Source organism: Chenopodium quinoa, unplaced genomic scaffold (genome assembly GCF_001683475.1).
Source record: "Chenopodium quinoa cultivar QQ74 unplaced genomic scaffold, ASM168347v1, whole genome shotgun sequence".
Classification (NCBI taxonomy): domain Eukaryota; kingdom Viridiplantae; phylum Streptophyta; class Magnoliopsida; order Caryophyllales; family Amaranthaceae; genus Chenopodium; species Chenopodium quinoa.
The window spans coordinates 2,035,518-2,096,465 of record NW_018744878.1 but is presented as its reverse complement, the minus strand read 5'-3'; the positions used below and the strand labels follow the sequence as shown (position 1 = coordinate 2,096,465).

Genomic DNA, 60,948 nt, shown 5'->3' with positions numbered 1-60,948 from the left:
CTAGTGTGCCGCCCCCAATCGAGCTTATGCTCACCCGATCGGGCGCACCTCTTCCTTGAGGATCCTAATGCGCGCAGCCGCCCGATCGAGCGTAAGCTTGCCCGATCGGGCCCGGTCTTCTTCTTCGAGGCTTGGATTTCGATTGGGCTCAATTCCTCGGCCCAATCTAAGTTTCCTCATCTGGTCTTGATTAATCGATCCAATAGCCCCGGTATCTCATACCGAGCCCTTAATCATCGGCTCTCACCGATCCCGGGCTTCAAGAGTGGCTGTGTCTTTCTAGCTTCCGTAGTTGATCCATAAAAACCCGGGAAAATGCTCCAAGAGTGCAATTTCCTGTAAAATACAACTAAAACTACGAAAACACTAGAAAACACAAATTAGCATTTTCTAGTGTTTGTAGTTTTCTAGTATTTTCGTAGTTTTAGTTGTATTTTACAGGAAATTGCACTCTTGGAGTATTTTCCCTGGTTTTAATGGATCAACTACGGAAGCTAGAAAGACACAGCCACTCTTGAAGCCCGGGATCGGTGAGAGCCGATGATTAAGGGCTCGGTATGAGATACCGAGGCTATTGGATCGATTAATCAAGACCCGATGAGGAAACTAAGATTGGACCGAGGAATTGAGCCCAATCGAAATCCAAGCCTCGAAGAAGAAGACCGGGCCCGATCGGGCAAGCTTACGCCCGATCGGGCGGCTGCGCGCATAAGGATCCTCAAGGAAGAGGCACGCCCGATGGGGTGAGCGTAAGCTCGATCGGGTGCGGCACACCAGCAGCGGGCAAGGCAAAAAAGGACTTCCCTTAATATAAATGAAGTCTTCCCTTAATGACTCCAATTACTCTTTCAAATTACAATATGATGGGGGTAACTAATTGCGTAATATAAATGAAGTCTTCCCTTAATGACTCCAATTACTCTTTCAAATTACAATTTCCCATAAACTACATAATAACTCTACTTATTAGAACCTCAAAATTTTAACTTCAACTAGCCTCAAAAACGGTAATCTGTTTAAGTAATTTCAGCTAATTAATTTTTTTAATGTGTAAAAATAAGCTCAATTTAGAAAAATTCAGATTTAATTAGTGAAAAACAGTTTCAGATAGTAGAAAATCACTATATTAGATTTTAATTATATATAAAGAGAAGAAACAAACCTAACAAACACCACCATTAAACTTATGTCCTCAAAAAAGAAACTCTCATCTTTAGTCAAAAAATCTCATTATTCATACAAGTAAGTCACAATAATAACCCTTAAAATTTGGTGAGCTTGGAATTATACTTTCTCACAACAGTTAGAAAAAATTAAAGAAGTCTATGAGATTACTCCATGTATGCTTTCAAATTAGGACTTTTCACAAGCTATACAATAAACATGACCACCAAACCCTCAATAGAAACTCTTCACTCAGAAGTCAGAACATCAAAATTCCGTTCAGTGTGTTTGCTTCTAATAAACCATCCAAAAAAAAATTAAATTCATAAAAACATCTCGCACGCATTACACTTCTTTTCTCATCAACTTTCCTCTTTCCAACCAACAATTGTCATTTAGACACAATAATCAAACGAAATAATACCATCAAAACATAATGAAATTGTCTTCCAAACTCTTCTCTAGAAGTGACAGTAGATAGGTCTAGCCTTCATTAGTCTACTCCAAGCATCCATCAACATAGAACTTTCTAAATACCACATAATGAACAAAAACATTAGAACCTCAACATTTAGTCAACATATCTTCAGTCATCACTTCTTGTATATTAAACTCAATACCCAAACACAATAATAACTATCAACACATTATGAATTGGGCTTCCTACACACTTCTTAAAAGCTTTCAAACATATAAATAAATAACCCAATAACAATCAATCACCTATGTCCCTAATTACAATGTTGTTCTCAGCATAACTTTGACTACTTTTGTCAGCACCTCAAATCACTTTACACACAAAACATCATAAACTTGACTAGTTGGCTCTCTTTATTCCTCTCAATAGCTGCCCAATATATATATGCCTTTATAACATTATAAGTACTTCAAACTATTACTTTCCACAAGGCACATAATAAACATAACAGCTAGAATCTCAAAACTAATTATTCATTACAGAAAAATCATAATAAGTAAAGATTGTTAAAAGCTAGTTTTGATCATTAAATATCAATTTGGTTTAGTAAAAATAAGTATAACCAAACAAACCAGTCCTAATATATAAACCATTATAATACATTAATATAACCACAAATACCTCTTTCACTAGGTGACTCTAATTACACTTTCAAATTAGAAATTTATATGAACCACGTACTAAGTCCTAACTTTAGTTCATTTAATCAATAAAATAAACATCACAAACTCCACCAATTAAATACACAAATATCCTTTAAAAAAAATAGAAAAAAAAAAAAAAATCCCACCTTTAGTCAACAAATCTATATTTAATACCGGGAAAGCACACATACTAATAGCACTCAAAACTTGATGAGCTTGGATTCCTAATTCCTCAAAATAGTTGGATAGTATAAAAGAAGCCTCCCAAAATCTCTTTGTATATGCTTTCAAATTAATATTCCACAAGGTACCACAAGGTACATAACAAACATAGCTACTAAACCTACAAAGAACTTCCATCATTCACATAAGGAACAAAACCATTAAAAGCACATATTCAACCTTAAAAAAAGATATAGTAATGAATAAACACCTCTTAGATCAACACCTCTCTAATACACAACCATTACCCAAACATAATAATCACCATCGATACAAAATGAATTTGGCTTCCTAGAATCTTCTTAACAGCTGCCTTATAAAAAATAAGCTTTTACTAAATTACTCCACATACACACATTTAAAACCATTAATGATCAATCACAAACTTTATAGCAACCCTTTCGTCCTAAACATAACATTTCCTCCTTTATTCAAAGCCTCATCATGTATAACCAATAAAAACCATCAAATCATTATAAACTTGTCCCAAACAAACTTTCATACCATTATTCCCTTATCAAATCATTATGAACTTGAATTCCCTTATTCTACTCAATAGTTTTCCTACCATATACTTCCTCCAAACTTCTATTATTAAAATAATTCATCATACGCTTTCAAATTATGACTTTCCACAAGCTACATAATAAATATAGCCACTAGAATCTAAAACATACTCTTCAGTAAGAAAATTAAAGTTCAGTTAATGGTAGTCACCAATAGTAAGGGAGAAAAAAAAAAAAAAAGATAAAAGTCAGTTTTCTTTTGCAAAAATCTGTTTCCATTCTGAATTATCACCAAAATGAATTTCAACATACTTTCTTTCTACACACTATATTCCCTCCTTGATTTGATTACTCTATAAACACAAATGATATCATGATAAAAGCGGCTTCCCATATTTCTCTCAATGATAAACTAATAGAAATAGGCCAAAGAGATCACTATTTGCTCCCAGAATTCTTCAGAAGAAAGCTCTCCATCAACCACATAGCAAACGCAGGCCTAAAATCTCCCTCTAAATAAAAATTATTATATTTGAGTAAACATCTCTTCGGTCACCTACAGTCTTCTCTAAGACCAATTAATAAAACAAAATAAAACCATATTCTGCCTTCTCTCCCCAACTTTCCCCTCATGACGTAAAAGATAAACCCAAAAATATCTCTTTGGTCAACACATAGTGACTTTGGCTACCTACAGTTTTCTCTAAGGCCAATTAATAAAACAAAATAAAACCATATTCTGCCTTCTGTCTCCAACTTTCCACTCATGACGTAAAAGATAAACCCAAAAATATCATAGCTGAGGCCATTACCAAAATTTTAAACACATCTTACATTCCCCTAAATTTAAGTGAATGAAAAACCAAAATTCACAAAATTGCTCGTCTCATATCCTATATACAGCATTTCACTGGCCATAACTCATACAATACACAAGACAATAAGGGCATGCACTAAATACTTCATAATTTATGTCTCCCATAATATAATGTCCTCTTTACCAGCTTACAAACCAAAAAAAAATAGGTAGACGATAGCTTTACAATGCTAACCGAATCTTTCTGCTGAAAAGTTGCATTAATTCTTTCTACAGAGCCTTGCTAACACAATAGTGTCGGGCCTAATATCTTTCACTCATCCCTTTATTGCGAGATTCCACAAGTATTGCAAAAGCCATGGACCTTATCACAAACGCAGTAAGCATCACCATACTCCCCTAATACTTTAATTCTCAAATATCTTAATCTCACAAAAGGCCAAAATCAATTAAGTTTCACATATCACATCCATAATTCATTAGAAAAACAAAACTTGACATCACATGGTTCACATTAAACTTGACTTAAACCAAATAAAGACCCCACTTTCACCTTATATAAGCTCTTATCCAACACATCAAATGGTACACACATCACTTTTATTTGCATTCCTACTACAGTAATATAGAGCATAGTCACCTTAAGTCATTTACGGTTCGCTTCTCTGCTCAAGCACAGACTGCATACAACCCAAAGGGAGAAACCCAACTCAATTACGCCAACCGTCTATAAAGCTAGCACCCAGAAATAGTCCATATTCTACATGAAAATATGAAACTTCATGAAGGTAGATTGGCCAAAACATTGAACTATATCACTTAATTATACTATATAATACTAATTAGCATAAGCATTCAAATCAAAATTATACAAACCAAACCAAAAGATAGTTACACTACTTCCTCTATACATGAAAACAAACCTACATCAAGCACTACCAACACGTTTTGGCTTCAAATAAATAAATAATTAAAAACGATAAAATAATAACAAACGGTTAAAATAGATAAATTAGAAACCCTAAATCAAATAAACATTTTTAATTTGAAAAAAAAAACCCTCGAAAAATCCTAGATTACAAAAAAAATAGAGTTAAATTACCTATAACGAAGTCGTCTTCTTCGACAATCGACACAACTTCGTCAACTCAGAGAACAAAATATCCAGATTCGCTACGAATGACCTTGAAATTCCCGACTCAAATTACACTAATTTAACACAAATTTGTTGTTTAAAACAACAAATTGATGTTAAAAATGAAGAATTTGATCGGAAAATTTCATGAAACCGGAGAGAATGTAACATAATCTAGAGTAAAGTTAAGGGTTTTGATCAGAATTGATTGCTGAAATCATTTTAGGGTTTCAATCGAAAACTGGAAATTAAGAATTTAGGACTGAGGACTGAGGAGTGTATAAGGTGGTGAATGAGTACGCGGTAAATGGTGAGATGGAGGTTTGCAACGGTCATTTTTTTAGGTTTGACGGTGATACAATACAAGTACTATCACGCGGAAAGGTTTTTTTTTTTTTTTTTTTTTACTCTATATACATTTTTTATTTTTCCCGTCAAAAAAAATATTTTTTAAATTTTTACTCTATCATTCATTTTGCACTAGAGTATACCCTTGCAAAATGCACAGGATATATAAGAAAAAATATATCTAAAATGTGGAAAGTTGATTATGATGTTGTAATTTAAACTTGATCTGTAATGATCGGTTTTATTGAACCCTAATTAGCTCTGTTGTACTGATCAGTATTAATAATAATCGTATTAATAATGTGTTGACGTCTGTTGTGCTATGCTGAAATATGATACTCTATGCTTTGCTTAGAAGCTCAAAAAACAGGGTCTTACTCTTTTATGTCGGTGGCCACGCAATGCTATTATGGGGTTTACTTTTTCAAAGTTATAGAGGTTGTTACCCATTCAGTGTTATAGGGATTACTCGTGTTACTCAGTTAGTGTCATATGGGTTAGTGTCTTGCTCTAGGAGTTACATAATTTGTTCTGTTGTAAGTAGTTATTCGCTGAGGCCAGTTGCACAAAATCGTGTTGTACATTTTTTTTTGTTTTTGATGATTAAAGAAGTGGAAAATGTTTGGAGGGTAGTCCCTAAAAAAATGCATATAATTGAAGGGTTGGGGATTTAGAGTACTATGGTGAAATGTTGATAAAGGAACTGTATACTCGTAAAACAAAGTGAAATGTTAATTAATACGTAGTGTTTAAAAAAAAAAGTGAAATGTTGGGGATTTTGAGTGATATAGTGAATTGTTGATAAAAGAACTATATACTCGTGCTAATGCATGGCATATGTTATACTACGTACCAAAAAAAAACACACACAAACAAAGTGAAATGTTAGTAGTATTCCCATTATATAAAAAAAAACACAAAAAAAAAAAAAAAAAAAAATAGTGAATGGGTAGTTATTGATTTTTTTTTTAAATGATAATATTATGATAAAAATAGAGTAGTGAAATGGTAGTTATTTTTTCCTTAAAAAAAAAATCAAATACATGAGAGTTAAGCATTGGGGTTTTGGAGGGCTCTTGTTAAAATGACTCTACAATTATATTATAGATTGCCTCTTATCAATATTTTTATTGTCTCTTCACTTTAAAAATATACCTCCTTCATCTTTTAAAAAATACGAGAATTAAGAAAATGAGAGGTTAAAATACATACTACAATACATAAAAACAAAGAGTAAAGTATAAGAAATGAGTAGACCACAAAAAAATAAGTACTGATATGCATGTGGGTGGAGGCACAAATGTTTAGATAAAATATGAGGGTAATTTAGTTATTTAGGTGGTTGAGTGAATGAAAATAAATGAGGGTAATTTGGTATTTTATATAGTCTAAAATGTTAAAATATGAAATGATAAATACATGATGCGCAGCCAAAAATAAATACGAGAATCATATTGGGGATCGTGATCTAGTATGGAGTAAAATAAGTTTAATTCAATAAAATCACTAACTTGAATAGATAGTATGTAAAAATTAATTTCATTTTGTAAAAAAATTATTTCAAAGTAGTTTATATAATTTTAATTTAGTAAAAATAATTTTAGTTCATTAAAAATAAGGTATAGTGAACATGGCCTAACTTATCTAAATAAACTTGTATTTTGCACTCTTTTTTTTTTTTTTTTTTTAAAGAAGATCATACAACGAAAACAATAAAACAACGACAATCGCATTATGTACCCAAAACACTAGGAAGGACCAATGTGAGCACACTTCACACGAGCTCACTTGCTAAACTCTAGATCAAGAGACAAAGTTGGGCGTCACTTTGAGCATACATGATCCACACTGCAACTTACAAACACTCTATCACAAAACATCAATCTTACCATGGCATTTGAATATGAGAACGAGAAATAGTTCATTGTTGTTGATTCAAATGAGACAAGAATCCTAATCCTTGATGGCAAAGGAGGAATTTATTGAAACTCAAGATCTTGAATATTGCCCTCAGACTACCCTTGAACCTTTTGCCAGACTAACTTGAAATGTTGTAGATGTGATCAACTCTTTCAAAACATGCATGGTTTGCATTTATGTCGATTGTGGACGATCGAGAAGAAACACTCAAGACCCTTTGAGTAGAAATGGCTTGGTTCTTTAAGCCACGTAAAGGAAGAACCAAAAGATTAGAGGTCTAAATATGCTTCTGTGAATATTTCACCTCTATCAAGATTTAAGTTTTACTTATTAGGACAACCTAAACCGTCATTACTAACATAGACCTCAAACAATAAAAGCTAAGCACATTACCATGCATAAGACGACGCTGCATATTAGATGATGCAATTTGAAGAGATGAACCACAACATCCACAATAATCGATGTTGGTTCAAACCATTATCCGATTGTACTGACTCTGGACTAGACGACTCCAAATTAGAAATCTTCTCAAGTGGAGAAACCCCACTAATAGGACCTTCAACATCACATTCCATGTTATCCTCATTGGGCAACACCTCGAGAATGACCTCCATATATCTCACAAACATCTTGCTTGTCCAAAGAAGCAATTTCAAAAGAGGCACAACACAATAGCCTCTCAACCTCCTGTAATTCCTTTAACACTGCCATATTCCTCGAATCTCTAGTAATGCTTACAAAGGTAGGATTTGGCAAATAGAAGATCATCTAACCCATTAAAAGCAAAGGTTCTCCTAAACAAGCATTAAGTATGATAGGAATCATACCTCAACACAAAACGGGACATAATATAATTAAAGTATCAAATAGCAAAAGCCTTCAAGGACGATGAGAAACTAACTAAAACATAATATTAAACTTGCTAAATTACACTTGGAAAAAAGCTTAAACTTGCGTTTTTAGAACAAGGAATTACCTTCCTCCGTGAAAACTTTAGAACAAACTAACACATTATAAGAATAAGCCATGGAGTCAAGGATACGAACAACATACTTGTCATTAAACTTAGCAAGAAGATGAAACACGGCGTAAACAAGACACAAACCCATCCGTTTAACAATAGGATAAATTATACAGAAGTACAAAACACCTAAAGTGTAGACAACCCTCACCACCTCAATATTTTACGCGATAAAAGATGAAACTCCGTATTCCATAGTATTTTCTCATTTTCTCATACGGAGTATACACAAATACGAGTACACAATAACACTCGTCTCATTTTATACGAGCAAAGTTGGCTTGATATACCAACCGACCTTGTTATAAAAGTCTATTGAATGTCTACGTGCATTAGGTGTAGACACCCAACCACCATTGTTGAACACGTCCATCTTCTTCTCTTTTATATTCCTTCTTTCCCAAATTTCTTCCTTTATATATTGACCAATTAATTTATTCATTGCAATTTTTATTTACTCATACAAATAGAAAAGTCTCATACTTTCAAACACCCAATCCAAAATTAAAATAATCCCTAAAAAAATTTTCTGTAATTTGATCTTCTAACTACCAAATTTCAGCTTTGCGGCTTCTGGGTATTCATTGATCGCCGCCATGGATGCAACCTCGAGCTCTGCCGTGGTTTCGCAGCTGAGATTATCATCTCCCTCGCTTCGTAATTCCAAATCCAGATTCTTTGAGTGAGTTTTTGGGATTCGTCATTTTAATTTATATTCTTACGAATTGATTCGATTTTGTGATTTTTGCATGCTTGGATTAGATTGGGTATTCTTAAAATTTTAAACTTTGTTTTGAATTTAAATGGTTCGTGGGTTTGATCCACCATTTAATTAGAAAAATTCTGATGTTAATTTTAGCATTTTTGACTGATTTGTTGTTGTTGCCTGTTGGCTTTTTTTTTTTTTTTTTTTTTTTTTTCCTGGGGTTTGATAGAAATTAATATTGCATGTATTAGTATTACAATTTACAATTTCTCAATTTATAACTTAGGAAGAATTTGCATGTTCAATTTACATATTTGACACTTTTTAAAATTCATTTTGTTTAAATTCTATTGGAATCAAAGTTATTAAAATCGGGATTCTACTTTGAATCGGAAGGGGTCGTAAAATCGAATCGTAGAATCTTACCGACATGTATAATCAAGACGTGAAACATAAATTTAAATAAATATATTGAAATTATGAGTTTAAAACCTAATTATTGATAGATAATAGTTATTTACCCATTAAGCAATGAATATACGAAGTATATTTTTTAAAACCTATATAAACATATTTGTTACTTGTAAGGATTTCGCTAGTTTAGAAAAATATGTAAAATCGGTTAGAATCGTAAATCGAATCATATGATATACATGAATCGTAAAATCGTAAGATTTTAAGATTTAAATCGGTATTTTAATAACAATGATTGGAATTGCACATTGTATAATGTAATTCGTACTCCCTTGTTTTCTCCGTATTCATATTTGTAATTCTTTCTTTCCTGCCTTTGTGGTTTCAATGCTATATTACTATCCTTGTTCGGAATTAATTGTCACGTTGATAGTGTAATTTTTAAGTGAAAATGGGGATATGAAATCTGTAGACTAGAAATGTAGCAACGAAGTTGTTAAACTAGAAAATGTAGTAACAAAATCCGGACAGATGTGGGATTTGCCAGTGTTGTGATTACTTTTACTCGTTCAAAATGGATTGGTTGGGTACATGGATTCGAGCAAATCTCATTCCTGCATCTTACACCTTGCTATTGCATTATTCTGTTGGCAGTTCATGTCCACAAATCAGAAACTACATGCCTCCTTGTAGATATACATGTAGGAATTCGTCATCCGGCTCATATGCAATCATGTCTTCTGAGTCAGCGGAGAGTAAAAGCAGCAGCATTAGTGGATTTTCCTATAGTCAACCAGAGAAGAGAAGTAATGTAGTGGGTAAAACATTTTGTTCTGCTGCTTTATACACAAGCGCTTATGACGAGGGCTTGGCTATATCTCCCTCTCATGTTGTGGAGGAAAAGATTGGGGTGCTTCTTTTGAATCTTGGAGGACCTGATACTCTTAACGATGTTCAGCCGTTCTTATTTAATCTATTTGCCGACCCAGTATGCTCCCTGTACTTGTTTGTTTGTTTTTTTATAGCACTAGAAGATAGATGATATTATTAAATTTATCTAATTAGTGTCTCGTAAGTATTGGATTAGGACATCATTCGCCTTCCGTCGTTGTTTCGTTTTCTGCAAAGACCCCTGGCTCAGTTGATTTCTATGCTAAGAGCCCCTAAAAGCAAGGAAGGCTATGCTTCTATAGGAGGAGGTTCACCTTTACGAAAGATAACTGATGAGCAGGTGAGACAAGTTTTCTTTATGGACCGTCTACTTTCTTCTCTTCCATATCCTTGCTAAATTATTTATGTGTTTTGGGTTTTGTAATTCCAATAGTTTGCTAAGCTTATTGAATTGAACTCTGTTTTGAAGGCAAATGCACTTAAGATGGCATTAGAGGCAAAGAATAAGAATGTATCTGTCTATGTTGGCATGAGGTACTGGTACCCATTTACAGAAGAGGCGGTTCAACAGGTTCGCTTTTGTCATTGTACTCTTTCATCATTGCTATAATAAGAGCACTTGTTTCAGTAAAACCTGTCTCTATTATGGAACCCCCTTAGTTCCTTTCACGATCTGCTGTATGCTGTCTTTAGAAACTGAACTGCATTTAGTAGTATACGTACCCATAAACGTGTATTGCTTATTCTACCTTTTTGGACCACTATTTTGCCCCTTAGATTTAGGCATCAAACCAAGTGCAGGCATATATAGTGGATTATTACAGTAACAATCATGAGTTACAATATTCTGATTTGCTTTCTTGTGCTGTAGAAAGTGATGCTAATTGTGGAATTTTGTGTTTGTTCATTAGTATTATTACCATTGCACTAAAGGGGAAGGTTTTGATTCTTTACATTGGATCTTTCAGTTATATAGTTTCATATTATTATATTAATGAATATTATATGTTAGAGTTTGTGCTTATGTTCGAAATGATGTCTGCTCCAAGTATCTATTTCTGATTTCTGTAGCCTGTCCATCTGTCCTATGTAAAGTTATGTTGGAGCAATGCAGTTGAACATTCTTCATTTAATTTTCAGATTAAGAAAGACAAGATTACAAGACTTGTTGTCCTTCCTCTCTATCCTCAATTTTCTATATCTACAACAGGCTCTAGCCTCCGAGTTCTCCAAAACATTTTCAGGTAAACTTGTCTTCGGGATGTAATTGGGAAATTGTTTGTATACGTTTTCATACCTTATTGGCTTACAAAATTTTTTAAACATTGTCAGGGAAGATGCATATCTGTCTCGCGTGCCTGTAGCTATCATCCGATCTTGGTACCAGCGAGAAGGTTATATCAAGTCCATGGCTGACTTGATTGAGAAAGAGCTGCAATCCTTTTCCATGCCTGATGAGGTATGTTAGCTCTTCCATTCAAATGTATATAGTTTTATTCAAATGTACATAATTTTTTGGTTCTGGCCATTTGATTTTGAAGCTTTTGGAATTTTAAACTGTCATTGCTGTCACCAATGTCTAGGTTATGATATTCTTCAGCGCTCATGGTGTGCCAGTAAGTTATGTTGAGGATGCTGGAGATCCATACAAAGATCAGATGGAGGATTGCATCTTCTTAATTATGAGAGAGTTGAAAGCTAGAGGAATCGATAACGGACATACACTTGCTTACCAGGTTTGTTATGAGCCTGCATGGTTTCCAATCTCTTTTAGTAGTTTTTTTTTTTTTTTTTTGGGTGTTTAGTGAGCCACATCTCATGTAGTAGTTTCATTGCTGCTTTCATTTCCCGTCTATGTTCTCGTGTCTATACCTCCCAATATTTATACCGAGTATTCAGATGTGTTTTTATATATTCTCTTTGCTAATTTTATTTCTCATACCCTTTTTGTTCAGAGTCGAGTTGGGCCTGTGCAATGGCTGCAACCTTATACTGATAAAGTTCTTGTTGAGCTTGGCCAAAAAGGAGTAAAGAGTCTGTTGGCTGTTCCTGTGAGGTGAGTTGCATATAATAGAGCTTACTTTTGTCTATGCTCTACCTACTATTGTTGGACATATTGTGGCGCTAACAACTTTTCATGCATAATTGAGTGCCATTATTGGATGCTGCTTACCAATGGTGAGATACCAATTTTCTGATTTTGTACAAGATTGTTTCAAGTGAACATGTAGAAATTAGATATAGTAGTAGATTCAGTATGGAGTTCACCAGTTTTTGGAGAAAGAAAAAATAGTGAGTAATACTTTAGTTAGTTGTGTTGACCATTCTCTAGTAATTAGTAATATTGAAATATGCCTGTAAAAGCACTGATGTCAGGGTTGATAAAAACTAAATTTGCCTTATACCTGTATTGTCTGATTAGTAATTTTTATTTGGATTGTTGCGTGTCAACTTTTTGCAGTTTTGTGAGCGAGCACATTGAGACTCTTGAAGAAATTGATATGGAATACAAGGAATTGGCGCTTGAATCTGGCATTGAGAATTGGGGTCGGGTTCCTGCTCTCAATTGCACTTCTTCTTTCATCAATGATCTAGCTGATGCTGTCACTGAAGCTCTACCTTCAGCAGCTGCTATCACAACCAGCACATCTGAAGAAGTCGATAGTGATCCGGTCAATTATTTTGTAAAATTGTTTTTCGGTTCACTGTTGGCCTTTGTCTTGCTTTTGTCCCCAAAGATATTTTTGGCGTTTAGGAACAACCTTTTGTAGAAATAGATGGAAGACTTACCAGATTTTGAAGCCTCACGGTATACATAAAACTGACTGCAGAGGAGAATTATACGGAGTAGAAAATATGGACTTAAGAGGATGCTTATATTCTTCCTTTTGAGCTTTTGCTCAACTTCCATCCCGACAAATACTAATGCTCAAGATATTAATGGCTTACATTGCCGATTTTTATTTATTACAGTAAGATATATTTTTTGGCAAAATAAAAATAAAGTTGTTGAGTTGGTAACCACTTATTATTGTTGCATGTCTCTACTGATTTTGCCATGGCCACATAACCTGTATCTCTTCTTCTTGTCACGATACAAGGATATTCCATCCTCATCCCCTTTCCATATTCAATGACGCCCACCACAATATTTATCAACAAAAGAATTATCATCTTCAAACGCTGCGATACTTATCCCTCACTAATACTAACCTTTATAATCTATATAAAGTAAAACAACAACCGCTGACATCATCACTTTTTCAAATTGTACACAGTTGTGATTAAAATTTTTCCTGCTTAAATTAATTGCTGGCATTATATTTTTATTTTTATTTTTTACATTAAATTATTATAATAGTTATTTTTAAAAATAATTATTATATTATATTATATTCCATATATTATTAGGGTCGATAAAAACTAAATTTGCTTTATACCTGTATTGTCTAATTAGTAATTTTTATTTGGATTGTTGTTTGTCAACTTTTTGCAGTTTTGTGAGCGAGCACATTGAGACTCTTGAAGAAATTGATATGGAATACAAGGAATTGTCGCTTGAATCTGGCATTGAGAATTGGATTCTAAAATAACATTCTACTCTTTGTTCTTAGAGCAAGATTAGCGCAGTCTTATCTTAAGACTTTAATTTATTGCCAAATCAACTTTTTAGATTAATTTAATTATTTTTTCTAATTTATAATTATGTTAAGACTCCTTAAGACTCGATAAAATTTATCTCTTCAGTCGCTCAGACTCATTTTTTTACATATAAATTAAATTATTAATTTTTTAAAAATAAAAATTTAAATTAATTGAGTGTTATATTGAGTCTGAAGTTGAGTCTTGAATTTTCAAGACTCCACTTCAGATTTTATTAAGACCAACCTTCATAAATGCTTAAAAATAACAAAGTCTTGTCTTAAGACCGCGAAATTAGAAATTGATGATGTCATTTAGAATCTTAAGACCCAGGGCTAATCTTGCTTTTATAATTAAATCTTAAAACTATATATTATAAAATTAGAGAATTATCTATAACCCATTATAAAGAATTTCAAAATTAAACATAATTTACTAACGAAATCATGTAATAAATGATATCATACCAAGGTAATAGGTGCACACATTACTGAAACTCAGGTTTATCAGTGTCCTAATTTCATTTCATCATGTATAAATTTTATAAGCAATTACAAATTGTTCTTGCTAATATAAAACTCCATTATATTAGTTTATATAGGGCAAAGTATTCAATCTTTTTTCTCCTCCATACGAGCCACACGATTAACATTCCATTGACGAATAACATAGTTAGTGCCACATACATGAACAACATTTCTGCAGAACACCATAGAACAGCTGGAGGTGCCACAAACTTCATATCATTTGTGAGAATCCTGAGAAACGATACAAATCTAACCTAATATACATGTGTAGTTTTACATAATTTGTTAAATAATTAACAATTTTAATACAATTTGTTTCAGGTAATTGTAGACGACACTTAAAAATGTCTTCCCGACCAAATATGAATGATGAAACAATCTTCATTTCCTAACTTACTCCAATTCGCGTAATGGATTAAAGAATTACTTGAATAGTGTTTTTACCCTAATCCACTATTATTTTTTTTTTAGCCCAAAATCTATAAATATTCATTCGATTTAATTTTATTTTTGTCTATCCCTTCTTCGATTTTCCTTTTTTTTTTTTTTTTTTTTACATATCCCAATACCGAGCAAATATGATATTCTTACCTTATAGGATAATCCTTAAAATAAGTTTTCTAATGATATATTATAATTTATAAGGCTACCAAACCAAATCATTTACGTTCGTCGATTCCACCGTCTTCGTCGACTATACAACAAGCAACTCAAAAACAACTCAATAGGTGTAATTCCATAAATTTGGTTGGTAACTGGAAAATCGGGTGGTAATTCTCAACAATTATCTAGAGCAGTTGTTTTTTTTTAAATGTCTCCTTCTAGATTACAGAAAACTAGACATGAAAACAACCATCTCTGATTTAACACCATAACCTATTATTACAGGAAATAAGTTTTTGAACTACAAAACTAAGTCAATTATTTTTTTCACCAACATCGACCCTGATGTAAGCGCTCTGAAAAAAACATATGCGTGAATGCATATATAAGAGGTTACATTTGGGTACACTGTTGAGCAACTCACAATTGTACATAGAGAACACTTCTTCCAGTGACATGCCTAAAAAAAAAACTATTAAAAATAGTGCGGGTTTTCATCAATAATTATAGAATAAAAAAGAAACATAAGCCTAACAAATAAAAACAATTAAATTATATTACAACGTGTCTTTCCAGATCAGGCATATCAGCAGTATTCTTCTTACACAAAGAGCAGAATCATGATTTACCAGACACAAATACAGCTGCAGGAATATAGCCAACTTGAGGAGGTGTCGCTTGAACAGGAGGAATAGTTGGATCGATTTCTTCCATCTACATTGTTACTTGAGTATATCAATAAACATAACATATGAACTACTTTACCAACAAATCAAAATAATGTAAAGGGACTAACAGTGTTCTCTGTAGGGAAATATAGGTACTACGCAGCGGAAAAACATGAATCATATTCATATAGTACCTAATCCCAAGAACTAATGCATAACACATAAAGAACATATAATCGTACCTTTGAAGCGTGATTCCACGTGCGATCGAATAAGAACAATGGGAGATAAAGAACCACAAGCGTGATTCCTCTACTTAGTCCACGAGCATGGATTAAACCTGCACTAATGCTAGTTAGTTGTGACTGAACACTTCAATCAACCTTTAACGGAGATTTGAGCCATGAACACACCACAACACCACCCAAGCGCCACCCGGGGAGGAGGGTCGTACGGACAGGGAGGAGAGAGAGGGCCGAGTAGAGAGAGAGAGTTAGGGTTTTTGGGAAACTTAGTTGCTTGTGTAACAATTCACTGTATGTCAATTGTTCAGTCTTACAACCCTAGGCCTGATTTATATTTATAGATCATATCTAGAAATAAAATCATGTCAAGTCCAAAACCCATTAGACTCTTCTAATTATCCAAGCCCAATTATCAATGTGGTATGTCATAAACTCATGAGGCCTAATAATGGGTCTCTAACTTGTTTAACCCAATACTCTTATGTGTGACCTTGTAGGATCCAATCTATAAGGCTTTGGGCTATTAAGCTAGCCCAAAGATCAATTGTCATATCTAGCACCAAACATTGACGACCCTATAAAATGAACTTATTATCTCCATAATAGTGATCCTTGATATATCTAGTAATTGCACTTATCGAAGACATAACTCTTTCATTCTTTACATTCATGATCATTAAAAACATTGTTACAACCAACACCTCAAACTTAACACAACCGTGCAATCAAACAATTCAATTGAAAAACTGCAAGACATATATCATCTTGATCACGTAAAATGCTCATTTGTATTTCTAATGTAGCATTTAAGGGGTTTAGGAAATAATACATGACTTTTTTACGCAATATTTGTGTTTACTAGAGAAAAAGAACAGTTAACCTCATTTCATAACTCTATCAAGAACTAGTTCAAGATGAATCAACGAACTAGCAAAGATAAGATGAAGCTATATACAAATTTAAACTAATATACATGTAGTTTCACGTAATTTGTTAAATAATTAACAATTTTAATACACTTTGTTTCACACAATTGTAGACACCTAAAATGTCTCCCTGGCCAAAGACGAATGATGAAATAACTTTCATTTTCTAACTTAATTCCGATTGTATGACTCCTCACTTTAACATATCCACGAAATGTCAAACCTTACCAAAAATAAATCTCAAACATGTTAATGATGCTTTCAAACGAATATATTATATTTTTTATAGGTTATGACTTTCAAAAAATTATTACTGTTGATTAGTCTTATTACTCTTGTACAATTCATTTATTGCTAACTAACTGGCTTGCTTTCAAGTTTAAGCGCCATGCCAAATTGCCATGGTATTAGCCATGCCCTAGCCGAGTGAACAAGTCAGGTATGAAATTTGTGGCAATCTTGATAACCCTTAAATAAAAATAATTCTAGTGTTCGTTGTTTGAGAAACCAAAACATGTTTACCAACTAGATTCATTTATATACTTATAAGTTTTGAGAGTGGTACCAGTCACGTCAATATATTTTATATTGAATTTCTTTTATATTTGACAATAAATAGATAGGTTTTTTTTAAAGGTTTAATTTGTTTCTCAAAAGAACCCAAACCAATAAAAATACGAGGAAATTCTTGTTCATCAGACTGATTTGCGAAATCAATTAATCAGGGGGCAAAAATGTCTTTTTCCTGGTAAAGTTGGGGGCAATATTGTTAGAGGGGAAAACGGATGAATGACATGGCAGACACTTCCAGTTGACATGGAAGACGTTACCATAGTCAAACTAACGCTTGACTACTCAATTTTGTATTATGTCTATTTGCGACATTTTGCTCATGCAATTGTCTGTCCTGTCTCCTCTTATGTGTATATGGTTGTAACTGGGAATTTGATTTCACTGTTAGTAGGGTTTTAATTGAATTGAGTACTGATTGTATTATCGTGATTTCGTGTTTTGGCCTTTTGTTCTTGAATTTATTATGAATCAAAAAGCTAAGCTTCTTCGAATCAAATAGGTTCAATTGTTTATGCAACATGCTGAGATTGCAAATGAACACACTATGTGTCCATGTAAGTTGTTTTGAATCCAATTTGTGTAATGCCAACCTGTTGTCGAACTTATTGTGAGTCCAAATTGGCACTTTGGTCTGCGTCATTAGAAGATATTCCGTAATTTATTTCTTTTATGGTTGTTTGTTCGCAATCTTTGCAATGAGTATTAATAAATTTATGAACTGTTTGTTTCATTGTTTTGGTTTGTTTGTAGTAGACAACTTTAGATAGTATTTTACTCCAAAATATGCAAGACAGCAAACAAGTTTTCCAGGCAATGTTCAAGGTAAGTTTTGAATTACACCACGATACTCTCTGGTGGTGTTTTTCATTTGTGTTTGATCGTTTGAAATGTACCTGTAGGATGATAGTTTGACTGTTGGTGGGAACATAAAAGCTAAAGGTGAAGTTTTAAAGGAGTTCTTTAAGGCGAGGTCTAAGGTAATGTACGATGTGTTTTGTCTTCCAAGATTAGGTAAATGTAATGTTGTTGTTATTGTTTCCATCTAATGTTGATCCAAATTCAACAGCCACCAAACCTGAATTGTCGAGTGGAGAGTTTTGCCAGAATTTGTCAAACCTTTGATTCACGTAGGAGGTGGGTTGCTGAAATGGGCTTTGGTGGGCTGTTGTATTTATCTGGTGACATGCATCTTCCCAGGCAGCTGGGGTACTGGTTAGTGACCCGATTGGATCCTATTAGTAAGATGTTATTAACCCCGGATAGAAGGTGTTTAAAGTTGTCCAAAAATCAAGTTCATTGGGTACTTGGCATCCCTAATGGACCAAAGATACTTCCATCATGCAAAACATTGAAGGGGGTACGGCGGGAGAAGGTAAAAAACATTATTGCAAAATACGGGACAACACGGAATAAGGGACAATCAACTGTATATGATAAAGTAGGAATTCCGGTGTACCCTGAGTTATTGGAGAGGCTTGAGGGTTACTGGGAAGAGAACGAGGAGGAAGAGTTCAAGACGCTCTTTTTATTGATTTCTTTGGAAATGCTCGTGTCCTACTTTGTCTACTAGACTGTCTTCTGACTTGTTACCTGCTTTGACATGTGCTATGGAAGCCGTTGATTATGATTGGTGCACTCTGGTGCTATCCAAGCTGCTTTCTAGTGTCCGTTCTTTTGCCCGTAGATTTTATTCTTATGGTCATGCCGGTGGATGTGGTGGCTGCATTTTATTTGTCTTGGTACGTTGACTGTAATATGTTTATGTCTGTAGTCGATGGCATTTGTTTTTAATCTGATCATTAATTTTGTTGACGGTTTGTGACAGATTTATTACTTGGACCGGCTTGATAGAGAGGCTGTACAATGGGGTGTTTTCCCCAGGTTGAAGGTGTGGTCAATGAAGGAGATATTGAGTGCTAGCAAGGAGGACAGATCACCCAATGGAGGTGATTATGGATGCAAAGGTTATTAGAAATCATTACAAAAGCAGCAGAACATTAAAGTGCCTAGGTCTTTTGCCTTGTGCAAAATAATAAATAATTCTATGACTTACCCATCACATTTGCTTAACTTCTCGGGGATTTTCCGCATTATGTGCCAAATGCACCAACGGTGACGAGCAGTTGGCATTTCCAGCACCAATGCCTTTCTAATGGCTGCAGCTTGGTCGGTAAGGATTGCATTGGGCGGCTTATTACTCATGCACGCCAACCATTGTCGAATTATCCAAGAATAAGTGTCTGTGTCTTCATGCGATACCAATGCACATCCCAACAAAATAGATTGTCCGTGATGATTAACTCCAACAACATTTATAAAAGGAAGCTCATACTCATTGGTCAAGTAAGTTGCATCCATGCACACCACATCTCCGAACTACTCAAATGCTGCCCTACTACGAGCATCCACCCACATGACATCTTTCATCCTTCCCTCACCATCTATACGGTGAAAGTGGTAAAAATTGGAATTATCAGCCTGCATTCTCTCAAAATATTCCATCATAGCAGCACAGTCACCACCAGCCATATTCAGCCGCGCCTTCCTCTCCTTGTAAACTTCATGTTGTAAATCCTTCACCGTAGGGCAGTTCTCACCATCCTTACCCAACCCTAAACACCCATGTATCTGTGGTACAGAGACACCCTCATCAAAGAAAGTAATTAGATTCCTTCTAACATTTGTAGTGTAATTCTTCATACGGTATTCTTTTACTAACTTGGACTTGGTAGGAGATACAAGGTGGGTATGGTCGAGAATGACCTTTCTCAAAACCCAAAGACCATCCTCATTGACACTACCATAAATTTTTGCTTCACAAAGACATTTTTTGGAGGTTCTTTTCCCGCGCGCAAGCTCATCTTCCAAGACAACTCCATCTACATCAGCACTAGTCCCACCCACATCCATAGATTTAGCCCTTTTCTTTGCCTCCCTACTAGCTCTCATGTCTGGATGACCCCAACATTCACATTTCCAAGTTATACCCCTCCTCACCTTATCCTTCTTCGAACTATATCCTTGAGCCCTAGTGACACCAAACCCTTTTTGCTCAGCATACTGTTTATAATAGCATTCAACATCCTGCCAAGATTTAAATACCATGCCTACTCTAGGAGTTTCAACCAAAGCAAATGCAGAAACTTTGTTAGTTGAGACAATGGTTTCAACTGTCTCAATAGTCTTCATTGGAGACACCAAACCACTGGGTGGACATTCTTGCGAAGGACCTTCTCCAGAAACAATGACAGGAACAAAACAATCCGATAGTGGATCAGACTGGATATCATGCCCCTGTTCCTCGACAGAACTAAGTTGAAGATCATTGTTTTCCATAACTTATCTCTGTATTAACATTTGTATTATAAGAAATTCAAATAAATGACAACTTTAATAAGACATTTCACAAACAGTAGTTTGACCATAAGTAACAATTTATACAGTACTCAGCTCATAAGTAAAAGCAATTTATACTATATAATCATTCAACACATATAGTTAGCTTATAGGTAAAAGGAGAATAAACAATTCAACTTAATAAAATCGGGATAATAGGAGGAAATTCAAACCCAATCCCAAATTACAAAAAGACCCAAACACGCTAACTGTATGTGAAATGCACACCACTTTTTTATATTATAGCAATTGCAGCTCCCATTAGCACGGTTACAAACCAGGTACAGCTAATATTAATAAAGTTCACACAGCACTAAAATTTATCAGAAAAAGTACGATTAAAGGAGAAGAGCAAGAAATTAACTTACAAAGAAAGATGGGCAATGTCGATAGATTTTGAGCTACCTGACCGATCTACCACATATACTCTAGATTTTAAGCTCATCTTCCATTTTTCGAAACACAAGATGAAGTAGATCTATGATAATAATTTTCAATTTTAAAATTCTTTCTGAATTATGGGGGATGGACGTTAGTTCAGGATTGAACGACGTTAACAACGTCCTTCTTAACGGCGCAAACAAGCCCGTTAACATGTTCCATGTCAGCAGCGGTACAAATCAATAAAAATATACTACATTTGCTCAAGAGGGCCCACAGAAGCAGCTGATTAACAAGGATTGGTTAATCAGGCTGATCAACCGGGTCGGCCTCTAAAAATACATTTCTATTTTTTAGGGGCTTTCATCAAATCTTACCAATGGTAAGCCTTAGAGATAACAAATCGAGAATATGTCAAATCATTATATATTTATAATATTTGGATTCTTAGTCCCATATGGCTTTAATCAATGAAAATTAGTGATTTTTTGGACTTCTTAAAAAAATAATAATAAATAAATGGAAAAATGGATATTAAAAATCCAACATTTGAGCGGTCTGACGTTAAAAATCCAACTTTTTAATTATCTCACAAAAATCCAACTTTTATACCCGCCTTCATCTAAAGATCCATTACTTGTTGTTGAATGTGTCAATTACTAATAGGTCCATTATTTTTTTTAATTATTAAAAAACCAAAAAAAAAAAAAAAAAAAAAACAGACAACCCAGCGTCCCAGCCACCCTCTCCTTCCCTGACCACCCCATCTCCACCGACCACCGCCCATTAGCCAACCCACACTGCACTTCCCCTTGTCCGTCATGCCAGCCACTCAGCTTACCCACCGTCAAATCCCCTAACCCCCAAAAATCTCCCCGACCTGCCTGAAACACAACCCGAAAAACCACCCTTTTCCCGATCGACCACTACTTGCCCATCCCACCCTTCGCAAGCCCTGACTCCCCTACCCTTCCACGAACCCAGAAGCCTAGCCCAGCTTCCATCATTAGGGGATTTGCATTGATTGGAATTGGAATCTGATTGTTTGGATTTGTGGGTGTGTTCAATCGTTGGTTTATTGATTGTTGTATACAAAATGTTATAATTGTTGGTATTTAGATATATATGGATGTATCTTGTAATGCATTGGTTAGAGTTAATACATAGATTATGCGCTTAACTTGTTCATGATTTAGACATCAGAAATGGCCATGGTGTTGGCTTATCATTGATTAAAGTGTGATCATGGTGTTATCAAGATTTAGAAATCAGAAATGGCCATGGCCATGGTGTTATCAAAAGGGAGGCTGCATTGTTTGGAGAGACTGCTTGTGGTTGAGAAGTGAAAGTGAGAGAATCAAAAATAAAATAATAATAATAATAATAATAATAATAATAATAATAATAATAATAATAATAATAATAATAATAATAATAATAATAATAATAATTTAACCTGTTTAACTGGTTAAAAGATTTTTAATGTTAGACCGCTCAAAGGTTGGATTTTTCTTTTCCATTTTTCCTAAATAAATAAACATGATAATATGTCACAAAATTAGTGATTTCAAACAACAGAGGCATCAGTACTTAGTGATTATGTTGCCCCGACTACATGATCGGGTACATTGTGATGACATTTCCCCAAACACATGATTAGGTACATTGTAATGACATCCCATTTCATTGCAATAGCAGAGGCATCTGTACCAAAATACTCAAAATACTGAATTTAACACTGGAGACTTGAATAGATAAATGATGAAGGAATTCCAAACAAGTTATAAGATTACCATATAGAAGAAACTAACATAACCATCCAAAATTTTACAAAACAGCAAATGTATTTAAATTCTAACCTACTACAGGCACAAACTGTAACTACTTATCAACACCTCTCATACAAACACTAGCTCTGAGGTGATGCTTTGGCAGCTCCATTAGGCTGAGCAGCAGGCTGGGAAGCAGAAGCAGGAGCAGGTGCAGCAGCAGCCACCCCATTATCATCAGCTGGATAGGCAGCAGGCTGGGAATAAGCACCACCATAATACGGCTGCTGTCCATAGCTTGGTGGGGTTACAGGTGGTGCGCCGTAGGCTTGGGGATAAGCACCGGGCTGAGCAGTTCCAGCTCCATAAGTAGCAGCAGCACCTGGTACAGCTGATGGTTGTGAGGGCGGATATCCAGGCTGACCAGCAGCAGGTGGAGCATACCCCCCTACCTGAGATGGTGATTGCTGAGGCTGACCGTACACTGATGGGTTTGGTGGTGTTTTCTGGCCCTGTGGTGGCCCATAGCCAGGGTATGCACCTGTCTGGGGTACAGATGGAGTCCCATAACCAGGTTGTGAGGTTGGTGGAGCACCATAACCAGGCTGAGTTGGGTATGCAGGGTTAGGACTAGGCTGGCTCCCAATGTATCCCTGTTGTGCTTGCCCAGACGACGGTGTTTGAGCAGTCTCACCTTGGGTACCATAGGCAGGAGGGTGACCATCTTGAGTTGAAGGGTTAGCCGCATTTCCATAGCCAGGAGTAGAGCCATAACCCTGGCGCTGATCATACCCAGATTGAGGATTAGCAGTCGGTTGGCCATAACCTTGGTATCCAGTCGCATATCCTTCTTGAGAGTATCCTTGTTGGCTATACCCACCAGAAGTTGGAGGCTGACTGTAGTTGTAACCAGTGCTACCAGTTTGGGACCCATTAGGTGGTTGCTGCTGCTGAGTTTGGGGTTGCTGCTGCCCGTAATAATCATATCCAGTTCCTTGAGGCTGCTGAGTTTGAGAAGCACTTGACTGATCCCAGTTTTGTGGAGGATAGCCAGGGTAAGGTTGTTGATTGTATTGAGATGATGCACCAGGATAAGCTCCAGGCTGCTGCATGTAACCATAACCGGCAGGTTGCTGCATTTGAGGGGGTTGAGGAGCCCAGTTTGTAGGAGGCCGTGCTTGGTAGCCTTGCTGAGAATATCCTCCAGTCATTGCTGGATTTCTAAGGCGATTCTGCAAAGAATTTATGTTCTCATATGAACCTAGATAACATCTAGCAGCTACTACTAGCATGTACCAAAAAATGGATACACATATATAGACAATAGTCCCCCAATGTAAACATATATAAGCCATGTAAAGCAATGTCAAGAATATTAATAATTGCAAGGCAGAATATATCAGAGCAATATGGTTTAAGCACAACAGTTATTTAGCCAGAAACAAAATAAAACAATGTAGACTTTTAAAATCCAATAGATTCCAAGCTATATATCATGTAGCTACTCAAGGAGTCAGAATTCATGAATAAGAGGGGGTTTAGACGCCTACATACCGTACTGGTTTGTAGAAGTATTGACTTACTCCAGCGGGTGCCCAACCACTCCCTATTCAAAGTGCAAGGGTACAAGCAATATACAAACTGTAGAAGTGCTAACATATGAACTAACCTAAATAAAGTACTAAAATATAAATTATCAAATTATGTAAGGAATGAGCCAACAGTTTAAAGGTTATGCAAAAGGCAGAAAAATATTATAGCAGTAACAATAATATTTAGCAGATTTAGAGAGAGTAATATGAGGATTGAACTCATGGTTTAAACAACTGACAGCCAAAGAAAGGCAATGAGACTCATAAGAAATACTCGCGTAAAGACGACATTGGATATAATTTCAAATACTGGCTGTCAGCAGATTCACAAATCAACAATAACGTTGCTTGCATGCTCACAAGCTATTCAGCTTCAACAAAACCTCCATTTTTATTTAGATGAAACCTTTGATTTCTCACACTTTGCAATCCATATCTTCAATAGTTAACAACATAAAAGTATCGATAACTTAAAAATTATGGAGTATAAGATTTGATATTTGAAAAATCAAATATATAATAAAATCAATCTAATACACCCCACATTACTATGTTTTTCCTCACGGATACGACCAAAGCAATAATGTTGCCTGCATACTCATGATATCTTTAATTATCAATAAGTTAAAATTTGACTTTTGGAGAGTATAGATTAAGACGAATCACACAAGACCTCACGTGACCTATATTTTGCCTCGTGAAAAAATCATCAGAAAATGAGATTGCAAATTTAGTGAATAGTGAAATTTTCAAGAAATTTCATCTTAAAAAGCAGAGGAAGTAAATGAAATATACCAAGAGCCCCCCCCCCCCCCCAACCCCCACACCAAAAAAAAAAACTCCATGAAAAGTAAACAGCAGAATCTTCGATTAAAAATTGTTTTTTTTCCTTCTTATTTGACAGCTGAGCAGAAGAAGCATCAATTGTTATACCGCTCATACACTTATAGTTGGGAGTACCCAAAGAAAGGAGTGGGAGCTGCACAATCTTAAAGCAGTGACGAACAATGGGGATTAAATATGTACAGATTAAAGCTCGTGATTTAAGTAACCAATAACACTAAACACAATGTACAGAAAAGCCAGTCAACTTCAAAGACAACAATATTCATCTGGCTGCTGAATACCATGCAAAACTCTAGGAGATTGCCTAAAAAAAAACTAGCAACTAAAATATAAATGACATTATTGTCATGCATAAGAAATACCATACCAGAGTTAGGCGGCAAGAACACCAACACAGCAAAATCCATGTTGGTGTCACAAAATAATCCTACCCAGCAACACCTTCTAGTAAAAGTTAGTCAAGTAAAACAGAACTAACAACCACTTCAAAGGCTAGCACATGCTTAATCTATATCAAGATGATTTACCACAGCATAACCAATGTAATAGTTTATCCCAAGCATACAGGACCAATATTGGATAATCTATCAAATGAACTTGTGGGTGACAATGTGAAACCAGTACTTCATAGCTCATCTCATGTACCAGATGTCCAATATATCAATATGGAGCTAAAATACGACTTACAAACACGAGAGATAACTTCCTCGGAATGTGTTTATCACGCAGCCTTCCAGTTATCTTGTGGTGGTAAATGGCAAAAATATTCTTGACATCAATCTGTCTCACAACATTCTATATACAATAAAGTACAAAACCTTGGAGCATAACTAAAAATGATCAGTCATATCTACTTTGAGAAAAATTGAATTTTCGATCAATTACTTCCCCTCCTATAATCCTTTCAAACCACACCAACCATCCACCAAAACCACAAAAAGGTGTAAGCACTCACTCCATGACAAGAACTTCAATTACCTGACAACCCAATTGATACTTATACAACACCAAACTTGTCCATCAAAAACACAATGGCTAGAATGCACAGCAAAGAGATTAATTATTTATATATAGAAAAGGCAAAAAGATCCAACATTCCATTAAAGAGACAATGGGTTTTCCCTGTTAATAGAAGTAAGCAGATGAAGATGGATGCTGAATAAGCAACTGAGTATATAAGATGAGCATTAATCATCTATGCTCTCCATAGAGATATTATAAAGGTCACCAATATATATACTTCCTCCGTTCTGTTAATATTGCAACGAGGAAATTACGCATCCCAAAACACATTTTATATGCTAAATATCTATTATTGTGTAAGAGTAAAAATTATAAAATATTGACATTGTGAAAGTATTTTATAAGACGAATCCAACAATATCCCACTTGACTATATTTTGCTTGACGTATAACTCATATTATATGGTCAAACAAGAGTGATGAATAGTGCAAAAAGTCCATTGTTGCAATATTAATAGAACGGAGGAAGTATATATATATATATATTGTTAGGAAATCTACTATCCTAGCATTATCACATTATAGAAGCCAAAGTAAATATCTACAATACTGCAAAACAGTCAAATTATCAATAAAGCATAACAGCAGAAATTTGCAAGCAGTTACAAGAAACAAAAGTTGAACATGAACTCAATCTCTAGAGTCTAGACCAGCCTATAGAAATGAAAAATACCAGCATAAGCATTTAAATCGTGGTACTCAAATGATTAAAGTCCTCCCCAAAGGTCATATGATTTAAAGGAAGATACTTCACCACAAAAGAAAGCATAATCACACATACCTCAATGACCTCATTGACCATTTGTTTTGCAATCTCAATTTGCTCACTTGTACCATCAATCTGCACAGTTCTTTCCATAGGAGCATCACCAGGAGGCAGATGCAATGGAATAACCTGCAAGAGTATGAACAAATTAAACATAGAAGACAGATACAAGAAAAGAGATTAAAAGTAGCACGTAACAGAAAATTGACAAATTGGTGCCTGCTACAAACCTGCACTCTTGCTCCAGACCTGGTTTGGATATTTTTTATGGTCTCACCTCCTTTACCAATAACCAACCCAACCTGAAAAATTAAAATACTTAGAACTATTGTCAACCAAGAAAAATTCTCTAAAATTTCTTAATAGACATAGTCCTACCTTGTTATTTGGGACCTTCAAAACATATGGTTCAGACCCTGATGATCCTGGCATTCTCCTTGAAACAGATCCAGGACCTCCAGCATCAGCCTGATTAAACATCATTGTAGATCTTTCAATAAGAAATTACTATTAATTTAGAAAACAAAATCAGAAAAGCAGTACTACTGACAACACATGACCAAAAAGGACAACTATGCAAGAGTCATTACATTAGAGTTGACTATCAAATTGTAAAGAGTTACCCCATAACAGTAATAAAATACTAATCTAGTAATCAAAAGACATACCTCAGCAAGAACCTCGTAAATTAGCTGCTCAGCTTTTGCAATTTGATCTGGATTTCCCATCAGGTCAACAGTCCTGTGTGGCAAATTTGGGTCATGTTCTGAATCTCTAGTCACCTGAATCCTTGCTCCGGATTGAATTTGGAGGTTCTTGATGGTATCACCCGCTTTGCCAATGATAACACCAACTCGTCCATTAGGTATTTCAATCTTTTTGCAATCAGAGCTACCAGAGTAGCCGTGAGCAGCACCACCAATCTGAATATTTGACGATAAAGGCTTCTGATCTACAAGATACAGAACAGTTGTCAACAAACTAATTCAACCATATAAAAGCTTTATATGATCAGACAAAAGACACATACCCAAACTTGAATTTCATTGCACAAAGAGATCAAAACCATTCACAAGTTCATATCAAAAAGAGGAAACATTTAAACATTAATCTATCCACAGTTAGATAACACTGGCAAGTGGCAACAAGATTGAGCCACACATATTCTATATGTCCTCAAATATTTCCTGATAGGCTATCCCTACTAATCTGGTTCTCCAAAATATCATGTATAATAGATGGGAGAAGACAAAGCTGACTAGCTACTATGGGTATTATAGCATACACATAGACTCCCCCAGGGCCACAACCCGAGGTTAGTACAGAATCATGTTCGACTTTAATGTCAGAAATCCACAATTCTAATGAACACACCAAACAATTTCTTCTTGCAAGACCAGGAAAAAAATAAGGTTGTTGAAATTCCAAAAGAATTTCTCAAAATTTAAAGTCTGCAGAACAAAAGTAAAGGTTCACTCCTATAATTATCTGTTATCCTTGTAAAAGAATTATCCTTGTAAATATTTCTAGTGCCTAAAAAACAACAAAATTTTGAACATTGGAATGTTTTTACAAAACGAGGCATATATTATTTTCCAATAAATTAATTTAACAAAGCCTTGTGCAATCCTAGTTTACACAAACGGCATATCAACAATCTATGCAGAAACACAAGAAATTAAAACAAATAAGCATAATTCCGAATAATTGATTGTGGCAAAAACACATCAGTAATAACAATTATAACAAAAACATAAATTTAGCCTTTCTTATTCATGTTCCATAAAATCAAATCCCCAAACCCTAAATTACAATCATCCAACAAACCAAACAGATTCAAACAACAATAATCACATCAACGATCAATCTTTGAAACGGAACAAAGAAGGAGAGCATGAATACCTGACAAAACACTAGCGTTGGAACCATAACCACCATTATCAAACTTCGAACGCTTAGCCTCAGCATTGAAAGCGAGAGAAGCAAGTTCTTGAATCTTCTGTTTAGCAAGCTGAAAATCCTCCAACGGCGGCGGAACGTTACCGTAAGGTGCGGCAGCGGGAGGAGGACCATCGGAGAAACCAGTAGGACGACGTTGACGCGGTGGAGAGGTATCTTCATCGTACTTTCTCTTGTGAGAGTCGTATTGAGCATCGTCCGCCATTGATGTAGAAGCTCGAAGGTTTTGGAGGAGAGAGAAAGTGAGAGAAAGGGTTGAAGTAAGGAGAGAGAGAAACCCTAATTTGAAGCAGATAGGTTATTTGTGATTTTGAGAGAAACTGCGGATTGTCGCTTTTATGGTACAAAGGTGATATAGTCCTAATAATATCTTTGTGCTTCGTAATTATATATTTATATCCTACGCTGAGTCGCTGATATAGTCATATAGTCCTAATAATTCCGGAGATTAGAAAGATCTTTTCAGGCCGAAGAGTTGCGAGTTGGCAAACATGTTACGGCGTATGTTAGGTCGGGTTTGTGATCGAATCGATAGTAATGTTGAAAAATCTCTCTTCTATGATCAACGGGTCCATTTTTTGACCGTAGTAATACTACATATGTTATGTTAAGTTGGGTTAGCAATTGAGTCAATAATATGGATATTAAAAAAATCTCTTGACCTGTTTGTTGATTGTTGTTATATAGAGTTGGTCGATGTGTAATCAACTTGTTTAATACTCGTAAAATCTAGATTATCTAGTACTATTAGCGTTTTCTTACATTTAAAACAAATACTTTCTATTAAGCAAAAGTCGTCTTTTAAATGTTGTGCTAATTACATTTTCAATGAATAAAATTATGAATACGATTATTCAATGGTTAATTTGTCCAACATTTATAATAATAAAAAAAAAAAAATCAATTCCTCAAAAAAAAAAAAAAAATTCAAATGTACAATAAGAAAAAAGGGTGTAAAATTACTTTCGTTACTTTAAACTAGTTTTCTTTACATTTTAAATCTAAATTTTACCATGTCTTCTTCAAATATTGTTCAAGTATACAGTATAACCCATCTTCCTCTCTTTTAGAGAAGGACTCATCCAACAACCTTTTACAAAGTACATATACCATTAGTATTACGAATACCATTAGTATTACGAAAACCATTATCATTATACTTCGTATGTGATTAGAACTTCGCACTAAAGTTAATATGCCAATAGTTAACTGGGTGACTTTCTCCTTACAAAAATAGCTACCATGCAACAAATCTTAAAATTCTATCCAACAAAACAAAAGCTACCAAAAAAAATTATGTAAACAATATACATACTACAATACAAAGCTACAAACCCTTTATTAGAGAATGAAGAGATCGAATGCCGAGGTTTTTCTTCATCGTTCCCAAGGTACAAAACCAAAAGATAGCTTCACTTAGCCATAAAACCAAAAAACATTTCAGAATTTTACTTGAAAATCTGTTAAACCTGAAGGAACTATAAAAGCGAGTAATCCTCTCATCAGTTACAATAATAAACCACAACCAGGATTCACAGTTCCGAGAAATTTCAAGGGACATCCTTCAGATATCATGAAATGACCCTTGACCATATTACAATCCATCATAATACACATATTATTTTCTTGCCATATTGTAGACGTCGAAGGAATAGAAGCAGAATGAGCTCACTTGGTCCACCAATGAAGGAAATCCTTGCGCCTGCTAATCTTCTTTTGTAGCTGCAAAAGTCCATAAAGCAAGGCCTCAGCTGTTGGTGGACAGCCAGGGACATAGATATCCACTGGAACAATCCGGTCACAACCTCGGACAACAGCATATGAATAGTGGTAGTATCCACCTCCATTTGCACAGCTTCCCATAGATATAACCCACCTTGGCTCAGGCATCTGGTCATAAACCCTGAAATTATATGAATACACAGATGTTAGGACATTCTTCAAGAACACACCAGTTGTCAGAACTTGCACGAGGGGAACTCTAGCCTCTAGTCAGTACTCAGTAGCCAATTCAATATAGAAAATTCTAGTCATCCAATTTAACTCAACTCTTCTCCAAAAGCCAAAGGAGTAACAGGATGGAAGCACAGAACAAAGGAAAGAACAGGGAAAGAGAACAGATACTGTGCCAATAGCCAAAACTAGAATTATGGCAATGGTGGACCTCAATAATTAGACTATATTTCCTTAAATATATGGCATCAATACATAGAATTCCTCCACATAAATTTCATAGAAAATATGGCTTCCATTACAAATATGCAGGGTTAGAACTACCAATCTCCATCACAATCATTGACAATTAATTTAGAACACCAAAGCATATTAAGCTTTCAGCAACTACTATCCCAAAAATGCACCCAAAGACCCTAAAGCAAACTTCAATCTCAAAGAAAGAGCATTCAGAAAACTAAAGATTATGTCAATAACACTAAACTACTGAAGGGTGAAAGAACGTGGCATAGGACAACAAAAGAATGCCCTTTACTAGATGAAACTCACGAAAGTAGGACAGAAAAAAAATCCACAAGATTTTGCAGCGTTGTTTGTAGTTAAGCGGAAGGCATGTTAGGACAAATAACAAGCTGTGCACTTGGGGAGCTTACTGATCTCTGAATCCTGCTTAATATCACCTTACCCAACTAGTCTACTTTAAGGAAATTTTTAGAAAGGAAGTTACAATCTCTTAATCCAGCTTCTGACCTGCCTCACTTCCTTGATTAACCTTATTCAGCGTTATCGCCAACTAGTTCAGAATTACTTGAGTGTTTCGGCAAGTAACCTATCATCATCAACCCTCAAATCCAGCTCATACTACACAAACCTACTGAGTTCTTTCAAGAAAACTACACACTACCATTACTACAAGCCAATGGAAGTTATGAAACACTAAACACTTCCTCAATCATAATTAAGGCTAACTTATAAGTTTCACCATAAAGCCCCCTCCCAGAAGAGAGAAATCATTCTGGCTCAGCAACAATGACACTCAACTAGCATCAATTACAACATAGATGCCTTGCTGCTTTGTATCATGCAGTTCCCAAAACAAATCCAGTTTAGAAAACACATTCACACATGCACACAACCACATATAGAGTGGGCAAAAATGAAAATGGCACTATAGGAAAGCACAAGGAGTGTGATACAAAATCAAGCCCTGGATGGAAAATATACAAGTTATGAAGGGGATATGAATATGGCAAGGGACTAGTGTATAAAAAGGCACACCTAGACGATTAGGGTGGGATGCTTATTTTTGCTCTAAAAGAGGCGCATTCAAAGAGGCACACATAAGCAAGGTTTAATATTGTGTTCTCACTTCAAAAGGCACACTGAAGCGCACCCAAGGCATGCAGCAGGACCCTCATCACCTCATTGCGGCATTGTACCTTGAGCTTATTTATACACTGCATAGGACAAACAATCAATATGCACCAAAATTCTGGCCTGGCCTTGTACGTATATTTGGAGGAAAAATAATAGACTCGGTTAAGGCAGCTCTCTTTATCAGCCTTTTTCAATAGGAAGAAAACATCATCAATTTCAGCATATATTCACAATTGCAGCCTTGCAGGAGCTAGTTTATCCAACCCACAACAGAAATTCAACAAATGAATAACAAGCCAACAGATATAATAATTGTGAATATTGCATGTAGAAGGTTTAGTAGGTTTTCATGTAACAAAAGGGTTCTCCCAATTCCAACATGTCAACACCAGGAGAAGCACCAACCTCATCAATTCACCATCAAAGATACCTATAATGACAACCCCAAACTTAAATCATCCCAACCACTTGCTATAACAAATATGAAGAGTTCATCCTATAATAAAATAATAGAAAAATCAAAGATCCCAACACCACACAGCTTGAGATATCTGGCAAAAGCAACTATGTTCAGAAACTTCGAAACACAGCTAGAGGAATGACCTAACAAGGCCTATTGCAATAATAGAAAGGAAAGATACAGAAAAAGCTATATTCTTCAATGTAAAGCTTCCCATCACAGACTAGAAAATAAGGGTCTGAATCATGTCTGCCTGGTTAATTATTCAACGAGAAAAACTACCATCTCATCTTAAAAGCTACAAACAGATTTGTCAAAAATGTTTGGCAGATAAAGAAACGCAACGCATCACATAAGCTCCATCCCTTATTTTGCCAAAAGACTATTCAGTAGATATACAAAATGATTAAAATAAAAAAAGTAAGTACCAACCTTGCTTAAAAGAAGTATACAGCATGCAAGGAACCTATCCCAAATATCTCCCCAAGTCCTAAAAAGTTTTCATACACGCAACACAACTAGTTCGTTCCAGAGCATCTGTCAAAATAGCTCAGTTGAGCATAACTTGTTCCGCTACCTACAGGCTATATACAATATAAAATTATCCTCCCTCCATAGGACCACAAATCATTGCAACCATGTTCTGAACTGCTTTATAGCCTTACAGCCATGCAAAAATTCTCACTTCTTCAATTAAATCACCATAATAATGTTGATTGCAATTTCAATCACCATTGTCCAAACAACAAAGGAATCCACAATAAACAAAGAAATTGGTATGTATAAAAGGGAAACATCCAAGTAAAATATCTTTTGCTTGAATATACAGTAACAGTGAAGGCAACATGTCAATATAATCCCATATAAAGCAACAACTATAATACTTCAACATAAACATATTCTCCCTTGCAATGCACTAATCTAAAAAATCTAAATCACTTTCTCATAAACAAACTAGTCCATCAAAATCATATCACCCAACTCATCAAAGCACCACAATGTTGGTAATTTTTTTCACTCGACTCCATGAACAATCAGCTCATGTCCAAAAACACGGTCCTCGTCTCGATTTCAGAATCATTCACAACATACATAATGAAAAACCCGTCCAATAATACATCCCAATCAAACAATTGATCATTGAATACCACCTTCTCCTCCTCAATTCCCTTAATTCTCCAAAATTAACAAACTTGGTTGCACAAAGAAATTGTCATGATCTCATTCCAATTCTCATAATCCCCAAAAAATTAAATAAAACTACCAAATACCCAATTGAAAAAATATCCTCAAAAACAACGCTGACTCTAGATTCTCTAATCACCCATTACACAAACCCCAAACAAAATTAAAACCCTAAAATCCCAATACAAAACCAACCACCCCACCAAAAACAATCAAACATATCATTCAAAAAAACCCTAAACACAATCAAAATCAAAACCAAAAGAAAAAGAAGGGGACATACTTGCGAAGAGCAGGAGCCATCTTATTAGTAAGAGTACCAGCAACAATCATACAATCAGATTGACGAGGACTAGGCCGAAAGATAATCCCAAAGCGATCCAGATCGTAACGAGCAGCACCAGTATGCATCATCTCAACAGCACAACAAGCAAGCCCAAAAGTCATGGGCCAAATGGACCCACGACGGGCCCAGTTCATGAGGTCATCAACCTTGGAAATCACATACTCCGCCGCCTTGGGGAGCGCGGGAGGTGGGGCTCTGGCGTAGGTGGTGGGTTGAGTGGTGGATGAGGCGGAGGAGAGAGAAGGGTGGGTGGTGTGGAAGGCGGAGGAGAAATGCGGGAGGGATTTAAGGGTGGTTGTGGTTGTGCGGGTTGCAGCGGCTCGAGCTAGGAGCGCCATTGTTGAGGAGGAGAGAGAAAGAGAGATGGGAGAAATGGGGGAGGAGAGAGAAAGTGAGTTCTTTAAATTAGGAGATGGGGAAATTGGGTCGGTTAATTTGTTTACTATGGAGAATGGGAAATTTGGATTATCAGGTTATGTGGGATGGTTAATTTGGAAATTTGAGTTGACGGGTCATCGTTCAATCCATTTATATCATCGTGTTATGTGTGTTGGTTTCGTCGTTTTGCATTGAAATTTTCAACTCAAATCTAACCCGGTTAATTTCTTGTCGGGTTTGTGTCGATCAAATTATGTGAACGGGTCGAGAATTCTTGACCCAAACCTGCCTATTTTAGGTCGGGTTTGTATTGAAATAGCATCGTGTCAGCTTTTGATAAATCCTACCGGATATATTCCTTGTAAGTTTTGAATACTCCATACAAAATACAAGCAAGTTTAATCAAGTTCGAGTGACTTCAAATAAGTGAAAAATCAGGTAATAAACACATGCTCTTAAATAATTTGTAGTAGTAGATGTTTTTATTGATTTACCAGTTCAAAGCGAATAGATTCCAAGCAGTGACACTATAAATGAAAATAACATCCTTAAAGATGTGTTTTATTCAGCTAATTTTCACGCTTTAACGTAATTGTAAATTGAACTTGATTGTCTTGTGCAGAAGCTGCCCACGCGTTGCAAAATTTTAGTGTATGGAAAGTTCACACAGTACATCTAACCATATGCATCATCAAAGTAGTTGAATATACTAATCTTCATAAAGAATGCTCGCTCCAACAGCCACAAAAATATATCGATGTAAAACTCTATTAGCCACAAGAATCAAGAACATATGCTTGAACCGGTGGATCTCTCTTGTTCATCCTACTTACGCATGGATGTTGACCCAAAATCTTTGCTTACTTTTATACGAATACAAGAAAATCAAAAAAAGCTAGAGAAAACAAAAGAGGTATAGAAGAAATTAAATGAGAAAGTACAATATGAGTAATAATTATCACAAACTCTACAAGTTTAGAAAAGAAAAACGTTACTCGTAGTACTTTTAATATCATTATACAACAGCAAATTTAGGAACAAAAGGCATAACAAAAGAATTGGTTAGCTGGTAAAATGACTATAATAACAGTAAAAAAACATTTTGCAGAAATCCTAAAACGCGCTAATAATTCAATAATAACAATAATACAAAGGGCGGATGGTATTGATGAACCTTAAGAGCTCCATAATAGCGAAATCTGCAGTTGAAGTTCGATCTCATGTCCACAAGCATCATCACTGCCAAAAGAGACATTCTTGTCGTATCTACTGTTAAAAAAACTTTCTTGTAACTTGTAACTTTTTCTTTTTCATCTGACCTAACAGCAGAGGAAAACCATTTCGGGCAATCCTGCTTCTAACATACTGCAATCTATAGAATTCTTCATTCCGGGATTGTTCGTGATCACCATAAAAAATCTTCTAGTTCAAGATGAACAACTTTATTTTGCAGAAGCACATTGCGCTCCAAGAATATCTCTAGGCATAATACATATACAGGCTGTTAGCAGCAGCACATGCAATTGAGTTTTCGGTGGGGTGCCACGCTAAATGAAGCAACTTCATGTTGAAATCAAAAGCATTTCCATTTGCATCGCTTCCAGGACTCTCCGATCCTAACCAAAGAGAAGCAAAGCATACATTATTAGTAAACAGCACTTTCACAGGACAGGCTAAACGATTATAATTTGAAAGGGCTTGATTTGAATCTCTGCAGCCCAGAACTGTCAGCTTATTTTTACAAAAAGAACAAGAAAAGAAGGTGCGGTATATCATCGCACAATCTATTGACAGCTGACAATGAATGATATTCAAACCAGGGAAGGAATTTTGACCATACCCATCTAGCGTCTATACTGTCTACATCACCTTGATAAAAAGTGAGCTTATCAAAAGTTCTCTTTAGGGGCAACCATGATCTTAGATGCATCAAGCGTGGTAATCCAGCTCGTATAATGAATGGGCTGAGCTTGATCTCACTAACGTTAGGTTCAACTGATTATGATGCTATATAAACTTCTAAACCTTTAACATTACTAATACAATTTTTTTTTTTTACTGGATGTTCATGTGACTATTATCTCAGGGTAGAGGGAGTATAAGCTAAGTTTGAGCTTCATAGTCACATAGACATAGTTCCCAGTTCAGAATTCTATGGAGTTGTGTGAAGAATTGCAGCCCCACCTTAGAGGCACAATAAGATACTTATGAAGAAGCCTTAACTTTAATCTGTTTAACAGGATCATGGTGTCTGCTACTCTGCTTATTTGCTTAAATAAAGGTCTACATATAGTAAGCTTCATAAATAGCTCCTGTAACTAGATAGTAGCATGTGACAATTATTCTCGATGTGTGTGTCTTAATGATAACACAATTAAACTACACAGTACTAAAAAAGTGTCAAATATGTACAGAACTGCCTATGACAATGGTTGTATTCACCATCTCTGCTAAATGAGACCAACAAAGTTGTTGTATCAACCACCTCTAGTCCTCTACTATATGAGACTTCAAGCCACTGGGAAATATATATAACCAACAGATTTTCACAAGTTATTTCAGCAAAATTTAATCCCCAATCTAGAGTTTCTAGGAACAATATATGTCAATACATACCTTGCCTCGCACCACGTGTAAAGGTGCCAGTTCTTGAGGGTCTATGGTTTGTACTTGCTGGAAGTTGCTTCCTGAAAATAACAAGATTTACCCAGTGAGGAAAATTCGAACAGCAACATAAAAGAAGTGATTGACTTGGCAATTGAAGCCAATTGCAGAAGTTTATTCATTATGTCTAAAAAGAACATTGCGAAAATATTTTTAGGAATCAGACTTTTACCTCATGGGGTTTTTGCTGGCTTCCAAGGTTGAGGCTTCTGTGCTGCCCGAAGAGCAGCCAAAAACACGAAACAAATTGCTGGTAGTGGAGAATATTTTTAGCATCAAAATGGCATCAATACAATAAAGCATTAAAATGAAGGGCAGTACGCCATGCAATGAAATTGATCACCTGTAAGAACCAGTTGCGGCTCGCAATCCATCTCCACTCAGACAGCACTCAAATTTGTCAAAAATGGAATCATTTTCATACAAATCACAGAGCTGATAACAAAAACAAATTGAACCCAGCAAGATTAGCAAACTAATTAAAGGCAGACAAATAGGAAGTTTAAGATGTTTGACTAACACGAAATTGAACAAGACGGATACAAGAACTAACCCTTGGTCTCAAATGTTCGTGAACCTGGAAAGTTGCAACAGGCCCAGAATCCATATTTATATCCCATAGCTGAAAAAAAAGGATAGATGAAAGAAGTCTTAAGCTAATAAAATCTGTTCAGGGTTGATCATTAAACTAATCTTTTTACTTTTATTATTAGGAAAAACAGAGTTCAATATACTTGAAACAAAGTAATGTCTCTAAAGAGGACCAGGAAACAGGAATCCTTCCTAACAAATAATATTAATAATAAAAATACAAAAAAAAGGAAAAAAGGTGGACCAATTGTGCAACAGATCAGTCAAAGTGATTCCAAGAAAAATCCCTACTTAGTTTAAACAGAAGTAATAAAAGAAACTCGACACCATATTCTGCCATTTCTACCTATTTGCGGTTTCATAATCGGGCTGGGTCAACAAAAACCAAAAAATAGCAAGAAAAAGCATAATGAACCAAAAATATATACTACTTACCCTCAAAACCAAACACAAATCAGACAAAGGAGATACACTAAAAAGTTCATCAATGCCACTTCTTTCATAGCAGCTTCAATAACATTCAAAGGCATTTGATGGCTTTATAATTTTTTTGGTATCCTAGCTTCAATTGAGAAGAGACCAAAATAGTATTCTACCTTGTTCATACTACTTTAGCTAATTCATGCTTCATAAGATATCCTAATTTAACAGGTATCACATATAAAAGTAATGCACACATGGTTGTTAGGATTCTGGTCCAGATCTTATGATTCTACAATCCAGAATCAAGTCACTGATCCGGATCTTAAGAAGGATCTTCATGTTTGTAGGATTGGTAAACACTTGTAGTGGTTGGATCTTAATACGATTTCACGATCTTCGGATCCAACATACAATGATAACTTCAGACGATAAACCATTTTTACATTTTTATTTTTTAACAGTATAGTTCAAATTCACATATCATTAGACTTATTATATTATTGTTGGCTGGAAATAAGACAAATTCAACTCAGATCTTCAAACCAGTTTTACTAAACCCCCTACCACTTGGATCCAAAGATAAAATTTGGATATAAGACTGCAAATGAAAAAAAAAAAAAAAAAAATGATAGATACTTCATATATTATAAGAGTCGCATAGACAAAGTCAGGATTCTCAGATCAAGACAAAGTCAGGATTTTCAGATCAAGACAAAGGACTTAGCACTGTAAAGTAGGCTGATTGTTTGCCTTCAAAAATACAGCATTTAGCTTATATACCACTATACCAGCCCTGGCAACTGGGAGAGACTATCATCCTTGTACCTCATTCGGTTAGCAACCAATCCTTCAAAAAATTCTAATTTTTGTGCATGTTATAAATTTCCACAAAAGTAGCATATAACGTTTAATTTGGGAGATAGGTCTCACATACACTGGCTTATAAATTGTGTACTTTACAAAAATTCTCACCAGATTCACACAGATTTTTCCTGATAACATGGTTGGTACTCTAGTTGTATGATATTAATTAATCAATTTATTCTCCTACGCAACTTTCCCAACATAGGAGCATACCCAAATAACCACAAAACTCAGGCAAATTTTTTTTCTTAAGAAATAAGATGCTGTGAAACATGCAATGCTAAGGGAAATTACTAGTCAGCCTAAAGGAATGAAGAAGTAGAAAAATATGGACCTTCAGAGACATATAGTCACGACTGAGCATGTATCTACCATCTTTTGCAAATTTGACATCTGAAATTGAGGCAATTATCTCAGTGAAAAAGGATCTTGAACCAGGAGTCTCATGCACCTCAAACCTGTACGCGTTGGATAAAAAGTTTATATAGTGATGATTATGATGATATTTTTATATTTTGATAATTCAGAGCAGCTAATTTATATAGTGACGATTATGAAGAATTGAAATATCTCTCACAGCTTGCTATGACTATCGCATAAAGCAGACTGCCGTAGGTCAATTAGTCGGATAGAACCCTTTGAGCTACTATAGGCTAACGTATTGCAGTGGGTAGGGTGAAATTCTGCTGAAGTTATCACCTCTGCAAGAAAAAGCTCAAGCATATCAGTTCCAGAATATAGCATTAAAAGTCATGCGTATCTTCAAAGTAAGAAAACATTTCTTTTATTAATCAGAATTATTCATCTGCAGAAATGTTTCAACTATAGGACGGGTGGAGGTAGGCAAGTTCCTAGATGGACATTTTAAAAAAAAAAAAAAAATAGCAAGTATAAAATGTTTTTTCATATTTCCCACAGTCAAGTGCAGGAAACGATTTCCTAGTTGCCACAATGTCTCTCGCTATATTAATTTCACTTTTCTTACTTTAAAAATATAAAAATAAAAAATAAAAAATAAATGATTGACTTGAAAAGCTAGAGTACAAGAATCTTAATTGTTCTTTTGTAGAAAACGTAGATAAAATTATGAAGAATAATTCATATACTTGTACTCTGTAAATGCAAAGCAGGAAAAAGGCAACAAAAACAAAATCAACAATCCCGGGAGGATCCCACTATATGTAGTGTCTAGGAAAGAGAATATAAATACAGCTTAACCCCTTACCAATATAAACTGGTTGTACAAAGCAGAGGGAACTTACTAATAGAAAGAGAACACTTAAAGACTGCATAAACTGATTGCCTTCGGTTCATAAATAAATACTTCATACATATTAAGGAGCATGTACACTAATCATCTTACAATCCCAAGTAATCTTTATTATAAAGTGGAGAAAGAATAGCTCATTGGGAAAAAAAAAACTTGTTTAATCCATCCTTAAAGAGAAGGTTAAAAGAGAAAGAAAATGCAATTAGGCATGCAACAACGCTTGAGAATGGTGAGATTTCTACCAGTTAGATCCTCCATGTTTGCAGGCTTAACATCAACAATATTGAAACTTTGACTGCTAATTTCCAAGTTCCAGAGATTTATGCGGAGGTCATCAGCCGAAATAAAGGTCTCTCCATCACTAAAAAAAGAAAGAAGAAAAAGTGATGTTCCTGAATTTGAAGTAAACAAAGTAACATAAAGTTTATAAACCAAATTACTTGAGGCAACAGGCACCGAATAATAGAGTTTAATGCTTAAAATCCTAATAAACCTAATCAAGAAGGATGAAATGCTTCAAAGTTCAAACAGAGGTGTAACAGGGGTCCAGACCTTTGGGTGTGATTATGATTAATGAACATTAACATTAATAACTATGAATATGTAAACAAAATTGATCTCTTGTAATCCTCAAAGTGGCATTCATAAAAATAAAAAAAAAATAAAAAATAAAAAAACACAAACCTGTTATTTGAAATAGAATTGATGTGATAGTCGTGGGCATGACCATATACTCTTCTACAACTTGCCGTAAGACTTGTTTCTTGACTAGTTACCTGGAGATGAACTTGAGAATTGGTAAGCCAAATAAAGAATAGCTTGCCAGGTTAATATAGTCATAGTGACTCCTTAATTAATGCATTTTTCTTATAAATATTACAAGAGTCTATTATAGATTAATTTTCAAAAAGATTAGTGCAAATCCTGTATTAGCAACCACTTTATTTTAAACAAGAATCAAATCTGCCTAATACATTAAAATACAACTACCGTGGGTAAGCGTAGTGATGCAACGCCTCCAGACGGGAACGAAAAGTCAGTGCTCAAACAATTGGTTGGTTTGACATTAAATCCTCCATTTGGAATGCCTTTGGAACCTGTCGAAGAGCTACTTCGTTCAATCTTTGATGGATCCACATTCACACTGCACACTTTCTTGATTTTCTTCTCTTGGACCTGTCTCAAAGAGACAACTACAGATTAGAGGAATACAATGTTCTGGTCACGTGCATGATTGGTGTGACAATATGTTACATTCACACGGTGCCATTATGCAGCTTTAATTCTAAGAAAAATCAGTATCCAAAAGAATATAAAAATAATGCACATCATATAAATATTCCATACACAAGATTAAATCATCAAACTACATCCCAACACCAAAGTTGTTCAAGATGAGTAGGCATTAGTAGTTTAGTACTTTAGATGACAAGATGCTCATAAATTATAACTCTTTATTAGAGATATACATCCTTTACAAGAACAATTACAGTTGATTGCAGGTCAGAACACCTCAGTACCACAGTTTTCATGTACAACCAGTAATTAGCAACTGGAAACCAATTAGTCTTCTTTGTTACCATCCAATCTAGTTTTAAAGTATTGACTGACTTAATAGGTAGATCAGGCCCATTCTATATCAAATAGTAACTCTCCTGAAGATATCTCGAAATTTTTACATGCCACACAGTAAGTCAGTAACCACAAATAATTTCAGATTGCTACACTTTTCTATTCTAACATCATAATGATTCTTAAATCAAGTACACTTCACATGGACACGAGACACAAAAAAAAAAAAAGAAAAAAAGAAAAAAAGAAAAAAAGAAAGATAATACAGCTAATATCTTCATCCACAGAAAGTGCCTAATTTTGAATTCGATAGTAATCTGTTAATAGACAAATCCTATGATAAACTGCAAAGAGAATTAGCAAGCAAGTGTTTCCATACCTTCCAGAATTTGATGGTTTTGTCATTAGTGGAAAGAAGAAATAGTGCGCCATTAGCCATCTGACACCATCTGATCTTATTAATTTTCTCTTCAATCTCTAAACTCTTTAGGTAGTCAAACTGAAACCAAAAAGTAAATATGTGGGCTTTTCCTGCAAAATTAAGACAACAAGGAATAGAAACAAACATCAACTATGACAGCTGATTCAATGAAGATACATACCTCTGGTTCATGGCTCTGAAACTCAGTCTGATAGCGAAACTCAGGATGCCTACTAGGTGAACATTCCATCTTCTCAAGATCTCTTCTAGGTCCACCATGCTACATATCATATGATCACATTATATATAGGTTATAGGCCTCAACATGTGATTATACTAGAAACAAAGAAAGTTACTTTGTGAATCAAACAAGCATGACTGCACTTACACCCTTTCTGTCGGTTCTCTCAAACAAAACAACCCGACCCCCACGATCTCCAGTAGCAAGATGGTCCCCAGTCTTGTCAAATTCAATAGCTGATATAATATCAACTGCAAGGAGAAAATTACATGTAAATTAGATCCACTGAGCAGACAATATCACAATATCATTAAGAATTTAAGATGATGTATCCTGAGTCTACCACAATCAGGCATGGGAAGCCTCTATATGGTCAATTCTTATGTTTCAATTTAAATCTAAATGAGATGCAGCCAGCCTATGCCACAAATTGCACCACAACAGCTTTGCACAATTGCATCTCATTTCTTGCAAATTTATCCAAAAATATACGAGTGATGACCAATATAAAACAACCAGCTCAGAAGCTGCCACCGAGCATCCACCAAGATCAGCACATTCTCATTTAGATGCCATATTTTGTCACCTTATGGCAACAAAATCATAAGATACACTATGTGAATGGTGTCGAATCTATAAACCTCAACCAATCATATATACATCAGAAAATTTCACAGCTCAGCTGAGTATGCAATTCATATGTATGCTTTTACACTATCAGTAATCCTGTAGTGTGCTGATAGAACAGTTCTGTAAACAGTAATGTCCATTTTACATGATTGCCATCATAGAGTCTGAAGGTAGCAAGTTACATATCTTTATTGTAACAAGCATAGGATAAGATAGACAGCAGAACTGCAGAAGGAACATCCAAAATCTGCATAACTAAATGCTTAACAGTGCATGAGAAACTATAGACTCCAAACATAATTACCGTCCAGATTATTTTAAACTCCATTTTTCCCTTTACAAATGTCCATCTCTTGATTCATGGATCTTCTTGTAGATAAACCCGAGATATTTATCCACCTAATAGGCAACCATATATCAATTTCAGGGAAATATATTATGTGAAGGGGGCAATAGAAGTCAAATGACATAAGAAAAAGTTTATCTTTAAAGGATAGCTCAAAAGAAGGATTAGGCCTCTTTTCCTTCATTAAGGTATTGAAAGAGAACCTACCTCGCATGCTAAGACCTTACATCTTAATAAAACTTTCTTAATTTTCCCTCCTTTTGGTTTAGTTTGAGTCCTAATTGTTCTTCCATCACTTGTCACCAGACAATGCACATTGTGCATTCTTCTAGTTATGTAAGAATACTAGGACCTCAACAACATACTCTTCAAAATAACAGCAGTTAAGATAGATTTTAATGCCTAAAAAATTGAAATGTTTCTGAATTTGAACCGAGGAAATTATGATAATGCCAAAAGTTGAAATTGGTGGTTCCCTGTATGTTTCTTCTTTGTTCAAATGGGATAAGTGAGTCTTTTGAATGGCTTGATGTGCAGCAGCAGAGAGAAATATATATATAGTTCTATAATTTCTGAACAATACAAATCAATGAACCATCCACTGAATGTCTGAATAGCAAAGCCAACAACCTATTCTTAAAACAGATAGACTCCCCTCCCACCCTAACTGATATTGTTGATACCATTAAGCAGAGCAACTTGTAGAGCTCCTCTCCACTCTTTTCTACATAGATGCACGTCATGATTCTCATGAATTTTCCACTTCCTATGAAAATATTGGAATAGCAATAGCTTTTAGTATTTGACTTATTACAGTTATACCAGAAGACAGACTATGTGCGTTTGATATTCCCACATAAATTTTTATCATGGATTGATTTTAGGAAGTGAACTCAGTGTCAGAATGAACATAACTCATACTTCTATAAAAATAAACATTTCATTTATGAATCATTTCTTGATTTGGAGATAACAGGATCTCAGGGTTCACTCTATCTGTATACTCCATAACAAATGGCCAAAAGCACTGACATGCTCATTAATTCTAAACACTAGTCACAGCATCTTAGCAACTATAAGCACCTGGATAATCAAGGTCAGTTAGGAAATTAGACACATATTTCAAGTTGAATGCACAAAAACCTAAACAGCCTTCTTACTGCAATAGCAGGCTGCAGAACAATGGCATAACTAGACATCTTTGGGGGCTGATCATACATAAATCTATGCTTAAAGAAAGTTTTGGCCGACCTCTAGTCCTCCACAGTCCACACCATGATTCGTTTTTCTAATAAGTATTTCGACTAATCCACAAGAAAATTGATGTTTAATTCATAGGCAAAACAACAGCCAGGGTTGATCAATGATGTGTGAAGGTCTAATGAAGAAAAAAATCAGTCTCCTCAAATCAGCATTTTCCATATCTTCCAGTGTTACCCAAGCTAAAATCTTGCCCCAGATAAAGGCAGATAAGTGCAGTTTAGGGGAAATTGTGAACCGAGACTCTTGCCCCATGGGAGACATTAGATCCTCACATTTTATGCAGAATTAGCAATTCTGTACACAGTACAGCAAAAGCAGTCATCGTTACACAAAGCCTAGATAGAGGAAATTATTGTTAGTAGTAACTCGGTATGCATCCTCCGCCATAATCAATCAATTTCCAAAATTAAAAACTCTACTTGTAACAAATTTTACCTCCAAAGTCCAAATCCATAAACAACAAATGCACCATAATTGTCACCAAATCCATATCACGGCCCTTTTAAAAGAATAATGATTCACATACACTAATTAAATCTAGTGGATTACAACTAGCTTAGTTGGTATAATACGGAAGACCTGGAATCGAATCTCATCTACATCATTCCATTCCCTTTGCGACCAAGATACACATAACAAAAAAAATACTAATCCAATGTCAAACATCAAACATTTATGTTTCTAGAGAGCTTTACAGTCTACATTCAACTACAAACACAGTGAAAATGCTAAAATCACATAAAACATGAAATAAAAGTTACAAAATCACAAAAATGACAAACACCCAATTATGAGTTTTACCATTAAATGATTAAAATAAGATTAAAGATCTAATATACCTTCTTGAATCTCTTCACCAGCAGTTCTCTCCCCAAATACTTGAGAGAACTTCCAATCCAACGGCGGCTGCGGCAACCCCATTCCTATATCGCCGCCGCCACTGCCACCACCACCGCCACCCTTCATTCTTAGATAAATTTTCTGATCAGATTCACGATCAAAATCAACCAATTAAATAAAGGGTATTGCATGAATAAGCTGATCAAATCCCTTGATTCATGATAAATTAGAAACTTCCATTCAAGTTCCAATCTTTTTCTTTAATCTCTGCTCAAATGGGTTCAAACTAATATACCCAATAGCCTAAAGAGAGAGATAAATCAGATTTTTTTTCTTCTTTTTTTCCTTTTTTTTTCTGGGTTTTTCACAATCTCAATGATGAACGATCTCAAAGGATTGAAAGATTCCCAAAAGCTACAGACACAGATAGACACACACACTTTCTCTCTCTTTGTGTTTCTCTCTCTAAATATATAGGTATGTTGCGGGGTCTTTGTTAGTGTGAGAGAGTAGTGTAACCTGGTTTTGACAAAAAGTAAGGGAGTGAACGAACCAAAAAAAATTAAAATAGTTCGGAGATAAAGTGATATGTTCCTTTATGATTTGATGTTACATCTTCTTGTTGTTTCGATTTTATTTAGCAATCACTTGTTTGGTGTTTGTTTTCTTAAATTAAACTTGTTAGTAGTAATGAAAGTGTATGTGTCGTTAACTAAATAATCTATTCATTGAAACGATTTCAATAAGTGTATATAAGATCATATTACCTTCGTTACAGATTATGTGCAACGATTTGACATAAATCAGAGAAAGAAAATGTCTAATCGTTGCACATAACCTGTAACGGAGGTAGTATTTTTATTCTTCACTATAAATCACAATGGGAGTCAAGTGAATAGTGTAAAAAATGCTAATAGGGTACTTAAAAAAGAAAGGGAGTTAAATAAGAATTTAAAATACTTTAGTAAAGTAATTATTTTAATTTAATATTTTTAAATTTAGTTATGTACTCCCTCCGTTTTTAAATACTTGCTCCATTTCTCTTGCACACGAATGTCGATGTTAATCTTTGATCAATGATATCTTAATTATCAACAAGTATAAATTCTAACAATTGAAATTTAATAATCTATTCATTGAGATGATTCCAACAAGTACTCACAATACTATATTTTTTCTTATGTATAAATCACAAACATTAGTTAAAGTAAGATAAATGAATAGTGTAAAAAATAGAAATGGAGCAAGTATTAAAAAACGGAGGGAGTATTTATGTTATCCAACGCCTCTAAGACATTCGTTAACTTTTGCCTTATAAAAATATTTTGAAATAATCAAACATGTTCTTCATATTATATAGTACTCCCTCCTTTCTCTCTCCATAACCCTAGCCTCCATTGTTGAATTTTGAAGGGGCTTCCATCGATTTTAATCGTTGAAAAGCCTTGATCCTTGTTTCTTTATTGTTTTTTGTAGGTTTATAATAATGTTTCCTCCTTTTGGTAGGAACTTTTCTCCCTCGAAAAAAAAGGGTTTTTGATCTCCTTTGAAAGACAAGGGTTTTTCGACCTCATTCGAAAGACAAGGTTTATCTCCTCTTTTCAAGGGAGAAATTTCTTGGTTTTGAATCCATGGTAACAGATCTAATGGATTGTCGTGAAATTATTTCGTTGGTGAAAAATTTATCAAGTTTTCGAATACGAACAGATGAATCAAAAGGAAAACATCCTCACGACTACAAAGGATCGTTAGATTGTCTCTCCAACAAGGCTGTAATTCTCAGCGATATAAGCGGGAGATGCTCCGCAGTGCAAAATTTACTCGACGATAGTAGTTTTTATGAGGGAAAATTCTATTTTATCCAATATCTTATGTATTTGTTAGCATCGAATCTCTATTGTAAATGTCGTATGACTTTTAATTAATGAAATATTTTTGCTATTGAAATATATATATATATATATATATATATATATATATATATTACTCAGCTTATCATTGTCTTGGAAAATTACGGGAAAGATAACAATGAAAATTTGGGACAGAGCCAAACAATTGACACAAATTTGCAATTTGACTAATTCTTTTTAAGCAAGTTCATCACCGCATCAATAATATTATTTTTAATAAAAAAAATGTAGTACTACTAGTCACATATTATAAATTGTAATGCAAATTGTAAAAGTCTATAAGATAAGAAGCTATTGATATGAGAAAAAAGGTAAAAAAAAAAAAACACAAGATAGAAACCTAAAAGAGTACTGTCGTATATATTTGGATGCTTGACTATGGAGTACATTAATATGTTTAATGCTTTGTTTGATTCAACTTATTGTTTTGTATGTGTATGAAATTATATTGACTTGTACAAATAAATAGTGAATAAATAGGTTGCTTTATGGAAGTCCTAACAGGGGGGATTACTCTTCGGCTTGGTTGCGAACGATCTCAATATCGGGTTTGGGTCAGACTAGGAATGGTAAGACTTATCATAGTGTTCTTTTATTCTCCGTTTCAACACCGTATTCTACTTGCTCAAGGGTTTTTTATGGGGATATTTATGAGGATCATGCAGTATCTTGGGCTGGGATGGTGGGTATTAAATATCGGCACAGCGGTGTTTGTGACACCCTTGTTGATATTTGTTTTCGGTCTGGGATTTCTGCTCGAAAGTGGGTTAACGTTGGGTTGAATGGAGGGAACGACGGGGTTCTACGACCAGCAGATGTGTTGCTTTATTCCCGGGATAGAGGCCTTGATGTATGTGTTGACTTGACGGGGTCTTCACCTTTGACACAATCGGGGTTGTCTGACTTCGTTCCTGGTCATGTTGTGTCGGCGACGACTCAGCGAAAGCGGGACAAGTATGGGGTACGTTGCAGGGCTATTAGCTATGGTTTTCTTCCTTTCTCCTTTTCCTCTGACTTCGTTCCTGGTATTGACTATGGTTTTCTCCTTTTCTTCCTTTCTCCTTTTCCTCTGCACAAATAAGCTTGCATGTTGTTAAAAAAAATTTGTTCTCTAATGGTAAGCATGTAACTAGAGTGCTAGACATTTTATTTATATTGCAAGCAAGTCCTTAATATGAAACCATTGAAGTTATTCTAATATTTCTTAAATTTCTTTGAAAACTAAAACACTTTTTTTAAAGATAAAATAGTTTAATATTATATGAACTTTTTTTTTAATAGCAAAAATATTTCATTAATTAAAAGTCATACGTAGGGGTGTTCAAAAAAACCCGACCCGATTTCCCGTAGACCCGGTAAATACCCGATGGGAAATTTGGGGAAAAAACTGTTTTTTTTTTGTCGTGTACCCGACCCGGAAAAATTGCCTGTTATCCGGGTCGGGACATGGGCTGCTTTTTTAATTATCGGGTACCCGATTACCCGATATCTTTTAGGAAAAAAAAAACCTCCCTCAAAATAAGCCCAACCCATTTAGAGTTTAGACATTCAGAACACCCCTAGTTAGGGTTCGTTCCGTGCCTCTCTCTCTCTTCTTGCCCCTCTCTCTCTCTCCCTGCATCTCGCTCTCTCGTTCCCTGCCTCATCTCTCTCTCTCTCTCTCTCTCTTCCTACATCTCTCTCTCCTCCTATGTAGCCGTGAGGATTTTTTCTTCTGATTCATATGTCTGCATTCGAAAACTTGATAACTTTTTCACCAAAAAAATAATTTCACGACAATCCATTAGATCTAATATCATGGATTCAAAACTAAGAAATTTATCCCCTGAAAAAAGGAGATAAATCTTGTCTTTCGAAGGAGGTCGAAAAACCCTTGTCTTTCGAAGGAAATCAGAAACCCTTTCTTTGAAGGTAAACTAAAATAAATTAAGTCAAACAGGGCCTATATTTTTTATTTATCATGAATAAATAAGGTTTTTGTATCTTTACGGATTATATGTAAATATATAATACACTCTCGATCTAATTTTATGTTCAAGATTGGTGCACGTTTCACGGTGCACATTTTTATTATTAACATCTCTAATTCTCTATAATCGAGTAAGGGCTTATTTGGGCTCATCTTATTTTTGCTTCTCTGATGTGATTAGGGGTGAAAGTTCGGTTTGCGGTTTGGATTATAACCAAAACCGAATCCAATCCGAATTAATTCGGTTTCGAAAATCTCAATCCAAATCCAAACTGAATTAAGATTTAATCCAATCCAATCCAAACCGAATTAATTTGGTTTTTCAAATTGAAATCCAATCCAAACCGAAATTTGTTCCCTACTTTTGCAACATTCAAATCCGAAACTTGAACTTTACCCGAAAATTCCTACAATCATTTCTTGTAAGCTACATTCTTTGTGAGAGGGTAAGATATTGAGAAAGGAGAATTGATAATTAGGTTTTTTTTTTTAAGTTTATATATGAAAGGGGAAAGTGGTTGGATACTTTGAAAAAGAAAATGGGCTTAATGTATTGGGTCAAAATTTGGTTTGTAATTCGGTTTTCGGTTTTTTTAAACCCCAAACTGAATCCAATCCGCAATCCATATTTTAAAATTTTTCCAATCCGATCCAATCCGAATTCAAAAAAAATCCAAACCGAATTACTAATTCGGTTTGGTTCGGTTTTAATCCGAATTACTTTCACCCCAAGATGTGATTTGATCTGATCTGATTTGAATGTTAAATTTGATCAAACTTTGACCTTAGATATACAATAATCTATACAGAAAAAAAATATATCAAGTGGGGGTCTTGTTAGATTTGTAATAATATGTATTTTATTAATATGTGATTTTCATAATTTTTCCATTACGAAATTAAAGCTATTTAGCGATAAAAAAAAACTTGCACATAAAACGATGGTTTGAACTTATTTTTTCTGATCTAATCTGTACTTATTTTTTTTGAAATAAGTAAAAAAAAAAAATAGGGTGAACTAAACAAGACCTAAGGCATGTTCACATTTACTGAACTGAATTGATTGGATCTAAACTGAACTGAAATGAATATTTTATGAGAGAAGGAAATTAGGAGCTGAACTGAACTAAATTTATTGGAGCTTAACTGAACTGAAATTAAGCTGAAGTGAACAGGCCCTAAGTATATAAAATTTAAAATAATTTTATATTATTAAAAACACTTATTGAGACAACTCTACCAAAATTCTACGCGATCATGAATAGTAGCAAAAGCATCTAAATAAAAACGTCAAGAAGAAAAGGTGGGAGTAATTGTATGTTTTTGTTTTTTAGACAAATAATTACTTGAATACAAGAATTACTTTAGACTTTTTATTGATATTTAATTAGAGTCATCTACACAAATTCTTATATGTGGTCATCCATATACCGACTTTCACTTTTTAGTAGATAGTGTGGCCACTTCACATTTAAGCACTTAATTGAATAATGGGATTTACGACAATAATCAAATGGGGTTATTATTACGGCAGGGAGAGGGGCTACTCCAACGGAAAAAGGAGTCACAAATATAATTGTACATTGTATAGTCAAAATAAAATAAGAGGGGTTACTTACTGGAATAAACAAAAGGGGTTATTTTTTTTTTTTAACTAGCCTTCTGTCCCGTGCAATGCACGGGTTATTTATATGTATACAATATTAATTTTTATTTTATAACATATTTTTATTGGAAAATAAATAGTTTATAAAGGAGACAAATTAAAGGGGTGAAAATTAAATGTAATTGTAGAAGATATTACGTTGAGGGAAAGTGAACCAAACAACATTCATACATGTATTGAATTAAAGCTAGTTTTTTTAAAAAAAATAATATGAGAAAGGGGATTAATTAAATAAAATGTTAATGAGGTGACATATGGCATTGCATTGGTGAAAAATACAGTGTACATGTGGCATGATGGGCATGATGATTTGTGTTTTTAAATATTAGGTATAGATTAGTTGATTTTACTCATATAATAAATTGTGGCTACTCCAATAAACAAAATAAGGTTAGGTACCCTTATAGATAATAAGGGTTACTATTATAAACAAATGTGTCCCGCATTGGTCATGTGGCTAACTTGCCTACCTATGTGTACACAAGACTTGTTCTATACTATAAGTTGTATTATACAAAGTATGAGAAATAAGCTAATATATTAAGGAGTAATTGACAAATTTCGTCAATCTATTGATAATAAAGTAAATAAGTACACTTTTTTTATTTATTTTTTATTTTTTTTAGTGGCCTTGCCCATGAATTGTAAAAAAAATAAAGTGCAATTATTTAAAATATTGTCACTAGATTGACAAATTTTGTCAATTATAAATATTAACTTGGTCCGCCTTGTAAATAAACTGAAATTTGTCAAATCATAAATATTAACCTGGTTCACCTCGTAAATAATCAGAGCTAATCTTGAGTTTCAAGTGTCCTTTGAGTTTTCAAGTTGAGCTTTGTTGTTTATAATGCTCAACTCATAAAAAAATCGAGCTAATGTAGAATTTTTTGTAAATTGACTTACGGTTTTTTCACTATATACCCACAAGTTTTTTGTTTATTCACCATATATCCATAACTTTTTTGTTTATTCACCATATACCCTTAAAAATTTTCAAATTCACCATATACCCCCAAGTTGTTTAAAAATTTCACCATATACCTTTAATGAAAATAAGATGAGTGAAATTGGTTAAATATACATCAAAATCACCTTAGATCGCTCTCTTTCATCCCCGAAACCACTCTTCTCCTTTCTCCGACCTTGAAAACTACTTCAAATCTCCATAAACCATATAATATGATTGATTTTGGGATGATAAAATGAAATTTAAGGTGAATTTGGAGGTGGGAAAAAGGAATGTGGGTGGTTTCGGGGTATGGGAATGTATCTTGGGTGATTCTATTCATAATTAACCCTTATATGGTGAAATTAACAATCATTAGTCATAAAGGGTACATGGTGTTTTTTTTTTTTTTTGCGAAAAATTGGGTTATATGATCAATTTAAAAAATTGATGGGGATATGGTGATGAAAAACTCATAGTTATGTAATCATTGCTAGTATCTTTGTTATTTCTTATAAGTAGTATGTATACAGAATTAAATCAAATTGATAACTTATGATAGACTTTCTAACGTATGACCATGCATGGTACATAAACATATATTAAGGGCATATTCTGATTGAACTAAACTGAACTAAACTAAACTTATCAGAGTTGAACTGAACTAAACATTTTATGAGAGAGGGAAATTAAGATAAAAACTGAACTAAATTTATTGGAGCTAAATTGAACTGAACTAAATATTTTATGAGAGAGGTAAATTAAGATAAGAACTAAACTGAACTGAAAATAAGCCGAAGAGAACAGGCCCTAAGCTTCAAATATTATATCTCAACAAATTTGTTGATAAGAAAACCTTTTTTTTTTTGTTGTAGAACAGATTCACGTGACTCCGGTCATACAAACAGATAAAATAAAATAAAAAATTCTTAATTGTAAGAAATTAGATAATAATGGTCAGATATTAAGTTATAAATATCATATATTAGATTAAAAGTGTCAGAAAAAAGATAATAATGGCCAGATATTAGATTATGATTATTAAATATTAGATTATATATTAGGTTTTAATTGTAAGAAATTAGATTATAATAGTCAGTTATTAGATTATAAGTTATAACTATTAGATATTAGATTGTAATTGTCAAAATTTAGATTATAATTACCAGATATTAGATTAAAAGTGTTAGAAATTAGATTATTATAGTCAGCTATTGGTTTATAAGTATCAGATATTAGACAATATTGAGAGAGAAAGAGGATCATACTTATCGGTAAGAAATTGAGAAAAGCCTTGAAAGAGAAAAGTAGCGGAGTGAGAAACAAGAACTGAATTAGGAGGAAAAGAATGAGTCGATGAAGCGAGTTAATGACGGCGAGTCGATTGGAGTCGTTAGCTTCCTGAGTCGCCAAAGAGGAGGAATAAGAAGATGGTGTGGCGGCGGAAGAGGCGGTGTCGTCTTTGGCGAGGGCAACGGAGAGAAAAGCACCAGGCAGTTAAGAATGGTGAAGTCCTTGCATAGCCGTCGTCTTTGTCTTCTTCTTCGTTGAGTTTGTGCATTTCCTGTAAATTAAGTTCAGCAGTGGTGGTGGTGTTGTTCAAATGGGTTGGGATTTTGATCGCCATTGTATGGGTGTGTGCATTATAAACTTGATTCACGTGAAACGGTCTCACGCAAAACATTCTCTTTTTGTTTCTTTTGATCTTTGAATTTGTTTATTTCTATGTCATACCAGGCCAAGATTGTTTGTTAGTAGAATACTAGAGTGTCCTTATGAAAAACGAGAATTTTGTCTAAAGAGACGAGTGAACTAAAGGGTTAAGTGAATGATACAGGAGAGGATCCACAAAGGGTAGAGCTAAGAGCAACTACATTTTGTTAGGCTTTAGACCTACTTGCATTGCAATATTTAATAAGTAAAGTTACAAGACTTACAACAAACACTAGTAAGTGGGGAGATACAAATTTTAGGGCCTGTTCATATTTATTGAATTGAGCTAAACTAAACTGAAGTGAACTGATTGGAGCTGAACTGAGTTGAAATCAATATATTATGAGAGTAGGAAATTAGGAGCTGAACTAAACAAATTGGAGCTGAACTGAAATTAAGCTGAAGTGAACAAACCCTTAGTTTTAACCCGTGGGAGCTCTAGTTGATCTTCGTGATAAATAAATATTGTTTATCTAGTAACATTTTCGTAAATAAATCAACAAATTATCCCAGTTAGCATGACATTTCGTAAATAATTCAACAACTTTTATTAAAATGCAGGTCCTACAAATGTTGACTTATTTACGAAAATGTCATACTGAGTGAGATATTTTATTGATTTATTTACGAAAATGCCACTAGATAAACTATTTTTATTTTATCATAAAAATCAACTTGTATTTTCTCATTTGAACCCCCCTCTTTAAAGCTTTAATTTGGCAAGATAACCTAATTCATGTTTTAAGATACATATTGACAACAATTTTTGCAAGGGAGCTCCTTGGTTTAGTTTGATGTTGCCGACTGATTTGCTAGTTTCTTCTACTAATATATTTTTATTCTTTTTATAAATGAAATGGTATAACATTTTTTTTTTTTTTTTTTTTTTTTTTTTTTTTTTTTTTTTACAAAAGAGCTATCAAATAAATGGAAAACTAACAAATACAATATCAGTCAAAGAAAAGCTAAAACATAAAATACAACAACTGACGACGTCGGACATAACCTGCTAACCAGTGAGCCGGAGTAACCCACAAATGAGGAACCTTTTGTACCTAGCAAACCAAAAGGGATTGAACCGAAGCCCGCAACTCCTGGTATAACATGGTTGTTGCCTTATTATGGAGGTTATTGCTTACAAATGTTGTAGTATAAAAATAATCTATTACCTCTATTGCTTGTCATTGTGGATGCTCTAGGAGAAGAGTAGAGATTTATAGGTCTTCTTTGTGTACTATGTTCGACTAAATAAAGTTGAGAGTATGGTTACTTTGATTTTTGTTTTCGGCTATAATAAAACTTCATATTATTTTGGGACAAATGAGTAGAAAGATTTACAATTGGCATAGGAGTAGACTAACATTATTAAAGTCAAAATTGATTAAGCAAAGTATTGTTGAAATGTTGAATCACATTTAATAGGCTAAACTATCTCCACAATTATCGTCTAAGGGCCTGTTCTCATTGACTCAAGTCAGCTCAACTGAACTGAACTGAAATGAATATTTTATAAAAGAAGGAAATTAGGAGCTGAGCTGAACTAAACTGAAATGAACTGAGCTGAATATCAACGTAAGAGAACAAACCCTAATTAAACCGATCGCGATCGGTTGCCCCAACCTCAACCACCCCTTTATTTTCTTTATTTTTACTATTTTTTTTTTTGTGAAAACCCCCCTTTTTTTTTAAATTAATTTTTTTTTTTTTATATTTTTTAAGTGTTGACTCACTTTAGTACTTTACTAATACGAGTAATTAATTTATATTTTTTTCAAAAAAAAATCTTGCTCGAAGCTTAGGTGGCACCGCACCAAAAAAAGATTCAAATTCTCGCCCGTTACAGAGAACCCCCACACTTTTCCCTCTTCATACACACGATTCCGCAAACCTAGGGTTTCATACTCTACATTCAAACTCCAATAAATTTCAATAATCCCAATTAATTTTTTCGAATTTCTTTCATAACCCATCAAAATTCTCAGCATAATCTACTAAACCCCCCAATTTTCCCCAATTTTTTCTTGCTAAAAAATGGCTGCAACAAATCCCTTAAACCCTCAAAACCCCAATTCTCCTCTCTCAGCAGAATCTTACCACCCCATGTTACAAGAATCAATTCAGCTTTTCTTATCTCAAATTCAATCTGGAATTTCTGATTTTTCCCATTTCAATTTGATGTTTTCCCGCTTAATTCATACAATGCCTTCCCCACCCATTGAGATTGTTTGGTTTTATTCAGCTGTAAATTTTCATACCCACAAAAAATTGATTGCCCAGAAAAATTTAGCTTCCCAGGATGATAATTTGGGAAGAATTTTAGCTATTAAGGAGCTTTTTCAGTCATTAGTTGCTTGTTCAGGTCCATGTAGTAGTAGTCTCCAGAAAGTTGCTGTTTTAGCTCCATTAATTTTCGAGCTGTATAATTTGGTTCTTGATTTGAAAGTAAATGCTAGGTTTAGCTTAGATAAAACTATCACTATAGAAATTGGTTGTTTGGTTGAGCGTTTAGTGAGTTACATTAGCTTGTGCTGTTGTGAAGGGGTGGATGATCATGATGACACGATCGCTTTTTCGCCATGTTTTGTGGATTTGGTTAAGGTTTGGACGGTTCAAAGGCGGGAGATTGGTTTCGAGTTCAAGGATGATTTTAAGATGTTTTTCCCAATGATTAGCGATGAGGCTCGAAATGGACTTTTGGTTGGTAGTAGGGTTGGTGTTTTAGCTGGGATTGTCATGTGTCAGACCTTTTTGCTTAGTCTCTGCTTGAAGTTTGGGTTGGAAGATCCACAGGAGAAGCTTAAGGAAGACGTACTAAATTCGGCTGCTAATAGCATTATCGGATTTAGAAGTTGTTACTTCTTTGGTAAGATTTCCTTACTGCTTGTTGTAGAGAAAATTTCACTTGCTACGAATGTGCTATAATTACATTGTCTATGATTTTATGAGGCCTTAAATGAATGTTTTATTCGTGTAATTATTGATTTATATATAGTGGATTATCTTGGTTGATGTAATATAATAAGATTTTGCTGTCATTTGCTTTTGGTGTATTTCTCATGTCATGTTAAGTATGAGACTAATGACTAAAGTTTGTAGCATAGAGTTGTCCATATAGATATCTGGCTGATCTTTTCCTAGAGACAAGTGTTTTTCGGTAAGGTTGAATTGTTTATTTTGGTGAACTTGCTCAATTGTTGCTATGAAGCTATGATATACTATGTTTACGGTGCCGACACAGATGCATGCACCAAATGTAAATCTTGATTGCTGGAATAAAAATTAAACATGTATGTATGAATTGCCTATGTGACAATGGTGTAACCTATAACAATAATTAGACTGCGTAAATGCTCATAGAGCTCTATGTTAATGACCTATATAAAAGAATTGAAAATATCTCTCTCCCTTGCAATGTTTTAAGGCATGGTGAGTGTTCTTATCTTTGGCAAGTAAATTTTGCTGCTTAGATACAAGTCCAGAAGTTGCATAGATTTACGTTGTTTTCCTGAAACTGATAGAAAACTGACATCCTAAGAGTAAGCCGTATGGAAACTAATCACTTAGCCCTGTTGGCCCTTAATAGGGACCTATTGTTCTTTCAGTTCATAAGAATTCATATTAGTAAGAGTTCCCTTTACTATTAGTACCTTTCTCTTCTCTCTCTCTTCCCACTCTTTGCTTGTGTGTGTTCACTCTAGTTATACCACCCTCTTGACTTTCTAGCCATTTTATAAGATAGGCCAGACTAGTTCTATTTTACCACCTCTCTTTAGTACTTCCCTTTAATTTTTTACTAATGTATGGTTTCTGAAAAACTTTCTACATCCACAATAGCTTCAAGTTATTTCATCAAACCAAATGTACTTAGGGCCCGGCTTGGTTTGACGTAAAATGTTTTCATGGAAATGCTTTTCCCAGTTTCTTTTGTTTGGTTTGTAAAAGGGGGGAAAACAATTTTCCCAATGGTGGGAAATTGCATCCTTAATGATGGAAAACATTTTCCTTTACAACACAAGGGAAGCCACATTTCCCTCCCTCCTCCTTACCTCCTTTTTACCTTCTTCTCATCCATCCTCATATTTCCACTCCTATTTTATTTTTCTCTTACTTTTCTTGTATGCAACCAAACAAGGAAAATTAATTTGCAATTGTGCTTTTCTTTGAAAATATGTATTCCATGAAAATTATTTTTCATTAAAAATATTTACATCAAACCAAACAGGGTCTAGAACTCTAGATACAAAATATCTTTTCATCTCACCTGTTGAGATGTACTAGATTCAAAATAAATCTGAATATTATTGAATTTGTGGATCTTTGACAGATACCCTTCTCAAGATGCTGTTGGAGTTCAGTTTGCCTGTTACCTCCCTACTGGTGAGTATATCTTTGCTGCATTTTGGAGATAATTAATTCCATTACCCTGCTGATGTTGTATGGTCAACATTATATGTGAAGGTGATGCATTTCACTTAGCCTTGTGTCGCAATATGTGGAATTTGTCATTAGTTGTAGTCAGCCATTAGCCTTTTTACACTGTACAGTTAGAGGAGTTCCTTGCGGAATGGATACTTGAATTGTAGACAACGCCCTCTTTGTTGGACCTTTGTGCTGTTTAAATGGTCGGAACGCATAAATGGGTAACTTATCCTTTTCCTTTAAGAGAATTTACTATCTGTTAATGATATAAACATTTAGCTTTGGTTGGTATTGGTGTCTGCAGACCGTGGTTGATGAAGTGCTGTTGCGAGAAGCCCTATTTGATGCAATCATCTTGGTAGATTACCCATTCTTTAATCCAGGATGTGGAATTCGTCTTTGTAGCCATCACTTAAACAGCCTTGCTTCAACGTGGTTATTTGTTGCAGACAAGGCTATGAAGTTTGTTTGGTATGAGAGATGCTAGATCCTAGATCCTATGATTGGAAGCTGTTATTTTTTTATCTCTACTATATGTAATTAGATTTTGGCTGCAGGCATAAGGGTGACCAAACTAAAGTCATCTCATATATGAAAGCTTTCTCAAAATCTCTCATACACTCTCAGTTATTGAAGTGGGTCTCAACACAAATTGTTATGGCAGAGGATACGAACAATAATATTTCAACTCCAGCAGCTTTTATGGGTGAGTGATTCCAGCATTTGGCCGTCTTAATTGTATTTTTCCCCCTTCGTTATTTGCCGTAAGAGTTAAGTACTTCTTCTCTTCGATCTTCTGCTACTGTGATGATAATGTTGAACTTGCTATTAAGAGCTTATATTAGATATCTTGTCAATTTTTTACGTATACTCCCTCCGTCCCAAAATTTAGACAGGAAATAATGGGTAGGCCAAGAGTTTACTTAAAAAAGGTGTAATTTGATTATGGAGACATCTCATATTGGAAGATGTTAATAGCGGTACAGGAGTGGCTTAAATAGAGCTATAAGTATATATGCTGCTCTTGAATATGTGATTATTTTATTTTGGACTTTTCGTTGTTTCAGAATGGCTCGTACAACTTACTAGCCAGACTTCAAAGGGATTCTTCAATGATGAGTTCTCGATGCTTCTTGAAAAAGCTATGAATTACATATCTGAGATGAAAACTGCAGTTCCATACTTGGCTCTAGATGGTAATTACAATTTCTGCATTGACCAAAAAGTTGGAGAAAATGGAGGTGCTGATGAGGATTTTGAGATGATCGATTCTACAGAGGGTTCTAAGACTGGCTGCAGTACTACCTTAACAGCCAATGATGAATGCAGAAAGCGTAAAGGAGAAAAGGATGAAGGCGGGATACGAGTGAAGCTTCTGAAATACCAAATGCATGACAGTCCAATCAAGAGTTTCTCACCTTTCCAGAATGAAGTTGGTTTAATCAGAAGGAGCTAGCCAGATAAATTTCTAATGCCTAATGACGAAGTAGAAATTTTGTTCCAGCAATCAGACTGTTATGGTTGTTGATTTTGTAATTCCGGCTGCTTGCAGGTGTAGTCTTGTAGTGTAGAAGAGGCAGGAAAAATTGTATGGGGCAAAAATTATATCAGCCTTCAACCGTAATTCTCTAAAACAGTAAAATTTGAGTTATGTCATTGTAAGCACATTATGTACAGTAAAATTTTCGGCCCAATCTAATTTTGTCTATGTGTCCATTAAAATAAGGGTATTTGCGTCATATAATTTGTATTACACTTCAATTTTTATTTATTTTTTATTTTTTTAATTTTTTTTGAGGCATGTATTACACTTCAAATCTTCAATTGAGTACTGTATTAATTTTCATAAAATACAAATAGGGGAATATAAACAAGAATAAGGGCCTGTTCCGATTGACTGAACTGAGTTGAACTGAACTGAACTGAATTGAACTTATTAATTAGTGATTTTTAACTACGGATTAGTGATCTTTGATTATTTATTGATTATTTATTACTATACATATGTGTATATACAAATGTACTATTATTAATAATAATAATATTATAATTATTATTATTAATTATTGATTATTATTATTATTATTTATTGATTATTATTATTATTATTATTATTTATTGATTATTATTATTAGTATTATTATTTCAATTATTATTGTTATTATTATTGTTATTATTATTTATTGATGATTATTATTATTATTATTATTATTTATTACTTATTGATTATTATTATTATTATTGTTAATATTATTATTATTATTGTTGTTGTTGTTGTTGTTGTTGTTGTTGTTGTTGTTGTTGTTGTTGTTT

At 34.5% G+C, this 60,948-nt stretch overlaps 6 protein-coding genes and 1 long non-coding RNA gene across 8 annotated transcripts; 3 read left to right on the top strand and 4 right to left on the bottom strand.

The window, feature by feature from the left end:
* Positions 1-8,581: 8,581 nt before the first annotated feature.
* Positions 8,582-13,270, top strand: LOC110705467 (ferrochelatase-2, chloroplastic-like). Its single transcript, XM_021883348.1, has 9 exons — positions 8,582-8,940; positions 10,033-10,366; positions 10,466-10,609; positions 10,739-10,840; positions 11,410-11,513; positions 11,602-11,728; positions 11,853-12,005; positions 12,225-12,325; positions 12,731-13,270. Exons 1-9 carry the CDS (start codon positions 8,855-8,857, stop codon positions 13,038-13,040), a joined length of 1,461 nt encoding a protein of 486 aa, XP_021739040.1. The 5' UTR covers positions 8,582-8,854; the 3' UTR covers positions 13,041-13,270.
* Positions 13,271-17,738: 4,468 nt separating this feature from the next.
* Positions 17,739-19,376, top strand: LOC110705466. Its single transcript, XR_002508081.1, has 3 exons — positions 17,739-18,430; positions 18,520-19,192; positions 19,279-19,376. It is a non-coding gene; the product is annotated as an uncharacterized LOC110705466 (long non-coding RNA).
* A 30-nt stretch (positions 19,377-19,406) lies between these two features.
* LOC110705465 (protein FAR1-RELATED SEQUENCE 6-like) lies at positions 19,407-22,201 on the bottom strand. The gene is made up of 2 exons (XM_021883347.1): positions 21,218-22,201; positions 19,407-20,798 (listed from the first exon to the last, which is right to left on the bottom strand). The coding sequence occupies exon 2, from the start codon at positions 20,787-20,789 to the stop codon at positions 19,830-19,832; it is 960 nt and encodes a 319-aa protein (XP_021739039.1). The 5' UTR covers positions 20,790-20,798; positions 21,218-22,201; the 3' UTR covers positions 19,407-19,829.
* A 753-nt stretch (positions 22,202-22,954) lies between these two features.
* On the bottom strand, positions 22,955-29,551 carry LOC110705464 (far upstream element-binding protein 1-like). The gene is made up of 6 exons (XM_021883346.1): positions 29,129-29,551; positions 27,895-28,178; positions 27,605-27,694; positions 27,457-27,528; positions 27,242-27,355; positions 22,955-24,231 (listed from the first exon to the last, which is right to left on the bottom strand). The coding sequence occupies exons 1-6, from the start codon at positions 29,388-29,390 to the stop codon at positions 23,140-23,142; spliced, it is 1,914 nt and encodes a 637-aa protein (XP_021739038.1). The 5' UTR covers positions 29,391-29,551; the 3' UTR covers positions 22,955-23,139.
* A 946-nt stretch (positions 29,552-30,497) lies between these two features.
* LOC110705463 (NADH-quinone oxidoreductase subunit B 1-like) lies at positions 30,498-34,952 on the bottom strand. The gene is made up of 2 exons (XM_021883344.1): positions 34,444-34,952; positions 30,498-31,088 (listed from the first exon to the last, which is right to left on the bottom strand). The coding sequence occupies exons 1-2, from the start codon at positions 34,842-34,844 to the stop codon at positions 30,854-30,856; spliced, it is 636 nt and encodes a 211-aa protein (XP_021739036.1). The 5' UTR covers positions 34,845-34,952; the 3' UTR covers positions 30,498-30,853.
* An 884-nt stretch (positions 34,953-35,836) lies between these two features.
* On the bottom strand, positions 35,837-46,549 carry LOC110705462 (serine/threonine protein phosphatase 2A 55 kDa regulatory subunit B beta isoform-like). Of its 2 annotated transcripts, none has more exons than XM_021883342.1 (14): positions 46,009-46,549; positions 43,078-43,181; positions 42,871-42,969; positions 42,648-42,767; positions 41,684-41,872; positions 41,381-41,472; positions 40,939-41,057; positions 40,004-40,127; positions 39,761-39,884; positions 38,102-38,170; positions 37,892-37,983; positions 37,721-37,798; positions 37,501-37,571; positions 35,837-36,500 (listed from the first exon to the last, which is right to left on the bottom strand). In XM_021883342.1, exons 1-14 carry the CDS (start codon positions 46,133-46,135, stop codon positions 36,364-36,366), a joined length of 1,545 nt encoding a protein of 514 aa, XP_021739034.1. In that variant the 5' UTR covers positions 46,136-46,549; the 3' UTR covers positions 35,837-36,363. The 2 variants fall into 2 exon arrangements, with proteins under 2 accessions (XP_021739034.1, XP_021739035.1); XM_021883343.1 differs by having other exon boundaries at positions 41,687-41,872; positions 46,009-46,548.
* A 9,193-nt stretch (positions 46,550-55,742) lies between these two features.
* Positions 55,743-60,374, top strand: LOC110705460. Its single transcript, XM_021883341.1, has 5 exons — positions 55,743-57,079; positions 58,541-58,593; positions 58,940-59,106; positions 59,193-59,341; positions 59,703-60,374. The coding sequence occupies exons 1-5, from the start codon at positions 56,248-56,250 to the stop codon at positions 60,089-60,091; spliced, it is 1,590 nt and encodes a 529-aa protein (XP_021739033.1). The 5' UTR covers positions 55,743-56,247; the 3' UTR covers positions 60,092-60,374.
* The last annotated feature ends 574 nt before the right edge of the window (positions 60,375-60,948 follow it).

Coding starts and splice junctions, on each gene's coding strand:
- LOC110705467 (XM_021883348.1), top strand. CDS start 8,855: ATGGATGCAACCTCGAGCTCTGCCGTGGTTTCGCAGCTGAGATTATCA. Junction 10,610..10,738: donor GAAAGATAACTGATGAGCAG/GTGAGACAAGTT, acceptor TCTGTTTTGAAG/GCAAATGCACTTAAGATGGC. Junction 11,514..11,601: donor GTTCTCCAAAACATTTTCAG/GTAAACTTGTCT, acceptor AAACATTGTCAG/GGAAGATGCATATCTGTCTC.
- LOC110705465 (XM_021883347.1), bottom strand. CDS start 20,789: ATGGAAAACAATGATCTTCAACTTAGTTCTGTCGAGGAACAGGGGCAT.
- LOC110705464 (XM_021883346.1), bottom strand. CDS start 29,390: ATGGCGGACGATGCTCAATACGACTCTCACAAGAGAAAGTACGATGAA. Junction 27,695..27,894: donor TTTACGAGGTTCTTGCTGAG/GTATGTCTTTTG, acceptor ATGTTTAATCAG/GCTGATGCTGGAGGTCCTGG. Junction 27,529..27,604: donor TGAAGGTCCCAAATAACAAG/GTAGGACTATGT, acceptor TTAATTTTTCAG/GTTGGGTTGGTTATTGGTAA.
- LOC110705463 (XM_021883344.1), bottom strand. CDS start 34,844: ATGGCGCTCCTAGCTCGAGCCGCTGCAACCCGCACAACCACAACCACC. Junction 31,089..34,443: donor ATGGCTCCTGCTCTTCGCAA/GTATGTCCCCTT, acceptor ATATAATTTCAG/GGTTTATGACCAGATGCCTG.
- LOC110705462 (XM_021883342.1), bottom strand. CDS start 46,135: ATGAAGGGTGGCGGTGGTGGTGGCAGTGGCGGCGGCGATATAGGAATG. Junction 41,058..41,380: donor AATTCTATTTCAAATAACAG/GTTTGTGTTTTT, acceptor TTCTTTTTTTAG/TGATGGAGAGACCTTTATTT. Junction 36,501..37,500: donor TACACGTGGTGCGAGGCAAG/GTATGTATTGAC, acceptor CTCTTTGGTTAG/GATCGGAGAGTCCTGGAAGC.
- LOC110705460 (XM_021883341.1), top strand. CDS start 56,248: ATGGCTGCAACAAATCCCTTAAACCCTCAAAACCCCAATTCTCCTCTC. Junction 57,080..58,540: donor TAGAAGTTGTTACTTCTTTG/GTAAGATTTCCT, acceptor GATCTTTGACAG/ATACCCTTCTCAAGATGCTG. Junction 58,594..58,939: donor TGCCTGTTACCTCCCTACTG/GTGAGTATATCT, acceptor TGGTGTCTGCAG/ACCGTGGTTGATGAAGTGCT.